Source organism: Leptidea sinapis, chromosome 24, assembly GCF_905404315.1.
Source record: "Leptidea sinapis chromosome 24, ilLepSina1.1, whole genome shotgun sequence".
Taxonomy (NCBI): domain Eukaryota; kingdom Metazoa; phylum Arthropoda; class Insecta; order Lepidoptera; family Pieridae; genus Leptidea; species Leptidea sinapis.
In genome coordinates, this window is record NC_066288.1 from 9,802,776 (window position 1) to 9,874,864 (window position 72,089).

A 72,089-nucleotide genomic window follows, 5' to 3' on the forward strand; every position below is an offset into this window, starting at 1 on the left:
GTACAATATTTTGCGATATTGAAATGGAGTGGGGTGATAAAGAGTACCGAATCGTTGTGATTGCATTACACAAAGCAGGTATGGAACCAAATGCAATTTTTAAAACTCTCCATACTCTTGGTATTATGGAAATGTATGTGTACCGGGCTATAAATAGGTACAATGAGACAGAAAACGGTCTGGCCGTCCACGTAGTGTTCGTACAAAAAAGTTGGTCAAAGCAGTAACGAGAAAAAATCGAAAAAATTCTGTCATCTATGATGATGAAACCACTTAGAACTTATGCTCAAAGCTCTTAGGAAGCTTTCCAATTAGTCGACATAGTGCAACGTGGACACTATGAACTCAGCTATGAAGGAGTGACTGAGACACACTTTTATAAAAAAGGTATCAAAACATCAGCACAAATGTATCAAGATCCATTCTTTAAGCCGCTTAACAACACCTTGATCAATAACCAAGAATGGTCCAGCAAGACTGGGCGTCGGGTCATAAACCTCGGCCTACGCAGTCATGGTTCGAAACGAACATTTCGAACTTTATCAGAGCTGAAGCCTGGCCGTCGTCAAGTCCCGATCTTCATCCGCTGGATTATGATATATGGTCAGTTTTAGAGAGCACGGCTTGCTCTAAGCGCCATGATAATTTGAAGTTCCTTAAACAATCTTTAGTCTGTAAAATTTAGTCTCTAAATCTTATAAAACAATTTTCCCTTGGAAAGAGCGCGTGCTCCTATTGATAACTGACCACAAAGTTTAAAGGACTGTATTGCAGCCAATGGAGACCACTTCGAATGAGATTTTTATATTTTAAATTGTTTTATATTTATGTACTCAACTAACGCACTGTAAAAGTAATAAATATTATTTGCAATAGAAATTTTTCTTTCTCTGTTTCAGTATTTATGGTGTTGTTCAAGGATTTCGCCAAGTTTTATCACAAATACTTCAGCTGTGCTTAGTACTTTGCTAAAGTCCGTGTTTGATTTGGCTGTATGAATAGCGAAATAATCGATTAGGGTACGGATATACGTGCGTTTAGTAGGTAATGAACCGTGATATATGTGTCGATTACTAATGTGGTAGTTCTAAAATGGATGTAAGAAAGACATGATCAAGGCAATTTATTTCACGGTTTCCAAGCATTACTGTGTTTCGGCCTGAAGGGCGCCGTAGCTAGCTAGAAATTACAGGGCAAATGAGACTTGACAACCGCTCGTGCCGCTAAGAATTTTTGGGTTTTTCAATTATCCTGAACGGCACTGCATTGTAATGGGCAGGCCGTATCAATTACCAACGGCGGAACGTCCTGCTCGCCTCGTCCCTTATTTTCATTTAAAAAAAACTTAGACGTAGTAGCCGCATTTTGGAAGGAGCCTGAGATACAGGGATAGTGTCAATGGCGGCACGGAGTTGGCAACACCAGGCAGGACGCATGCGCGGGGTACGGCGCGGGGCGCAGTCGCGAGCCGCAGGGTGCTCCGGCCTGCAGCGTCCCGCGGTGTCAGCCGAGTGCCGCCCCGGCCCCAGTGGCAGCTGGCAGGGCGACGCGCGTCCGTGTGATCGATGACCGATGTGGCGCCGCGCCCGACACGCGGCGGGCTCGTGACGCGAGTGGCCGAGCAGTGCGCTGGGCCATGTAACCTATTGACCTACTCTGCTCGGGTGAACTAACCTTTATTGGATCCTCTCCGAGGTTCGTGTGCGTAGGTACAGCGAGGAGGGAGCGCCCTGCACCGTGCAATACACAAACACTGCTAGCTACAGGTATAGGTATCGACCCTTCAACTATAACATTAATGTTACTTAATTAAGTCAGGTTACGAAATGAAAATAGGAAAAAGATTATCAAACATGTATTGGACTAATCATGAAATGTAGCACAAATAATAAGTTTGTACATATTTATAAAAATAATAAAGGAAAATCTCAGGTAAACTTTGTTTCTCAAACGATTTCCATTATGTATAAGTTTCATTTGATTTCTGTACAAATCGATAAATACATAGCGATTATATGCAAGGCTCAGTAAACGTTAAAATATTATTATAAAATTCTTAATAAATAAAAGTGTAATTATTAAACTAAAGTTAAACGTGGTCACGAGAGGCTCATTAACTAAGCTTAGTGAGTAAAACTTTATACATTAAGTGACAGTCTACAGTTAATGTGTTTACATTATCCGAGTACAGGCACCATATACAAACCAGGCAGCGGTAATATTGTTCAAAACGTGACAGTTTCCGTGGGAACTGCTCTCACCGGCACCACTGGGGGCCGCTGCGGAGCAGTTGACGATTGGGGCAAGGACCCTCGCTTCTTAACTCCATCATCATCAGCCGTAAGACGTTCACTGCTTGACAAAGGCCTCCCCCAAAGATTTCCACGACGATCGGTCCTGCGCTGCCCTCATCCAACGTACCTCCATTATAGGCAGAAGTAATTAAAATGAAGTTTGTGTAGTGTGAAGAAGATCGTACAAGTCTCATCCCGAGAAGCTGGCTGGAGACGCTCTATTTGCCGTTACTGGGAGCTACTCTCTGTGCTAGCTAGTGTTTGATATTACCCTTGTTTTTCCGAGGGAGATTGACAGATTGACACGAACCTGCGCGTGACAGGCGGTTATATTTTCGCGCTCTCGTGATGTGACAGTCGGCATCTTGAAAGGGATTTTATGAATCCGTATTTATGTTTGTACATGCTGTTTTTGCTCGTACCCATAGCGTGCTTGTAAAAATTTTATGTGTTGATTTCAGAGTATGGGAGAGTGACCATCCACGCACTGGGTTTGGATGTCAGAAGGAAAAGATATCGAAAGTGGAAAATTGAGGTCGAATGTCGGCGAACAGCGGTGAAGAGCGTCGAGCACGTCGCGGCCCCGCCCCCATCGCGTCCTTCGATCATGACGCTTCGGATGAAGTAAGCTGACACCACCAGCTCACGACACTGGGAACATGATACAACACTGATCAGTATTGCAATCGAAGCACTCAAAATCTCTTTGATTTCCAAATTTAATATGGTGTTCGAGATAAATCCATAGAACAGCATTATATTAGATACCAATAATGCTTACGGCCGTTCCCAATATACTGTCTACAGATAGAGATAAATTACTACCTTCTACTGTCAGTAATTAGCTGTCAATAATCTGAAGCTGTCCCAATATAGACGATAAGTCATTCTTATCGCCTTATATTGTAATTTCCTTACAAACTTCTATCGCTGGTAAGCTATAGGTACGTCGTCCCATTGACAGACAGCGTATACGGATAAGATGCGTTACTGTCGATAAGTTTATTGGGACAGAAAAGGCAACGATAGTTACGATGTTTTATCTCAAGTAGGCCACAAACGGAGATATGAACGGAATATTGGGAATGCCCGTTAGCAGATACAAAACTAAATACTTATTGCCGTGTGTTGCATTCGTTAAGGCAGTACCAGTCTTACCTTTGATCATGCCGGTCCCAGTTACCAGTACATACTTGTCTTAAATTAACCATTAACAGGGCCGGTCCGAGTAACTATTATAACTATTGTAACAAATATATAGTAGAGGTCCGCTTATTTACCACCATATTTATATATAATAATATATAATATATAAGCATTAATTATTGTAACAGTTAACAAGTGTATAGTCTTGTTTAAAATGTTAAATATATCCTTTTCATCATAAATATATCTTGTATAATATCTTATTTAAAATATAATTACCATAAAGACCCACTACATATTATGTATCTCTAAGTGCAACCCTTTTCATGGTCTTTCAAGAAATAGTTCGGTTCGCGAGTGTTAATTATATATTTTTATAAATTCAAAGCAGTTACAAGTTAGTAAACAGTCGTGATTATAACTGATTTTATTCAACAGCAGTTGTTAGGAGCTTATAAGGTGAGATCAATCCATCACCAACACAACAAGAATGTATAAATTATTTTATAAGGGCCAAAAAAATTGGCAAATAGGAGATACTAAGTCCACCTTACTTAAAGAAGAATAACAGATATGGTCAGATTAGTTTACATTTATATAAGCACCTGATCACCTGAAAGGAAATCTGCAAATTATGTCCAGATTTCAAGCGAACCGACACTATCTCACCAATTTACATTATATATACAAGTTGTTGAGAATGAAAACCAGAGTAACTCAAGATTATCTTATTTTGAATTAACATTTACATAACTTTCACTTTTAGTACCACGCCGAATCACCAAAGATATGATTGATTTGTAGCAATTAAACTAAACAATTTAACAGACATATTTTTCGACCTTTCAAAGGCTTTCAACAGAGTCGGTATCTCGTTCTTTACTAATAATAAAACTTGAAGATCGTGGTATAAGGGGACCCACTCTTGACTGGTTAACTTGATATCTTGCAAACAGACTTCAACACGCTGTCACAACGAAACTTGATGAATATTACGCGATGAAGTCCTACGCATCTGACCATAAATTAACTAAGTACGGAGTTCCTCGAGAAAGTGTTCTTGGCCGTTTCTATTTTTAATATATATTAATGACATTATAAACATTACAAAACACAAATGTGTTCCCTTTGCGGTTGATATTTCCCATAGTTGTGGACTTGTAGCTCCTGACTAAAACGACTTTGTAAGTGACCATGAAGCTGATATAAACATTTAGTTTCTTTCCTCTTTCGCAAATAATAAAAAGTTACTTGTTTACCAACAACATTATAAGCTTTTGACGGTTAATTTGAATTTATTTTACGTTACGTACTGCTCTATTTTGTGCGCCTAGATAAAGGGAAAGGGTTCCCTCAGGGATAAGGATGGGAGGGATCTGTTGAATGCTCATGATACCAACGCAGCATATGTCTACGTTGGTTATGTGGGACTCAAATAAAAACCTAAGTGCCTATCCACTAAAAACCACCTGAGGTTGACATTGGACAAGTGCCCTCTAAGCCTTCATCGAAGGCGACCTTCTCTTGGGGAGAGAGAGGCGCAAGCGGCACTTCCTTGGAAGATCCGCTGGGATTGTAATAATTATTTGTTTTAGGGTAATTGTACAAATTATATTCGGATATTCATATCGCTAACAAAATGTGTGAGAGCCATTTACAACGCTTAGTCGATGAGTCTTGCAGACCTCTGTTCGGGAAACTTGGTCTATCATCACTTGCATGTCTTTATATCTATGAACTAAGTGTATTTGTGAAACTCAATAGTAATTTATTCAAGAAAGTTTGTGACACTCACCCTCAAAGAAACCGCATGGATCTAAATAGATTAATATTCAACGAAATCCCACAGACCTTGTAATATGACAAAAGCTGCCTTGCTATGAGTGCCAGATTGTACAGTAAATTATTAAATAACAGACTATGAATTAACTTAGACACTGATTAAGCGAGCGATTATTTTATACCACTTTTGAATTTGAATTTCTAAATTGCGTGTAATGTGATGACATGAAATGTGAAACTATTTATTAATAATTAATCAAACAATATTTATTAATTATTTTCTAATTATGCTAGTCTGTAATGATTTATTTTTATCTTAGTTAATATTTAATTGCTCCTGACATGCAAACATATTTCAGCGCATTAGTTGGAGATAGTAGGTAGCTATCATGAATGGTAATTTCATTATAATAATAACCACTTTAAATTTGATTTTTGCAGTGTTTTTAGGGATCTTAAAAATTTACACTTGGATCGCAATGACCTTTAATAATATGCTTTACTTTATTTATGTTTTTCTTATAATCTCTCGTAGGTAGAGGTTACTTACGATACCTACACGGGGAGTGAGACCGGCTTTTAGCCTAAATATATGCATGCCTAGTTAAACCTGGCAAAACATGTGAAACTGACATATTGCCTAACATACCATGTTTATACGCAAATAAATAGATTGATAAATTGATGTAATTAAAATCTGATAAGTATTTGTTTACATCAGGAATCTGATAAGTATTTGTTTACCTGTGTCACCTGTGTTCGTTGTCAAAGCCGGTCGTAAATATTGATAATGATAAATAGATTACCTACATTGCATTCTAAAACCCAATACTTACCTCTATTTCAGTTGTGATATTTATACAATAATAATTTTTTGTGATGAACATGTTACCATGCAGCAATTAAAGCAAGCAATCTTAAAATTACTACCTACAATAGGTAAAATGTTTTTTCATTTATTAAATCTTTAGGTTAAGATTAAAAAAACCAGTTAAAAACTTAAAATGTCCAAACTGATCTACTTACGATGAAGATTGTTAAAATTATTCAGTTTAACAAGTGTGATAGTCTAGTTTAATACATTAAGTAAATAAATATAATATCATAAAAATCTTTATAATGTATTTATCCTTAAGTACACCCCTTTTTATGCATATCACTACATTATTACGAATATTATACTTGTTTGTTTCAGTCAAGTCCAGAAACAAAACAAACTTTTCGATTGCCTGAAATTCGCGAGGATCCGGCTGGAGCAGTCGCAGCGGACGGAGCGGACTCGCTGGCGCCGCCCGCGGCCCGCCCGCGCTCGCTGTCCTCGCCAGCCGTGCACGACGCTCCCGTGGCTCCCGCTGCCACCGCCACCACTGCCGGCCCCGGGCCCGCGCTCGTCGCTCCGACCGCACCCCGCATCGACATCTCCCGCGCCTCCAGCTCGAGCCACCACGACTCGCGCGATAGCTCTCCCGAGCTGGCTCTATTCACAGGAAACGGGGGTGGGGATGAGAAACAAGCCCGTCTGGAACTTGGGTTCCGCGAAGATGGTGCACTCGATCTGCGCTCGTCGACGGAAGAGCTCGCTTTTATGGAAGGTGCCCCGGGAAACGAGGAGACCCGACCTCCTCCAACCGCTCCGCCGTCTAGGAGACATTCTCGTAAGGACAGCCAATGTTCCGAAACTGCCTTATTAGCTGTGTCTGGACGGACGAGTCGACTGTCCAGTGTGGGTTCTCAGTGTTCGGCGCATTCGGTTTTGTCTGGCTTCAGTCACACGAGTAGGGTTTCACGTCTGTCGGTTGTCTCCGGCGCTTCCAGATCACCTTCACCCCATAAAATGCTGCTGGAAACATCGTTCTGTGGGCCAAAGCCCATAGAAACAGACCCCGAGATATGTGCAGCTGCGGTCGAGGAACGGTTGCTTGAGTTTGCCAAGCTGTCCACTGACACGGCAGTCGCCGCTTTGCCTCCGACGGATTCCCGTGATCACCGCGAGGTGCGCACAGAAGCGACAGTAGAAAGTTCCACTTCTAGATCATCAATTGCATCTCGAGTTGCTGCTCCCGTTTGTCCCACCAGCATTTCCGAGCGGATACCATCCGCAGCGCTGACATCAAAACCAAATACTCTATTAAATCCAATAGATTTAACTGCTGATGAAGAAAAAAGGCAAAAAGAAACGAAAAATCGAGCTCGCGTTGAAGAACGGAAATCGAAATCACGAACTAATACGCGACAAGTAGATACGCATAAAGATGCTAATCATTCCAAAAATATTATTCGCATAAAACTTAAACCTGATGAAGATTATAACGATGATGAGGACGACGAAAGTGACAGGACTCTCATAAGCGCAGAACCAGCTCGCAAGCCTGTTTCACTTGAGTTAAATGATACTTCTATACAATCGTTTCAAACGAAGGGAGCAAGTATTTCGTTAAGTCCTCAGATGCCACAGAGACACTTACGAGATAGTCGAACACCTTCACCCAGCGGTGTAACCGTGTCACGTAAATCTTCTTTTTGTTCACTGTTTAAATCTAGAGAAACAATAGCGTCACCAGACTCACCCTTAGATGCATTGAAACGAAAAAAGAGCCTTAACGAAGGAAGGTCCCGTAGTAAAAGCCGCGATAGATCAGTGACTCCCACTTCTTCTGGAAAAATAAAAGGTTCAGTGCTATCTTTGTTCAAGACTCCGCGCAAAAGTGTGACATCTCCTTCACCTAGCCCACGTGATGGTTCACCAGTAATTCAGGTTCCACGACAATTTCCTCAAACACCCGCAGATAAATCCAAAGGTGAAAAATTGAAATATTATGAAGATACCAAAGACGGTATTATTCACATACCGTTGCGGACGCCACCTGATGAAAAAGATGCAAGTCGTAACCAAGTGGAGCAATCTTCGTCGCGTGATGTTCCACGCCCGTCTTCTGCACCGCAAGTGCGGAGCATGCCGGAGAGACCTGCGTCTGTTATATCAGCGCCCATAATCAAACCAATACAAAGAACAGTTTTGCCCGACGGAAGTATTATAATTCCGCTGCATTCACCAACAGAAAAAAAACCAGGTAGTCCGATACTAAAAAGAAGTGAATCTCCACCTGTAGCAACAACAGTTCACACGCAAGCTGTCATCGAAAAACAAAGAACAGAGGAATCGGTACCATCTGACTTAGTCTCACCAGAGTTATGTTCTCACCCTGCAATGTCGCCGGTTGCTGATGAAGGTAAGATGAAAAGAAAAGAAAAAATACTATTTAGCACACACGTAGGCAGTCGAGAGCAAGTTTTTAGCACACAATTTAGCATTACAAAAACACCTAGCCTAACAAGTGAAATATCTGACTCAATACCCGGTTTCCTCGAGAATGACGGTCATCGACCATCAGCGTCGGAGCTACCAATTGTACCCACCGTCGAGGAGACGGACAGCATCTTGGGGGTGTTCCACGATGATGGTGAGCGAATATGTAATCGGAATACCGAGAGGGTGGTGGAAGGTTGCCAATCGAGCTCTGAGCCCGGCACTCCGCCAGATACCGGGCGAGACTCCTCCGAGTCGGATGGCGGGTCGGAGGTAGTGGCACACGGCGGCAGTGATGTAGAGCGACGTGGTCTTGTTGTTCAAGAATCGTTCGAGGAGCTCCCATACGTGCCGACCACGCTGCCGCAGGAACGATCGCTGGCGCTGCCGATCGTGCCGGTGCGTGAGCGGGGTCCCGCGGGCGCTCAGCGACCGGCGTCAGTACAGCGGCCGCGCGTCCGGGCTGTGACGTCTGCGCGTCTAGGGCTGCTGAGCATGACATCAGCCGGCGCGGCCCCAGCACCGGCGGACTGCGCGGCAGAACCGCTCCATATCCACCTGCCGCGGCGCACGCGAGCTGCATCCTCCTCTTCCGCTCCGCCGCGCCCCGAACGTCCGCGTACTAGGAGCGGCAGTGAGGGTAAATTTTTCTAATAAATTTAGTCTAATCTCTCAAATTATCTATAAAAAATCATATGGAAAAAATTTATAATAAGAAGATACCGAAATCAGGGTCTAAAAGACAAAATAATAGTAGTTCTGTGACCACTAAAGAGAAAAACATATATTTGCAATGTAATATCATATAATTAAACTTATTATTTAACACCCTGAGGGCCATGGTTTCATTCCCAATCTGCGGTATCATTATGAAAGTCATTTATGTTATAGTAGCACACAAACGTTTTTAACGATTATTTTGAATATCGTAATACTTTTGTTTTACACATACACCGCCCCACTAAAGACTAACTCGAGTTAGCCGAGTAGGCTTTAATAGGCTTATGTCTGTTCCTGGTGTTAACATTATGGTTATGACAGTTTCTAGCAAATTCACTTATGTGCATATGAACATACATTACATTATCAAGAATATATTATGAAGCAACAGTCAAGATGTTAATTTCTTTAAATTGTCCCCGTCCAACTACTGTAGCTATGCCACTATAACTACTTTTTTAGATTTTAAAAGTTGATAAAAGTGCCGACAACAATCAAAACATATATTACATATACATTCATACCTCTGTATTAATCCTTATCCCATTCAATTTATTTTATTGAAGACCGTTTCAATACCTGTAAAGTACTTTTAAAATGATTAAAATCGGACATTCCCTTCAAAAGATACCTACAACGAATTTAAAAATGTAAATTTAATGCAATGATTAAATAATGACTAAGTGAAATATGGGGAGGGGGGCATTGCTAGTATTAAATGAATCACGATATTGTTATAGCAAAACACAGTTTGTAAATAATTTCAGTGCCAACTTTCCTTAGCCAAACTTTAGTGGCCCTCGAATACCGAGATCTATGTACCCGCTGATTATTATTATTATTACCTAATATAAATTAATGAACACTAAAAATACTACGGCCATAGTAAGACAGGTAGGTGGGTATATATAACAAAGTCGTCGTATATTGTCGAATCGAACGCCCGGCTCCGGCAGTTGACGGAATGATTTGTAAATCGATGGAAATGTAAATCTTGATATAAAAGAGTGGCCATGAGTTTCTTGCTACTTCTTCTCATTAGCTCCCTTTACGAAGTAGCGGTAGAACAATAAGAAAACATTTATTTGACATTCATAAGTGTAATTTCCGGGACGTACATGAATAAAGTTATTTTTATTTGATTTGATTTGATTTGACGGGCCTGGGTCGTGTGGAACTCTTTGACTTTTGTGAATGAAGGATTTGATGTGGGAATAACAGAGTAGAACGAAGAATTAAATCTCTCTATCCCTCAATGAAAACGGCAGTATCATTAAATCAAATCAAATCAAAATCACTTTATTCATGTAGGTCACGGAGATGACACTTATGAATGTCAAAACAAAATTCTTATTAAACTACTGCTACTTCGGAAATGTTCGAGCTAGGAGCTTGAGAAGAAGTAGAAAGAAACTCATTGCCACTCTTTTAAATCAAGATTTACATTTTCATAGTTTTACAAATCATTTCAAATACAATATAATATGTAAAGTGATGCAACAAACATACTCAAACGTCAAATAGTCATGCCTTACACGAGTAAGTCAAAAAAGTCAATGTTAATTTATAGGTACAAAACAAAAGTTATTGAGTACATTAGCTGCATCATCCACACACACCGTAAATAAATGAAGGTATACTGTGAGCATTTTATAAACGATTATATAAAAAAAAAATTGTGACCATTAACTTGACGACCTGTATAGCCGAGTGGTTAGCGATCCTACCTACTAAGCTAGAGGTCCCGGGTTCGAATCCCGGTAGGTGCTAACATGTGATGAATATTGATGTTTGTTTCCGAGTAATGGATGTATATGATGTATTTATGTATGTTTAAGTAAGTATATTGTATTAAATATATCGTTGTCTTGCAACCCATAACACAGGCTATATGCCTAGTTTGGGGTAGGATAATTTGTGTAAATGTGTGTCAATATTATTATTATTATTACTAATAAACATGTGTCGCCTGCAGCGGGCGCGGGCATCAAGGCGGGTTGGATCGACTTCGCGGAAGTGCCGGAGCGCCGGAAGCAGCCAAAGCGGATCCAGACCCTGCCGGGTGCGCGTGACTCCGGCCCGCCGCCCACGTACGTGCCGCCCGAACGCTGCCAGTGCGAGTGCCACGCGGCGCCGCCCACCCCGCCCCGTCCCCATGACACCGACACCGAAGACCAGCTACCGCTGCTGCAGCACGACACGCAGCAGATGATTGCCAGGTAAACGGTATCTCTACTACACAAATAAAATTTGATAACAAAATCTTACGAACAACCTGAGAGTACCTGGCAATAAAGCATACAAGATTTTATGACAATACGTCACGCGAACGGTTAACTCAGTTGGCAAACCACTGGCACGAAACGCCATAGGTCGTGGGTTCGAGCCCCTATTGTTCATAAAATGTTGTTTTCAAATTTTATTTGTGTATTAATCCTAGAACTTTAAAAACATAACAAATTATTTGTATCTCTACTTCCTATTTTAATAAAATGCCTGCATCTCGCAAAACGGAAATCTTCAGTAGTGTATGTAAGGTTAGGAAAAAAGTTTATTCGCAGTTTATAATATGAAAACTAAGGACTTTTTTATTCAAAGTTAATATACATTTAACTACATCTGTTGCTGTAGACATTATGGGGCTTAAATGGGGGTTAAAAATAAACGACATAGTTTTGGCAGTCCTATCTTGATATTAACAATGACAATGTCTAAAGAATTCTGAAGAGATCGAAACAGGCGGAAATGTGAAGACGCAAGTTCGGACCTATATGGCAGATGCAATAACACCTTCCAGCCAAACTCTCTTAATAATTATTGCTGAGTGGAAAAATTGCAAGATGGTTATCATCCTGCATCAGTCATCATTTGGCAAGGGTTCTCTTAGCAAAGAGTCACAAAACTTCTCTTCTATATAAAGACTACAGCCAAAGTGTATACTAGATACACTGTTTGTCTTAGATCGTGTTGTGAAATCTCTTAGCTTAGAGATTTGACAACAAATGCATACGCTTTTTAAAAATATACTCTGGACTTTGCAGCAAGTCTCTGCACTTTATAACGAACTGCCCAAGCTTAGCTGGATGTTAATGTTCGGGACTCTTTAAAAGCTAAAGACTGGCCCTCGTCTAGCCCAGATCTGAACGTGGCTAGAATCATGGACGTTCAAGTCATATCCGGTCGACTTGATTTTTTAGCGTTGCATAGAGATGTGCGTTCTCTCTGCATCTTCTACCGCATAGATTACGGAGAGTGCTCAATGGAGTTGTCAAGTTGATTGCAGCCGAATTCCACTACCGGACATTACGTCAAAATGCAAAATTTCACCCGCATCATGGTGACGTCTGGTATTCTACAACCGCGTGTTTTGTCAGCAACTTCTTTCCAAACACAGCCACTTTGTAGAATCAATAACTGCCTATTGTTTTCCCGCATCGATACGACCCCGGGCCTTCAAGTTTAGAGCATACTTCAGTTTTAAAGGCCGGTAACGGTAATCGAACGCTGTTGTTGCACATGTATATGGGCGGTTGTTCCCCACATCACGTGAGCCTCTTGAAAGTTTGCCCACTCTTACCTACATAAAAATTATTCTAATTATTTCCAGCACATCATCGTCTCTGGAAGGCGGAGAGGAACCGGGCAGGGTCCGGCTCGACGTGCACGTGGCGCCCTTCACCAGGGACCTCGACCTTCACCGCATGGTCGACCTGGTAAAACATTAGCGAGATCCTTTACTTACAACTGAATCTTTAACGTACGAAGGTATGCTTCAATTTAAATTCGTGAATGCTATTTGGTATTGACATTCGAAAAATAACAAGAATTAATGACAATCATCGTAAAAATTGTAATTTATGCCTAGAGCGGGAAGTCCGCAGACTGCTGCTGAAGGGACGAACTCCTGCTGCTGCTCAAATAAACCCTTTGATCGACAAAGCTAAAGCTTTCTTCTCTGAGCTTCCGAACTAGTTATACACTTATTTATGGAATGGGACTATCGTGTGTGTGGACTCGTGAATCTTATAACTTGCGGGCAGGTGGCGTCACCTGTCCATGACAGACAATAATATTATTATGATCTAAGACTGCGCGACCAGGACGGTCGGCCCTGATGCAGGCTTTTTTCCGTGTTTTTGGGAACTCTGTCAGCTTAACATATTGTTGTGCACTTGTTGATAACCATTGTAGGGGAAACCAAGATGGGTTGTGATAATTCCTTCTATGGTGACTTCTATGTCAGAAATTTAATCCTTGATTCGTCTCAGTAGATTAGAATCTGTAGATTCTGTTTCGTTGGATCCTATTTCTAGGTGGAGCTTTTGGACCCTGCTCAATTTATTGCTCAATAGGCTCTTTGCTCAAAATTGATAGAATGCTGCATATAATATATATTTAAATTCAAGTTCAATTAAACTTTATTCACTGTTAATCTTTGTAAGTCATTTAGTGCAAGCCAGGATTAAATACAAATGTTTATTAAAAAAAAGTATTCAAATGAGTATGACAATATTCAATAATTATAAATTTAGAAATATAAGTACCAATTATCCTTATCATTAAATTAATAATCATTAGATTATAATACATTTAACTTTTTAATAATATAATAATAATATTGAAACTCTTTTACACAAATTATCTTGCCTCATACTAGGCATAGCCTGTACTATGGGTACAAGACAACGATATATTTAATACAATATACTTACTAAACATACATAAATACATATAAATATCCATGACTCGGAAACAAACACCCATATTAATTATATAAATTATTGCACCTACCGGGATTCGAACCCGGGACCTCTAGTTTAGTAGGGTCACTAACCATTCGGCTATATGAGACGTCAACTTAAATTTGTGTTGCTAATATTTAAATATTCCAGTTTAATATAAAATATAATACAAGCCACTTTAAAAAATTTAGCAATTTCACTATTACAGTATATATTATTATATTTGTTTCGAGTATTGACATTGTGTATATCATACTTTTTTAATTGGCTAACATTATGTTTATGACTTGACTTCCGTAAGAGATGACCTATGAAATTAGCTGTATTATACAAGTCCTGCCGTTTCAATATGTGTTAGCTGCCTAATCGCAAAACCCTGCAGAACTTAGTCTATAAATAAGTTTTTTATATGAGCGCCTTATTGTAGCTTAAAGTTTTAAGAACGCCACACATCCAGATGGTTAGGATGAAATCCTAATATGTGGCGTGTCGTCCGAAGCTGGAATTCGGCTCCAGGTCAAAAAGCTCTTCAGAAAACCCCTCGTGATTATTGCAGTAGAAGACACACAAGAAGCGACGCACGCCCCTTCGCAACTTTCACAGAGGCGAATTCGAGCAGCTCTGCGGTCAAATGGATCCAGTTGATACTGGGGTGCGCCAGACCAGAGATGACAGCAATATTCAATATTCATACCCTGAGTGGAAAAATAGTATAAGGCGGAACAATTGATTTTTCAGAAGGGCCAAAAAACTGATTTTATGGAAATAATTTGGTACTTTATTTCCAATCGTAGAAAAATTATTCTTATTTCAAAAGAAAAAGAAGAATATATTTTATTATTTTAAATTAGGGATAATGTTTCTAGTTAATTATAAAAAAAAAATATTACGCTATTTTCAATAATGTACTAAAGATATACGATTCTGAATATCAATATTTATGCCAAACTTTCCCACTATTTTTATTTATATTTTAAATAGTATGTTCAATTTAAGCGATAATGAACTTATAATATTGAACAATTTTGCTAAAATGAAAGTTTACTGCATTTTTTCCTTCATTAAATTGTTACTTACCCCCTTATTAATTTGATTGCTTGTTGAGAAAACATAAGTAAACAAAAATAATTATCTATTCCATTCAATATTATAAAAGTTTAACATGCAAATTAACAGATATATTACCTAAGGTTTAATATTTATGATTAAAGGAAAGAAAGGAAATACATCTTTTGGATTAATTATTTTTTATTTTAACCAAAATATATATATAATCAGCGTTTCTTTGGTTAAACTTAAAGTTTGTAATATGAATTACTAAATAAAGGATTTAAGCAATAACTGCCAAGAAATAATTATTAAATTTCGGCGATGTTGAACACCCATCATGATATCGTGTACTGGTTTAGCGCCAATAAGTTATTGTTAAATAGTCATAAAACTAAATATATAAAATTTACCACGCCAAATACCAAAAAAGTAGATGCGAATATTTTATTAAATGGAGCGGTGGTAAAACCGGTGGAATCTGCTATATTTCTTAGCATTACTGTTGATTCCAAATTGCAATGGGATTGGGTCATTGGGTATTGAAGGATTGGCGAAAGGGCTTAGTTCTACAGCATATGCGGTTAGAAAAATTAGACAGTAAACTGACATAGATACGGCACATCAGTTCACTTTAGTTATTTTCATAGTATTTAGTCCTATGGTATATTGTTATGGGGCAGTGCAGCCGATATTAATACCATCTTTGTGCTGCAGAAGAGGGCTATTAGAGCTATTTATAACCTAGGTCCTATAAAGGTTGAATAAGAGAAAAAAAATTAAGAAATAAATATTTTGACTGATGCAACCAATGACGTTTATAGAACGTATTAATAATATATTATAAATTAATACTTATATTCTTGATTGTGTTCATAAGCACATTGAGGAATTTGCTAGAAATTGTGACAATCATAATGTTAACACGAGGAACAAACATAAACTTATAATGCCTACTACGCGGTTAGGTCGAGTTAGTAAGTCTTGTATTGGACGTATATGCTTTTTCAATAATATGATCCCAGAAAATGTACAAAACAAATGAGTTACGAAATATTAAAGAATTCTAAAAATCGTTTGTGTGGGTTTAATAAAACATAAATGATTTTCTTAATTATACCACAGACTAGGAATGGAGCGGACTAATTATAAATGCTTATTGTACGATATTACTTTGTAATCCATATTTTTATTTAAAAAAAAATCCCGCTGATTTTCTTGCGCCCGTTCTTCTCAGGTCTGAGGTCTACCATTGGTTAAACTGGTGGTAATCAGATACGTTTGTTTGTCCAGGAGCATCGCTGACCGCGCGGTATGACAGCTCACAGCGTCGAGCCGCACGCGCCTTCTCTGCGTGTTTCGACTTTTACACGACAAATTATAATAGGTATCTCATTTTACCCATTTTGAGGTATTATCAGTTTTGTGATGTAAATTTACTCGTTTCAAATTATTGTTAGATATGATATATTATATATTTATAGCGTTCTCCTGCTATAGCTATGTTTGACCTTGGCATTTTTTATCTATAATGTAAGGTTAGGTAGTTTAGACAGACAGTGCATGCCAATAACGAGTGCCAGGACGTACCGTGTGAGAGCCTGATACCTACGCACTAAAGTGAGCCAGTTCACTATATTGTGACATGTGTTACCCTTCAGACTATAAAAAAGAGTTTAATGTAAGTAGGTAATTAATCATGTAATAATAATTACACTGCGCCCGCGACTCTCCGTGTTTCAAAGCTCGACATTTTAAAGCTCGTATTATTTCGATTAGCTTTTAAATTTGTGACCCAAATGAATGTAACGGCAAGCTTGTCACAATACACCAGTAAAAACCGAATTCAAATCGGTTTAGCCGTTCTGAGATGAGCGAGATCAAAGAAAAAAATTATGAAGGGTGCAGGAGAAATGTGATTGATGTAATTCTTTTTAGTTATTAGCAACATCTGAAAGTCCATTGAAACAAGTTTCTGTTTTCTTGAGAATATAAACACAAAAAGCTTTTCGCAAAATAATTTAATGTTTAAAATTGAAGTACAAACGTTTAATAATTTCTAATAACGGCAACATTTTATGAAGGTCAGTCAAAAAAAGATGAAGGTGACTATGGTAGCTATGATGTTATTTTTTGACTGTCACTGTCAGTGTCAATCACATGACACATACTCAAAAAAATGATTTATGATTATTTAGTTGCTTGGATATTGATGATGATTATTTATGCATAATGTTTCATGTTGATTAATGTTTTAAGTCATCCATTTTTGACTAACATTCATTGGTGTGCTTCTTAAATTACAGGTCGTTTTTTAAATTAAAAAATGCGTATAAGAAGTTATTAATGCTCTAATAACTGAACTGTCTTTTATTCCTACATTCATCATTTATTTATAGAATATATACATACATACATAATAAAAGTTAAAACTTAACAAATTATTATAAACACATGGTCGAATTTGGTACGGCCGGACCATCGGACTGTCCGGTAATGATTGACTAGTAGTTTTGGCAGTAAAACCGAAGGAAAAAACCGGCCATATATTTATTAGTACAATTATACATACATCCACATACAACAACTCATAGATGATCCTTCCATGTTGAAAGGATGAGGATGAACCGTTCGAATAATGTAAATAAGATTGCGGTATAAAGTTGAGGCGTGAACAAAAACAAAAACTCAGTATTTCAGTTTTAATCTTCCAAGCCAAACAGAGCCCTATGAAAATAAATTTATACACGGTTCGGAAGCTTTCATTCTGTATGTTATTAATTATTCATGTGATATAGGCATAAAAGTTTAAATTTATTGTCTCAATCAGTACGTGACATTCTTCGTATGTCTTCGATCGGATATTGGCTGAATCGAGGAACTAGGAAGCCGTACACACTATTAATGAAGTGGCAACAAAAAAAAAGGGTTCACAGCACACAACCGATAAGAGAAAAACGGCGGATGCCTAAAGACAAGTGTCAATAAATACTTATAAACTTAGTTATACTTAACAAGGTTGTGCATAACTTCTCTCGGTTGTCTTGGGAATAAACCACTTCAAATCTCACAACCACGGACGAGTAAAAAAATAAGGACTCCGTGCCACCTTACATAACAATGAGGCACCAAAACAAGCCGGTAAACATGTAAATACATAGCCCCACGCATCACTTACACTAAAACAAGCCAATCGGATCGCCATTATGAGATTTGCCATCGTCTGTAACAGATCAGTTTGCGTCGCAATCAAATATTTTAAAAATGCCGTTGTGCATTGTGCAAGCGTAAAAACAAAAAATATTTGTGGATATATGATTATCTAAGGGACAAAAAATTGTGTGACTGGTATATCCCGTGACCGCACACACACTAGCATAAAATTGCTTAACTTGCTTATATCACGGCGGAGTCCTTCTTTTATTAATAGTCCGTGATCACAACCAGACACGGGTAGAGTGCGAGCGCTGCAGTGTTCAGTTTGCCATATTCTAGTCATCTGTTGTGAACAAAAGCTCTTAAGGGAACAAATGAGATTTTATTGAATCTCTTCCTTTAGGTAGTTTTCCTTAAAGTTATACCTATAACAAGGCTGGCTAAACATAAGACGAACGACTCGAAGAAAAGCTACACAACGAAATAGTACCCACCTGTGTGTAGCGAGTGAAATAAAAGGGAGATATACGTCGTTCTGAGTACATACGTAGGTATGTAAGTAAAAGCCTTACCTATTGGTATTTATTAATGTTTTAACTAAGTATTTATGAAATTAGCAATAATATTATAATGTATATACTCAAGCTAGTTGCATTATTTGTATTGGTAGTTTTTGACATTTGTGACACTAATGACAAGGGCGAAGATCACTGACGCGAGATGATCTTTGGCAACGCTTAGATTCTAAGTGGGCCCTTATTACAATAGTTACTTTGTCACGCAACCAAAAGTAGTGTCCAGACGGCTGCGGCCGGAACGTCTCAACAGGGCGCTGGTGATCTAGTGCGTGAAAACTGGAAAGACTAGTGACAGAACAGTCGAGATCACAGGTGACGTGTGGAGCAGAAGACACCTCATGGCCTACCATCAACTTTTAAGTAGCGATTCAATTCAGATACAGTTCAGTTTAGGTACCTAAAGTGAATCGCTAATATTCGTACCATGAAGTGCCTATAAATGAATGGCGTTCCCTTATGAAATAATGAACGAAAGAAATTTGTCTGTGGTCCGCGGTGTGAGAAAGAGATGACGCTGTAAAGCCGTTGCATAGGTCTGTCTCTCTTACTCGAACTATGTGCGTTGCGTTTCGAAACCTAAAATGATATGATTTTAGCGGATTTTTTGCGTGAAAATTACTACAAATGCATTTTAAAATTGAAAGAAAAGAAAGAAAGATAAAAAAGTAAGACTATAGCGTCAAATTATAAACCATTAAGCCCTTTTTTGTGCTCATTAAATAATAGTTATATATTGTCGTTCTTTGAATAACAAATTAAAGGTTTGATTAGGTGTTTTCGTAAAACGAACCTGTTTAAAACGAGGTTATGAACACACCTCCATTCGTTTGATTTGACAGGAGCACAGGGTATATTTTGTTTAATTCGTTCTTGCGAACAGAAATAGGCAGAGGCCTTACTGCCTTGTCTTTAATATTTTTATTTTCGGTATTTATTTTCAGTAGTTTGTTTTACAATAAAGTCTAATAAAGTGTTCTCATCACAACTTTCATCAATTAAATTTTCCTTTTCTGTATGTTTTCACTATTTTTTAAAAGTTATTAACAACAAGATTCACTTTCCGCTAAGAAAGTTGTAACATTTTTTGAATCGCTCACTTAAGCTATCTAATTTAGGTTGAAATATTACCTCATGGTACGAATGAATGAACGAACTAAAACAGTTTGCGATTCAATTTCCGACTTGATTCGACGTCAACCTAAATTGGATCGCTCAAATGACGTCGAGTATGAAATAGCAAAGCAGTTCATTTTAGGTCGTCAATTGAATCGCAATAAGAGTTCATGGCCGCTAGGTGTACGAGACCCTTGGAATGGAATTAATTAATATTTTCCATATTACTTAAGATGTTTATTGATGTTAATATTTGAAGAGATGAATTTGAATATAATTTTTGTTATAGGTAGTTATCAGACTATTATAATTAATACATGTATAGTTATTGTTATTTGCTCAGATGTGAGATGTCTCCAATATGTTTTAAATAATTGATGCGTTTTAACATGTTAAATATTTGTTGGAAAAATACTATTGTTTTGTATAATGATTAAATCAGATGGCAACTTAAAACACAATTAAATTATGTTGTAGCGAGGGTAGAAGAGGGTGCAGAGGGAAGATTTCCATCATGTAGGTACGATGAAGTGCGAACAAATTAGCTATCCGCACGCCAAACAAAGATGGTAAAATCTTCTTTTTGAGCAAATGTAGTAGATACTTTAAAAATGCGAGTCATTGAAACTGAACGTATTCAAGTGGGCGTGAACCCGGAATTGCGACCACCCTTTGGGTTCAATAGAAATGTTAATTATCAACACATCTCTTTTGTTAAAATTCTGTTCAATTAGTCGCGCTTTATTTCCCGCTTTGCTGTCAGTACGTGAACCATATCACGTAGGTATCGCTGCAAATGTATGCATGTTGAATAGTGTTGAACATTACTGCATAGCATACCACAAATAACACTATAATAAGCTTTGACTGCTATATCTATACATTGTCACACTTACTCCAGTTTTTTTAAATATTCTTGGACAGTAGACAGCAATGTAAAACATTTGTTCAGTTGAGGTTACGTAATATGTTGATTTTAGAACCTAATTCGGACAGTAACAGTTGCCTCACGACTATAGGGTAAAGTGGGCTTATATTGTCTTCACTTACTTGTCACACTTTTACCATTTGCTTCCAGACTGCGAATGATTTGTCCTTATGTGTATAAAGCGTCATTGTATAATAACTATCAGTCGCCGGCTTTATAGAAATGTTGCCACTGTAGTGCCACAGTGTACCAATTACTTAAATGTTGTGACCTTTGGTGGCTAGCTCACTTTTTCAGAACCGAAATTTAACAAGAAGCATTTCACATCATGATTATTGGCCGACCACACAGCCAGTTGATTGTCTGTATAAACTAACTGTAACTGCGGGGAATTGAATGAAATGCAGTATTGTTCACCAAAATGATGTTTTATATTTATAGGTATTGTGGATGAGTGCTCTGTTCACAAAGTCTGAATATAAACAAGGTTTTAAATAAATATTTTGCTTTCCCCACTGTTGTTGTCATTTTTAAATAAAACGCCAGTCTAAATAAAAAACAATTTAATTATTAGTTATTTCATACAAATATATTGATCACTTGAATGTAAAGTAAATGCAACACGACAGGACGAATTTATTGATAATTACAAATAAACAATCATGGGGTTAGTGAGTGCGGAGGAGCTGGCAACGCAACACAGAAGATAAACTGTCAGTACATTAACACACTGCATACAGCTGTTGAAATAAGTCGGCATATTTTATAAATAATTTCCATATAAGAGTATAAAGGATTGCGTGTGGACGCTCACTTGAAAATCTTTCCCTGGTTGAATTTGCGACCCTTGGAATCTACACCACTCCATGAGAAGTAGTCGTGCACTAACTTCTTGGTCTCCTCACTCTTTGGGTCGAGTTTCTTCCAATCGTAAGACTCGTAGTCAATCTGCCAGTCCGGGGACAGTGGGAAGGCGAGCTCCTGGCCGCGCCACACCCACACGCCGGAGATGGATGAGTCGTTGTCGGAACCGAACAGGCACACCGACGAGAACGCCTGCTTACGCATCTTGTCCAGACGCTGGAACATACCTGCACAACACCATCATAATATATATTATTTTATATGGTTTACTTTGACTGTGCTATTTAGACACTTTAGCCTTTTGATACGGCCTTTCTTATTGAATTTATATTTTAATGGAACAGCAAAAGAGTCTGCCGTTCACTTCATTGAGTGATCATAGAACACATGTACTTTTGAGAAGGTGGCCTCTGAGAAGAGTATTCCAATAACAACATTCAAAAAGCACTTGTTACCAAAACCAAACATTTTATTATGAAGTTTCTAAAAAGCCACAAAGATTTTTCAAGTTTAAGTTAACACTGTTTTATAACCTTTAATTTTAAGTCTGGTTATTGACTATCAACTGAAGGTGTTTAGTGGTAGGAACATACCTGTAATGAGATTACAGCTCATGAACACTTTGGACAGTTCCTGTGGGTACTTGTACTCAGAGAACCAGATGGAGTAATGTTCAGGATCAAACTTCTCCCAAAAGTATGCAATGGACTTCTCCTCATCCTCATTGGAATAGCAACGTTTAAAGTCATCCATGTTGAATGTTCTGAAATAATTACACAATCTCATTGTATATGCACTGGCGGTTCAGTTTGTTTCATCTGATTAACAGATACAAGACACTGCTCCCCACCTTTGGCCGGGATATACTCTTAATAATTGCTTCCCTCTAGGGTGGGATAAAACTTATTGTGGGTGACCTCAAACTAATTTTAACCAGGTTTAGGCCACCCACGAAAAGTTCAAATAATATTCAATTAAAATAAATCGTAACAACGTAGTGAAACAGGTAGTGTGAATTAGAAAAAATACCTACTAAGCTGAAAGTAGCGGGGCGCGACAACTATGTTCCATAGTTAGGGTGAATTTCACAAAATATTCCAGTTTATGTTAAGGTTAATTACTATAACAATAATCTAAACGACCGTTAGATCACATCGACGAACTGTGTTGCACCATAATAAAATTCGATGTCATTAAAGTTATTTAGGTTGCTAGTGAAATGACATTTATCTCCTTAAATATGTGCAGTATTTTCTTAAATGATATTACTTTATGAAAATGACTATTCTATTCAATTTTTCGTATTGTGTGCTTCTGTGGAGGGTACAACACAATTTAGCCAATGTCACATTAAAGTAACACTACGAAGCTTTGAGTATGCATATTCTAACTTTAAGTTTAGCTAGAAGCACTGGCGTGGTTTAGACGTAAGTGAAATATAGGAGAGATTATTGTTTTATTTTAAATCATACATTTTGAGAACCAAGGTTTTTGAGGGATTTCAGGTTGGAGTTCTCCATAAAATTTTCCTTTTTAAGTTATAGAAACTTGCCAAAAGTTTGACCAGATCTCATACATCTTGGGTTTCAGGTTACAAGTCTTGAGAGTAAATTTCAGAATGTTTAGACCTACCACAGGCTTCTGCACTTTCATTATCCAGATTGCTACACCAACCAGACTCATGTCAGTTTTAGTGTAGATCTTATACCAATTTTGGAAATCAGAGTGCATTATATGAGAAAAAATTAAATTGGCTCCAATACGTAAGTTTCAAATTACTGAGGGTTGGAACGTAAGTGAACTGAAAGGCAGAACGGGTGAACAAAAACATATCAAGATTTATGAACTTTACGGTCACTCTAATGGTTGGCTCAGTGGAAGAGCGCTCCCACATAGCACGAGGTGGCCGGGTCCGAGTCCCGCATCGTTCAAAAAAATTTGTTTACAAATTTAATTTGTGTAATTAATCCCAAAAGTGAGTGTTATCACTTTAAACATACCAAATTGTTTATAAATAAACATTTTAGAAATATACTTTTTAATGAAAAGTTAATTGAGAGGAAAAATCTTCAATTCCTACTGAGATTGTTGGCTGGTACTATAGACACCGAACTCTTGTAGCCTGCAACTGTTTAAAGCAAGTCAGGAGGACAAGTGAGCTCACTGCTCACTAAATGAATGAATAACTACACCCCTGTATCTGTCATCATCTAGCAACATTTTTTATCATATAAATTGGAAATATTGTGCAAATGAGCTTCACTCCACCGTTTAAGTGTATGTTGCTGTCTAGTAAATTGTTGCATAGCTATATTTTATCTAATAGACTGTTTGTTGCTCTAACTTACCCTTTGGGCATTGAGTCAAAGGGATCCTTGGATTCCTTTGGCTTTTCTTCAATATCATCTTCTAACTCATGTTCTTTAGGTGTTTCTTTTTTAGGTTGTTCCTTTTTCTCTTTCTTTTCTTTTTTGGGTGCATCATGCTGTGAATTAAAAATAATTATGATTAAAATAAAGTAAAAAAAAAAACCAAAAAGGGAATGTAATAATAGTACTTTTAAGTGTTATAATTGAAGTAAAAAGGATAAATGGATCAAGTCACCATCATAATCTTTACTTTGATTATATGATATGGATCAAGTCACCATCATAATCTTTACTGATTATATGATATGGATCAAGTCACCATCATAATCTTTACTTTGATTATATGATATGGATCAAGTCACCATCATAATCTTTACTTTGATTATATGATATGGATCAAGTCACCATCATAATCTTTACTTTGATTATATGATATGGATCAAGTCACCATCATAATCTTTACTTTGATTATATGAAATGAGATCAATGTACCTTCTTATCCTTGGTTAGCTCTTGGTACTTCTTAGGATCATAGACTGGAGCTGCAGAACAAAGAGAGAGGTGTCCTACGACAGCCAACACTTGTGGTTGGTTGGCCAATGTGAGGAACCAACGTTGGACATTCACTAGGGATGCTCTTAGGCTTGGCTCGAGCACATGCTGTAAATAAAATATTGAAAACTGTAAGATTATTTAAGTTTCTATAAATACAATAAGATCATAATTTTATATTTATTTAAGACAAACCACGCAAGATTGTAAATTTTTTTAAACTAATTATTGAGATTAATATAATGTTAATGTATATAATTATGGATACAAGGCTTGCTGATTTACTAAAAGTAATACATTGGCCGAAAATAGGATAGTAAAACTGCTACAAACACAAAAAAACAAATAAAATATAGAACTGCCACAAAACTTGTCAATATACCAACTGTAGATTAACTAAGAGAATTGATACACTAGATTTCTCTAACCTCAACATCAACATAATTTTAGCATGCATCAAATGTCATTCCAAATCACAAGTCGTTCGGATCCGGCAAACTCCAGGCCTTTTGCTGTTACCTCCCTGCTCTCCAAAATCATGGAGAACATAAATAACCGCCAGCTCTTGGTATACCTAGAGGGTTACCAGTTGATCAACGATCGTACGGCTTCGCCATGGTCGGTCGGCGGACGATCTTCTGGTATACCTAACACATGGATGGGCGGCGGCTATCGAAAGCACGCGCGAAGGCCTAGCAGTTAGCTTGAGCATAGGACCTTTGATCGTGTATGCCACAAGGTGCTTCTCTCAAAACATCCATCATATGGGCTTCCCGAGAAATTCTGCAAGTGGACCACTAGTTCCCTCACTGAGAGCAGCAGCATACAGGTCGTAACAACAGCTAACAACACTGTTTTTTATGCATATCAATGATATGTTGGACGCGTCAACCATTTTCTCAAAATTGATTCCTTTACAATTATTTTTGACGTCATTCAAAGACTACCATCTGGCGCTCTGAGCGAGAAGAAGCGGCGCAAGAAACTCTCCTAAAGCTGATTTCACCTTCACACGACATGCCACAATTTTATCATCTCCACCATCTAGATGTGTTGTGTTCCTCCGCAGTGCAGTTTTCAAGGAATTTTCTTCTACATACAACCAAGCTGTGGCATGAGTTTACTTGTGTAGTGTTTTCAGGACGGTACGACATGAGTATCTTCAAAAAAAGCGAGTACACTTTTCTAAAGGGCCGGCAACGCTCCTGTGATTCCTCCTATGGGCGCTGAGCGCTCGTTTGTCAATACCAAATCCAAAACGTATTTTATACAATTTTTGTCTGTTTATCCGTGTGATGTCTGGGGAAAACGCAGAAGCTACTAAATAGCTTTAATTTAATATTGAAAATTTTTTCATGAATATTAACAAGCAGTCGGCATATAAGACAGATGTCACCTCATGTATATGTAAGTCATACCAGAAGGTACTAAAGCATCAGTAATTTAGTAAAATAGACAAAACAGAAGTAATTTTTACAGAAGACATAAAAAATTTACAAAAGTAAAATTAATAGTGGGAGTATTTGTTATTCAAACATAATATGATCAATACATACCTGGAAAGAGTGTAGAAGAGTGCAGAAGACAATGATGTCAGCCAGAGTGACCCTCTCAGTTACAAGGAATGTGCGTGTGAGCAGATGAGCATCCAACAACTTCAGCGCTGAAAGCAGATCGTTCTTCGCACGCTCCACATTCTGGAAATAGGTTAAAAGTGTTATGAACATCTGCCAGCAACTCTTATAGGGTTCTTCAATAACAACCATCCTGATTTATAACATTCAATTATAAACCCATTACTTTTCAAGCATTTGCACTACAATGGCGACAATAAATGAACACATGGTTAGAGCTACTTAACCGTAATCATAAAAATTTAATTCTAAAATTTAAAGTAAATAATTGGTTTATTCAAACAACGAAATTATACATTTAGAAAACAAAATTTAAATCAAATTACGTGCCCGCGCTATTCACCTACACGGCTACGGCACGGCGTCGAAGAAGCTTACAAGAACTCGTGTCTACAAGATCCGTTACAGAATGTTCCGGAATGATGTTATGGAAAATTGATTTATTTAGATTAATTATGTTATCTATATATCGTTATATTATATTATCACCCATCACATTTAATTCTCATTTCTAGTAGTCTGTCGATATGTCATTGAGAGTATAATAAAGTATAAACCGTCGCTCGGGGCACTCCCCCCACTCCACATATTGCAATTGGTGTAGTCCCGGTGCAGTCGTCGAAAAAACTACACGCGCCTGTCGACGAAAAGGTTACGCGCGACGCTCAACGCGACATACCCTCGTTTTCGCTCGTAGTAGTTCTTCGGCCATCATTCAATATTATAGAATTAAGCTTGGATTTTTTTATATAAAATGAGTCGTAGGTTACCACAAAGTGTAATACTCGAGGAATCACGAAGAGAAGACGAAGAAGAGAGTGAATCAGAGCTCAGCGACCAAGGCTCTGAAACTTCCGACAACATCGTTGCAGAGGAATCAAACTGCTCGGACTCAGAAAAGGATGATTTGCCACTTACAGGAATAAGTAGCTGTTATATAGGCGCGATAAAGTAACGAAGTGGCTAAAATCTAACAATAACAGAGTGAGGCGTCAAGTTCAAAATATTCTCAACATTTACGCAAGCCTGGAGTTTATTCATTTCAGAGAAAATTATTGAAAAAGTTGTTAGATATACCAACGAATTATTTAAAAAAAAAACGCCACCGTATAACAGAATACGTGACTGCAAACCGACAGATGCGGTGGAAATTCTTTTCGGATTGTTGTACATAGCGGGATCCTTGAAGACATCACACGCCAATTTAGAAGATTTATTGATTTACAAGTGATGGGACAGGTATACCTATGTTTCCTACTACTATGTCAGTGAAGAGAGTAAAATTTACTACTAAAGGTACTACGCGACAAGCTCGTACTCTAAAGCTGCGCCAATGAACGAGAAGTTTTAGATATGTTTACACAAAACTGTCTTTTGCCATAAAGCCGGACAAATACGGAATCAAACTTTATCCATTAGTTGATGTTGCTACGTTTAACGTTCTAAATATTGAACTTTATGCTGGCAAGCAGCCTGAAGGCCCATATCAGTTCAGTATCATATCATAGAATTTCTGGCACTGGAAGAAACCTTGCCATCAATAATAGTGTGCCGCTTATGAACGATTTGGCCAAGGATTATAAGATTTCTGTTGTGGGTACCATGCATTAAAACAAGAAAGAAATACCTCCTTGCTTTATAGATAAAAACAGACCTGAATATTCAAGTAAATTTGGATTTTCAGATACACTTGTATCTTACATGCCAAAAAAGAAAAGATCTGTAGTTCTTATATCATCACTTCATTGTGCTGCAGAATTTGATGAAAGCGCAAACCCAGCATCGTTACTTTATAGGTACAATAAAACAAAAGTGGGTGTCAATGAAGTTGATAAAAAAGCAAAAATGTATTCGGTTTCAAGGATGAATAATAGATTACCACTTGACACTCTTCTTTCGTCTTCTGGATATTGCAGGAATAAATAGTATGGTGATATTGAGGGCAAATAATGTGACCCTTCGGAAAAGTTTAATGTATCTACGTGCATTAGGCACTGAATTGACAAAAAGAGTATGTCCAAAGAAGATCAACGATGTTAGGCCTTCCACGAAAACTAAAAAGAAACATAAGGGGGCATTCGAATACGGAGGATAGTGCTGCTGATACATAAGTAGGTAGTTCTGGCACTTGTAGAGGAACCTGTAAAATATGTCCTGATAAAAAAGGGGGAAACAAAAACGCAATGAAAGTTATGTATGAAAAATATTTGCAGAAGTCATACAACATTTATTTGCTATCAATGTTATATGGATGAAGATACTGATTCTTATGAAAACTAAATAAAAGCTAATTAATTTTTATTATTAGATTACATATACATATAAACTAGTCTTAGATATATAAAAGGGTTTTGTGTTCCCAATATTTGAGTTATTTAACTAATTTAATAATTCTTTTTCATAATTTTAATTACTTTTTTGACAAATCAGACTTTAAAGACAATGATGATATATCTATGTTCAAATAAATAAACAAATATTGAATAATTTGTGCTTTATTTCTCTTTTTCATCCCAAACATCTTTTCGGTCCTGTTACAAGTAACCGTGCAATCACTTGATGGTTAAATAGCTCTACCCGTGTGTTCATTTAATATTTGTATTTAATTGAAGCGTTATATAACTGTTTTATGCACAATATAATATTATGTTGAAGTCTCACCACTGAATAAATTTCCAAAGCTCTGCCTCTCATATTCACATCAATTATTATTATTAATTACAAGTACATGAAGTAAGATACAAAATAATTTAAATATCACACACAAGTTACAGAATGTGGAGCATGGAGCAAGCACCTGTTTGTTGAACTGCATGATGCCAAGATAGGGAAACACCCAAGCACAGGAGGCTGGCAGCAGTTCACTGTCAGCCCATGATGCACACTGGTATATCACAGCTTGAGACTTCAGATCTGAACCACGAAGGGCATCATTACCAACTGAAAGAGAAACAGCTAATTATTTAAAATTCATTATTCTGTTAACATTAATAATCATGACTATCTATTAACTCCATAACAATAAAAGGCATTTATTTTCTCAAAATTGATTCCTTTAGAATTCTTTTTGATGTCATTTCTTATACTACTACCGCTTCGGAAACAAATGGCGCTCTGAGAGAGAAGAAGCGGCACAAGAAACTCTCCCAGCATTCTTTTTTTGCGCTCTTTTCAATAAAAATATACAATATTGTACAGTCGCTATAAAATAATCACAATCTAGTCCCAGGCTGTCTGATCATTTAGATATTCAGCAGTGGAGTAATAGGATTTACGACAGAGCCATTTTTTTATAAAACATTTAAATTTATTTATTTAGATAATGCCTGAACAGTGGCTGGGACTTTATTGTAGAAGTGTATACATTTACCCTTAAAGCTATTATGTATCTTATGAAGCCTACTAGAATTAGTTACAAGCAATCGCTTATTTCTAGTGTTATAATAATGAAAATCACTATTAAGAGCAAAAAGGTGACGATTTTTGTGAATATATATTAAATTTTCATAAATGTACTGACAATAAACAGTCATAATATTTATTTCTTTAAATTTTTCTTTGAGTGACTGTCTATAACCAAGCTGATATATAGCAGGAACAGCTCTCTTTTGCAGTGCAAACACTATATCAATGTCAGCAGCATGACCCCATAGTAATATACCGTATGTCATGATGCTGTGAAAATAACTAAAGTACACTAATCTAGCGGTCGCAACATTCGTGTACTCTCTAATCTTTCTAAGTGCATATGGCGCAGAGCTTAGTCTATCTGCTAGATGGGTAATATGTGGACCCCACTGAAGCTTTTTATCTAACGTGATACCCAAGAAGACCGGAGTGTCCACAAGTTCCAATCTCTGGTCATTTATAAGTACGTTGGTTTGTACCTCCGCTGTGTTTGGTGTAATGAACCGTAAACACTTTGTTTTTTTACTGTTTAAGTGCAGATTATTCGTCTCATATATAAATCAAACATCAATTTTAAAGTTATAGTCAGTCATTGATGACTGATATGATCAATAGGTGATTTTTTTTTATATGGACAAATAAGACAAACAAGTATATGGGTAACTTGATGTTAAGTGATCACCACCACCCTCATTCTACTGCAACAACAGAGCAATCACAGGAGTGTTGCTGACCTTGCAGATAGGTTGAATGCAATTTTTTGAAGGTACCCATGTTGTATCATGTTGGAAACACTGCATAAGCAAGTTCATTCTTGTGTTTTGTAGAATAATTTAAAAATTTCACAGCTTGGTTGTATGTGAACACAATTCCTTGAAACCTCACTGTACAGGAACGCCACACATCAAGATCTATCTGCACTCTATGCAACTATAATAAGCAATTCAACAGTACTGAACTTTTTAATAACAGTAAAGGCTGCTTTAAAAGGAGTGTTAGTAAAAATCTAAAGGAAGGTTAAATTTAGAGTAATTCACAAACACACACACACACTCTCACCAAACCCCACACACACATATATTGTGTCTTATTATAAATATTGTAAGTCCGTTATTAGATGTAAGTCCTACAAAATAGTATTATTATAACCTAATTTATGTTCTGTGGATTTTGTGATTTTTTAAATAAATAAATATATAATCAGTCTTAACAAGGTTTAGAAATTTTCTACTTTATCATAATCTATTTTAAAGTGTTACAAATATGTTGTGTTAGCAGGCTGTTTTGCAAAAGAAAAAACTGTGATGAGGCAATGTTACTTCTACCATCCCAAATCTATGACAAAGCCCAGCAGACATTCACAGGCAGCAGTCTTCCTATGATTCCATATAAAGATATATTATCAAACAATAATGAAAATAGTCAAAACACCATAATGTTTTTGAATACTTATGTATACTTTTACAAAAAAAACCCCAACACACACAAAAGTAAACATAATATCCATCCTTTTCTCCTTTAGCTATATATATTTATGTTTTATTAGCAAATAGGTTATTCAAACTTTCGAATGGTACTAGATTTTTCAGATACACCAAAACCGAGAGGGCCGTACGGCACACTACTCACCCACCAAGTTCTGACTCTTATTTCGTTTATTTCGCATGGTCTTATAGCTTGTTTCAAAAGCTTTAGCTAGCTTTGATACATTCACTCAAATCATCCTAATTATAAGCAATCTATATTAATTATAAGTAAAAATAATATGCAATGACAGAAATCTGTGTGCTTGCCAAAATCACTCCCATCTGAGGCATACAGCGCACAGAGTTTCCCGGAAAGGAAAGGTTAAAAACTTTGTTTTACCTTAATAATATAAAATCTCTATTTGACAATGTTTCCTAATATATTAATGTAGCTAATTAGTGATGTAATGTGCTGTCAATTTAATGAAATTCAAAATATAAATTATAAAATCAATTTCAAGAAGCTCCCAATCTACCTTCTGCTATAAGTCAACAAAATCTGTTACCAAAAGTGTAGGATTCAACACTTCTGAATAAGAAGCTAGCTAGGCAAGTTGGATATATTCTGGGTGCACACTAACTTTAACCTTCTTCCATTATGAACTTCACACTTTTTTCTATCACATACACACAACAAAGTAACAATAATTAGTGTTATTCTTCCGATAGCTCAATCAATTCTTAGATAGAAATTTAATTAATTTCATTCATGTATGATAAGATCACACATAATTCATTAAAATATTAATTTCATAATAAAGTAATTAGTAAATCCAAAATTATCACAGGATATTGAACAAGTTAAGGGATCAAAAACAGAAGTTAATCAGTAACCAATAAAAAGAACAATAATTGTTAGTAATCTATTATGGTTATATGTTTTGAGGTTAAACGAAATTTAAATAGAAATATTTACCATAGTAAGCGATAGCATTGCTCTCCGTGAGATGCACTTTACCGTCCGCACTTTCATACGCGGGCACCTGGAACGATCGGCAAACATTTTAACACGTCACCGTCAAAAACATCTGTGATCACTGATAACAGTTATAACACTCACTTCACTTTACAAACATTTTACTCACTTTGCCTGTAGGGAACTTCTTCAGAAAATCGTTAGATTTGTTGGTTTCACCAAATACGAAATTAGGGGAAACTTTCAAATCAACTCCCGAATACTTCGCGGCGATCAGCGCCTTGTAAGCACGGAAGTTTTCTGGATAAGTGTAAAGTACCTGCCGGAAATAATTAAAATTATACCTAAGACATCCTTACAGAACATAGTTTCACTCATCTTTATACAGGGAAATGGAAGGATTCTAATGATAACGAAAGCTTTAACAACTTACCCCGGTCGCCATGGCTGACTTCAACGAAAGAGAAATTTTAGACAGCTGAACTCTGTGTCTAGGTTATGTCTAGGTCAACTTGTCTTATTGAAATGTCAATGTCAAAGATTCACAACTTGATGCTCAGAGCCAATATCAAGCCGAGAGAAGTAAACAATAAGTTGAGCTGTACAGTACTGACTTCTCTAACCTACGCAAAGCGCAAAGTTTTGAATTTAACTATTTAATTTTTTTGTAGGTGGATGAACAACTTAAATATGTCTGGGTGACGTTCTCCATAGAGAAAAAGAATACTGTTTTTGAAGTCGGTTGATTTATTACACTAACTAATAATTCTTCTAAATTTATGTAGGTCTATAAAATTTTAAAATGCAGCATGAACGTAAGCGCATTGCAATTTTATTACAGACAGTTCTGCCAATGATCACATCACTACTGTAAGTCATTTAGGAGTTCCATTGATCATCATGTTTTAGTACGATAATTATTTGACCAGAACGACGTTACGGTAGGTGACTCAAATATCAGTGTAGCATAAAAAAAGATTCGGCCAAGTATCGTTAATTTAGAATAGAATAGAATAGAATAGAATAGAATAAAAAATTATTGATAACAAAAACCACCACCACACAATTATCAAAATGATACAAACCAAAATAAGTAATAATTTCTTAGAACTAACAAATAAAACAAATTAAATAATACAATTTATAGCTTAAAACGAAAAAGGTACTGTGCGGCAGTGAATGTCACCAAATGGAGCTAACTCAGTAAAAAGCTGCAATGGCGTGGTGCCAATGTAGCACTGGTTTTCAGTAGCCCCAACATTATTGAGTCTGAGAGTAGCAGCGACTAGTAATTTTTAAATTTATAATTATGAATATAAGTCCATGAATATAAATAAATAAATGCAGTATAGATCTAATTTTTGAATTTAACTATATAGGTATATAGGTATTACTAAGTTGAAGTGGAGGTGGCAAATCATTCCAGCACTTGGTGGCTTGATATCTAAAACTTCCCCGAAACGCAGCAGTTCGGTGGCTAGGAATAGCTAATATACGAAAAGCTGACCTCGTATCCATATTCAAAGCTTTATGCTGTCCAAGCCATTCTAACTTCTGATATAAGTATGCTGGTGTTTTCCAAGCAATTATGCCAAAGAGTAACACAGCAAGGTGTAAATGCCTTCTTCCGTCCATCTTGAGTACTTTTGCCTCTTTGAGATATGGTGTAACGTGACTAAGGGGAGGAATATTCCAACAAAATCTAGCGCACGCATTCTGCACTCGCTGTATGGCATTTTTAGTTTTACTCAGTAGTCGTGGGCCATAAACGGTGCTCATATAATTAAATTTAGAAAGGACGAGAGCATCACACAGACGTATGCGTGTTTCTAAATTTAAGTATTGTCTTAATTTATATAACACTTTAAGACGATAAAAACAATTTGAAATTGTCAAGTTTATATATTTTTCGAATCGCAGACTTTCATCCATTATCAGTCCTAAATTTCTTGCTTCATGCACACGTTCAATTTTATAATTATTAATTTTTATATCAAGATTGTATCGCTCAATTGTATTTAAACCATTCTGTGTACCGAAAATCATATATTTTGTTTGAGCTGGGTTGAGAATTAATGAGTTTTACTCTGACCATTTGTAAATTTCGTTTAAATCTGAATTAATTAAATTGATTGCATCAACTATGTCGTGAGGATTGAAAGATAAATATAGTTGAATATCATCTGCATACATTTGATACTTACAGTGCTTTATATTTTGCAATATGTCCGCACTATACAAAATAAATAAAAGAGGGCCTAATATAGAACCCTGTGGAACTCCTCTTTTCATGTTACTACACTCTGAATAGCGAACTTTACCATCTTCTTCTGTGGTTACAACTTTCTGAGCTCTATGACTGAGGTAACTATGAAACCATTATATAGCATTTTCACTGAGTCCATAGTAGGCTAATTTTGATAGTAATAGAGTTAAATTTAAAGTGTCAAAAGCACGAGAATAATCAAGCAATACTAAAATGGTTACTTTACCCGCATCCTGAGCTGCTAGAATGTTGTCAACTACGTCTAAGACTGCAGTCATGGTACCTCTTTTCTTTCTGAACCCGGATTGATGTTCTGGTAAAATTTTATAGGTTTCTAAATAATTTATTAATTGCTTATAAACAATTTTTTCAATTATTTTAGAAGGACAAGGAAGAACACTAACGGGTCGAAGGTCTTTAAAGTCATCGGGGTTGTCTTTTTTTGGCACAGGACGGATAATAGGATGACGCCATAAGTTTGGAAATGAGTTAGTATGGAAGGAGACATTTATTTTTTTAATATTGGAGTTTATATATGTGTTAAAGTATACTTGTTTTTCACGACGCAGTGCTTGAGGAACATAACGTTTCAAGTCCTTATAAAACTGTACATGTGCTACATTATTAGTTTTACGAGCTCTTTTAAATGCTTCATCCCGCCTTTTCATGATCAATTTTATATTATACGTAATCCAAGGATATTGAGTATCTCGAGTAAATCGTGTTGTATTAGGTGCATAAAAATCAAACAAAGATATAATAATACTAGTAAAATTGACAACTATATCACTTACGTTATTCATTAATAATAATTTGTCCCATGTAATGCTGTCCAGTGATTGTTGAAAACTAATTCTATCAATATTTTTGAAGGGTCTGTAGGTAATTAATTTTGGTTTCATTTGATGCTTGGGAAAATCCAAGATACATGCCTCTATATGATCCACAACAACTTGTGTGACAGAAAGTGTTCTGTTAGCACACACACAATCTAGTTGTGTTTCTGAGTGAACAGTGAAATGCGTAGGTGTCGAGACGTGCTGTATTAGATTAAACGAATTTAAAAAAAGTTCAATTTTTTTAAAGTTCGGATGATTGTTACACAACCCATTAATATTGAAATCACCCAATATAACGACATTGTCACACCAGACAAACGATCCCAAAGATTCCGTTAACGCATCAAAAAATGTCTCAGGGTCCATCCACGGAGGGCGATATGCTGTACCGACTACAAGCTTATTACCACTTACCTCGACCTTGAGCCACATTTGTTCAACCGTAGGAGCAATAGGGTGCGACAGAATCCGCATCGAAATTTCTTTCTTCACGTAAAAGCCAACACCACCCCCGCGCGAGCGCACGCTGGGAGGGCGCGGCACGTGGTACAGTCTGTAGCCAGCCGGGGCTGGAGCGAGGCCCTCATGCCCAGCGCGCAGCCACGTCTCATTGATACACATCAGATCCACGTTGTGCCGATCCATTGCTACGAGAAACTCGTCGTGATTTGTGCCAAGGGATCCCGGATTAAGTAGCTCAATTTTTAATTTGTCCTTCCTATTTGGCATAATTTTTAAATATAATATTATATATAATAATTAAATAATATATAAATATATTTAAAGTAGTATATTTAATATGTGTAATAAAGTGATAAAATACTAATAAATAACGATCAAAAACTATAGCATTAAAGCAACCATACAATAACGAAACTTTTAAATTTATAAGATAATTATATAATATTATAAAAGTATAAATCTCGTTTGATATATAACTTTTGAACTGCATAATATAGCTGATTTTAGACCGCATTTTATTTTTGGTGTAATTTATCTTAATAAAATTGAGAACATAATATAATAAATTTCTAATACGCAAAACGTGACTTATCACCCCATTTGAAAATTTAAAATTTAAATAATATTTAGATTTGCCGCACAGTACTCTTTTGTATAAATTCGATACTACTATATCATTCATAAAATTAAACACTCCTAAGAAACCTATGGAAAAAATATATAATATAAAATTAAAATGAAACATATAGAGATTAAAATAAATATTAAAAAAACTAACATATCTGAAATCTAACTGACAGTAACAAATAAATATTAAACACAAAAAACCTTTTTTAAATCAGACTCTGATCGAATTATAAATTTTTTAGACGAACTGTCTCGTCTAGCATATATCTGACCATCACGAGTTCAGATAAAACGCCAATTTAGTTTTCCGCCTAGTTCACGCGACTTATAGAACAGGTTACGATTATCGAATGTTAAATGTTCGTTAACGTAGAACCTTTAGGGTTTGTGACCTATGCCGGTCCCCGACGTATCAGCGTGGCGCCGTACCCGGGCCGCGTGCAGCAGCTCGTCACGCAGGTGTCGGCGAGTGAGCCTACAGACTATGGCTCGCGGGCGCGTGCCCTCACCTCCCGCCGGCCCGCTCGACGTCGCTTCACCCCGCGCGGCCCGCAGGGCCCCACGCCGGTGCACGTTGACGATGTCACGCTCGTCGATGGCTAGACCTATCTTCTGCACTACGGTGACGACGACATGGAGGAGATTCTCGCCTCCACTTTCCTCTACTCCGGTAATTTCTACGTCGTTCAGTAGTCGCTCTTGTACGCTATTATTGAGTCGCTTCCGTAACGCATCAAGTGAACTGTTCAGCTGAGTATTTTGTTGTTGGACGTCTTCGAATTTAATTAAATTTGAGGCGTCCTCAAGATTTGACACCCGTTGTTCTATTGAATCGAGCCTTGTAATTAATTCAGATACCAATGAAGACAGTTTTGTCATCTCAACTCTAAAGCCCGACAACTCTGAGCGCAACAGTTGAATTTCTCGAATTAGAGACGGGATCTCGCTTGGTTCAGAATCGATGGTGACATCTTCGCCATCCTGAGACCGGTTACAGTCTACCCTTTTATTGTTTGATCTTCCTTTACATGACTTACATACCCATTTATTACTGAATCTCGAATCAGGACTGATATTGTTGCACTGTCGGTGATATAGAATAGAACACTTACTGCACTTAGAACTGTCAGCCACTGCGAAGAATTTCCCACAATCAGGACACTTGTTAGGAATTATTTGTTTTAGAAACTAATTAATATAATAATTATAATATCAGAACGTGTAACACTTTCAAAACAAATGTTGTGAGTACTTTAAAATAATTCAAAGTGCAATATATTTAAATATTAAAATTTAACACAACACAGTTAGAAAACACCAATAATAACACTTTTATTTAATTAATTAAGAAGTATTAACGTTGTACTATACTGTATATATTATATACATGGGTAAATACAAAACATTTAATATAAGTTTTGTTTTAAATGTCGCTACTACGTGCTCTGTGCAGTTACGCGGTTGATCTTCCGAATTTGAAGAGTTCCGTTACTTTGTCATGAGTCTCATAAGCAGAACCTAACCAGACTATCACCAAACTACCTTTGAAGTATATCCTTTCACATAAAAAAAGAATTACCGAAATCGGTTGGCGCAATATTGAGTTATCGTAAATTGTCCGCACATACTTATAGCAAATTTAAGACTATTATGATTTTCTCATTGTTGCCATTGTCAGATCTGGACAAAATTGCAATGGGAACACATGGAAAGCACCAACTTTCAAATGAAATTTAAAAGAATTATCAAAATCGGTTCACCCAGCCGAAAGTTCTGAGGTAACAAACATAAAAAAAACAAACATATCCACGAATTGAGATCGTCCTCTTTTTTTGAAGTTAGTTTAAACGAGCAATCTGACCCATTTTGACAAGCGGGACTTGTCTGGGGACTTGTCAAAAATTGTACCATATTTAATAAAACAATATTAATGTTATTAAATTACTTAGGCTTTTTACATATAGATCTTAAATAAATAAAATTACCTTACCGATGATAAGTCACAACACCTTTTTTTTAAGTCGTTCATGTTTTAAGCACTTTTTATAGCACACTTAGGCTTGTTGATTGACACACAGCTGACACACGACCAAGGAGAAAAGTGTGCTTACATTGTCTTTAAGCACACTTTTACCGTGTATAGAACGTCATTGTGCCTATCACATTTATGTGTTTGTATCTTTTTTCTGTTGCTTTTTTGTTTCATAGACATTCAAATCAGAACGATGCTACAGAAGTTTTCACTTCAAAACAGTTTCAGCTTAGCTCAAAGTTAAATGTTATTTGAAACAAAATGCTGCTGGGCAAGAAAAGTTATTTGCAGAGATATCGTGTCATTCTCAAGACTTACCAAACATATATACAAAAGGTATAATCCAAAATAAACAAAGTATGAGTAGCTCTTGTTACCCTTTTAAAGATAAACGCCACCTATCATTTCTGTCTATTTGATTTTAAGTATTTTTTTTCTTATCAGTTTAGTTATAATATCACCGAAAGTCTCATGAACATTGCTTCAGTTGTTCCGGAGATTACCCGGAATAAGCAGATAGATGGCCAAAATTAATATTGTGTTAATGTTATTTTGATATTTATTTATATTCCATTTAAGAATAAATATCCGGACGACCGAGCCTTGCTCGGATTTTTAAGAATGTACAAAACTTGAACAAAAAAAAACTAATAGGACATATGGATTCGAACCGGGGTCTTCTGCTTTCCGGATCACCCAATGTCCCATCTGAGCTATAATAGTCTTGTATATAGTGGCGAAATTTACCTTTGTATTATAATGTTATTGTAGCTAGATCGATTTATCACCCCCGAAATCCCCTGCATGCTTAATTTTATGAAAATCGTTGGAGCCGTGTCCGAGATTCAGATTATATATATATACAAGAATTGCTCGTTTAAAGATATAAGATATATATAGGATAAAGAAGTATGGAAAATAGATGCTCCTGATCAACCTTATTATTATTCTTAATAATATTAGAATGGTGTAATATCATGAATGTAACATATCCTACCATATTAATATTATAAATGTGAACGTTTCAGTGTGTGTGTTTTTCGTTTGTTACGCCTTCCGCAAAAAACTACTAAATTAATATAAATTAAACTTTGCAATAATATAGCTTTACTCATATGAATAACTCAAAGGCTATAAATTATAAAGATACAGTGTGAATTATCCAAAATATTTAGATAAGACGTAGGAAAAAAATCTGCGAGCTATTAAAATAAAGCCCACAGGAGTTACAAAAATACATATGATATAATTATAATCAATGATATTAATTTAAACATCATTGATTATAATAGTGATGAATAACATTACGAGCAGAGTAGGAGTTAAAGTGTGGTCGAATGAGAAGAAATGTTTAGAGTAATTAAATATAATAATTAAAGATTGAAATGGAGTTTCGTTCAAAAAATAATATTTCTGTATATTTAATTATAATTTATACCTACATACATAGTAATTATTATAACTGAATATTTTAATTAAAAATATATTATAGTTTATTATGATTTAGTTTATTATCAATCAATCAATTTTCGTTTAAAATTTGTAAGAAATATATTAGCATGCATTTATTTAACTTTGTTCGAAAGGAACGTTTATATTGATGTTTATTGCTGCCACCTCTTTAAACCGAGTTTAAAAAAGGAGGAGGTTCTTGATTCGACGGTATTTTTTTTGTGTTTGTGACCTCAGAACTTTCGAGTGGGTCTACCAATTTTGATGATTCTTTTTATTTAAAGCTGGTGCTTCCCATACTTAGTTAAAGTCAAGAGGCGAGAGCGGGGCCGTGGTGGGATGACCGATTCCAAAAATAACAATTAATGTTACTACATTATCTTAATATTACGTGCAACGAAGAGCACCTCAAATTGTCAGGGACCCAGTGCTCTGTGAACGGCTAGATCACTTGGCATTCCTACTGCCGAAATCCACCTTCGCACGACACGCCATGAATTAAGATGTCATCGCCCACCAAGGTGGGCGGCGGTGATCACCTAGCACCAAGACGTGACCTGTACGCTCGTTTGTTCTCCTTTTCCATAAAAAAAATATTGTCGTAATAATTTGATTGACTTCAAGGTAGTCTTATATTTTCATTTCATTTTACTTAGGAGAACTCTAAAAATAAGTAAATTATAAAGTTGTAGAAGTTTAGGCAATTATTTTTTTACTTTTTAATTATATATTATTGACAGTGACAGGTGGACAGGGTGAAGACGTCTATAAAAGGCGACGTCTCCCTAGCATCGACACCAAATCGTATAATCATATATAGGGAAAAGAGAGCCCTCTCTATACATTATGAGCTGTACCTATATTTGAAAACTAGCGCCATCTGGAGATTGGCCCTGAAAAAAACTATATATAAGCTCGAAATTATAAAATTCATTTTTAAAGTTGTGACGCAATTAAATAACTAACTCTACTTTTTAATGTAGGTATCGGAATTTTTTACCATGTTGAATTTGCGCGTAGAGTTAGTTATTTAATTTTGTCACAACATAGAACATAAAGGATAGATTGAGTAGTGTAAATATGCAAAATGGAACACGAGAGCTACATACATGCGCAAACGCTAGAAGTAGTCGCCATTTTATGACCAGTGGGCAGTGACACAAATAAAAAAAGTTGAAAGGTTTCAAAGCGAGTGACAGCTGACAAAGCTTTCATTTTCGGGCCAAATAACAGATGGCACAACAGTCTTCTGAAAACGTCACTTTAAGGCGTCTGTCCCACCCCTGATCGACACATTTCCGCCGCAACCGTTGACTAGTTAGGTCGTTACTCTGCCCAATTTCTGTTCGAATATTAGTCACTGTGATATTTGAAGTGTATTCTTAGAAGCTTAACAAATAGATGTATTTCATTCAAAAATTAATTAATTAAATGTTGGCTTGTATGTGAATTCTTAGTTGGTGGTATTAAAATTCGTCAATTGTTATAAAAAAAATACCTTTTGATCTTATTTGTTTGAAATTTTTATATTTTTTGTATTGAAATCGTATTTTTGAAGTCGGTTGTTTTTTGTAAAAAAAAAATTGCATTGAGGAATATCGGTTATTGTAAGTAGGAGTATCGGTTATTATAATAAGATAGAAAAATATACAATACACAAAATAAAGTACAATTTATGTTTTTTCATTATTATGTTTTAGCATATTTTTTCTTGATTTTTTCAGTTTGTAACAAGTTAGTATCTCTACTAAATAATTGCACGGCATCTTTACAGTCTTTATTGAGCTCAGCGAAGCGGAGCTCCCACCGGGTGACTCCAATTGATTTCTGTGTTAAATTGTTTCTCGGCCATTTCTGGACCAATTTTAAAAATTTTGGAACTCATAGAAAGCTTTCGAAATTTTCTAGTTTATTGTTGGGACAGAATTTTGAATTTCGACTTGATTCAATTATTATAATTAAAAACAAAAATGATTTACAAATTATTCTAAATTAGCACGCGCTATTTATTTATTTAAAAATTGAGCCGATTGATCAAATCGTAATAAGTCTTAATTATAACACTGCTATCCTTTGATCATTTTCGAATGTTCATGATCTACACAGACTTATCTCATTTCGCTCAAATATGGCGTAGCGGTACGACGGTATCCTAGTTTAAATCAAAGTATATATCAGGTGACCCATACGCCCATTTGTCCATTAAAAAAATCCTGAGCAGCAAACGGGTGAGTTGGTAGGTTCTTAAAAATTAGATTGCTTTGTATTATATAACACGAAAGACATTAAAAAACGTAAGTGTTTATTTCTCCTTTGTTTCTATTTATTACCTGTTAACTACTAACACTAAAAACTTTTAAATACTTGGTGCGTAATGATTAGAAGGATTTACCGATATTACTAAAAACACTATGCGCTAAGTATTTGATGTTAAATAGCTGTTAAAAGAAGCTATTTATCGATAGATAGTACTTTAACCTATGCTCGTTCGCATTCTTTCTCTAGGGCCACATGAGCTAAGACCTTCCACCGCATTTGAAGTCACCGCGAGAAGCGAGGAGGAAACTCAAGGCAGCGTCGCTTTTAATCTGTCCGACGAACGACCAGTGACTTTGATCTTGAAGCACATGTTAATTATTCATGTGCTTGAAGCGCGCTCGAAGGCAACGTCGCTATTTGATGTCTAAAGATTCAAGTTCATTGACCTAGTGACCCAATTCTACAGCGCGTTCATATTCGCTCAAAATTGAAAGTCTACATTTTGGCCTGAAATGATTTGAAACAATCTAGATTTAGTTTCTTACCGTATATATATAAAAGTCAAGATATTTAAGATCTATTCATAAAATGGTGTTTCTAAGACGTGATATTTCTGTTGATCGTCAATTCCGTGGGTATGTTTATGCATGAACATTTCAAAGTATTACTAAGGCATGTATTTTGTTTTTGATTTAGAAAGAGCATATAAAGCTTATAAAAAAAAATAAAACTTATAAACAAAGTTAGAAATTATCATTGAAAATACTCATTTATTTTTATATCTAATAAATTTTTCGTTTGCCGAAAGAAAGGCCTGTGTAAAATAAAATCACAATATGAATAATTTATGCGCGGTCTTATAGCTTGATACAATATCTTTCTTATACATTCTTTCAAATTAACCTAATTATAAGCAATCTATTTCTACTCGTTTATCTAAAGTGCAATAAGGCTTTGAATTCAATGGTGTCAATATCAATAAGACGAATCTACATTTAGAGGATATTGAAGGAAATATTTGAGTATAGATAGTAGAAAATATTCTTTCTTCAAGATTATTTCAAACACCAGCAATACCATTGTGGTTTTTGCACTAAGTGGTGTGTCCTATATAATCAAAGAAAAGCTTGTTCAACTACCGCGGTTTTACGAGTTTTCTCTTTCAGTACTAGTACTTAAGTTATATTTTTGATTGAACGCAGGGTTTTATTGTGTTCAAGTGACGCGGTCATGTACTAATAGTATCGAGTGGCTCAAATTTTTATATAGTTGATGATATTTAAATGGGAATAAATTGTGATAATTATCGATAGGTCTAGGCTAAGCTGTTCTTAGATTGTAGTTGCCGTATTGTAACATTGACTATTTAATTTAATGACTCATTAATTGACAGGCATCTGCAAATCTGTCACCGCCATAAAACTTATTTTCCACTACACCTCTGTTGCTGTATTTTCGAGTATATTAACGTTTATCGGACTAAATGGTAATTTTTTTATTCGTTGCATTCGTATAATCAAAAGTCATTTCGAATATATATATATGTGATAGTCTGTGTAGTGGTGTTATTAAGGTTATAAGAAGTAAAAAAAAATAGGCTATAAAAAATATATGTTGGTAGATTCTCAGACCTGCCCGATGGGCACTCAAAATTTCATACAAATCGATTCAGCATTTTATATATTAGATATATTCTTACAAGCCGACTGTCTAATTTGAAAACCTTAGATCCAATCGAATAATCTTTTAAGATTTTATTTTATTAGACGGACTGACTTGACTTGACTTGGATAATAAATAATACGCGTTGACAGAACGCTGCGCGAGCGCCAAAATCGCGCCGAACTACACCATTCCGCCCGGGTCAGTGTGCCACGGTTAGTCTTTAGTCTAGGCTTGATAATTGCTCCAAGTACTACACGTAAAATAATACGCACGGGGAGAACGCTGCGCGAGGGCCGAACGCATGCCGAACTTAGGCGAACATTTTGTCTCATTTCACACTCATCACATTTCACAAATTTAACTCAAAAGTCTTGGTTACCCTGTCATATTTCAAAAAAAAAAAACATTTCTCAAAATATGTCATTGTCAAAGTACAAATGGTATGATAGACTAGAGCTATTCCAAAGACCTATTCACAATTTTGCAATCAATATTGAATTTTTTTGAAATTTGATTCAATAAATTCTGAATCTTTCAGCAAAGTATTTTTGGCCTTTCAAACCTTTTCCACATCACTTTTACTCGTGACATTCATTACGTTATCGAAAACTACCTTATATCATTAAAATGGTAAGTGTTTTTTTTTTATTTTGATCTAATGAGTTATCGAGAGTTAAGTCAAGCATCTCTTCATCATTATTAAATGCATATTATTTAAAAATTAAATCATAAAATATGATTACTTTTATTATAAACATTATATTTCAATATTAATACTCATGTGGTACCATTAGTAGTTGAAATTGTAGCTATGTGAAGCTTTGTAACTTTAATAATAGTAAAAGTCATAAGGCTAAAATTTCAGCAACTAAAATTATAACACCTTAGTATGTAAAATTTAATTCATTACTAAGCATGATTTAATGTTCATTCATTATATATATAGTGTTGATAATGTTAATAGCAGTGTAGATGTAACTGTATAATAATTATTGCTGTGTTTGCAATTTTATACTGTGAAAACCAGTTAGCTGTTTTTTGTCAGTTGTGACTCACTCACTACTGTATTAATCCTCTTCATTTTTAAAATGTTTCATCTGGAAAGTCTACAATGGATAGCCTATCTATTACATTGTTTATTTTTTACTTTGTCAGTGAACAGGAAAAGCAATATTGCAAATAGCTTTTAGTGTTATTCTTAAGAATGAAAGAGTCAGATGACGAATCATAATGTTTAATCAGTGATTTCATGTTTTGTCATAAAACATCAAATTAGAATATTTCACAAAAGCTGTAATTCACATAACTTCAAATTCATTTTTTTTTTAAAATTGGATTTGATATCACTTATTGTAAGTCAAAACTATGTCCCATTTGAAAAAGTATGCCTCTGACCTGTGAAAAATGGGATCAAGAAATTCAGCGGGCTTCTTTATTCTCTCAAAAATATGGTTACAATAAAATAAAATGTGATATTATTTAGTTGTAGTAGTAGAGTAATCTGCTTGGACCATTTCTCTGTCTGACTGACCCGTTGCTGTACAGCAAATGACCTGACCATCTCCATTTTTGCTGGTCAACCTTGACTTTTGTTCTTTGCCGGATGACTGAGTTATGGTTATTTTACTATCCAAATATTTGTCTTCAAACAATTCAACATGAAGCTCGCCACTCGCCAAACTCTAGCATGAGTCTTGTGTCAGAGATTAGTGATCAATTTATATCAAACCCACATCAAGTTATCTAGCTATCAACTTAAACAAATAAGCTTTATTGACTATGACAGAAGGTGATCTAAAATCATGTCTGCAGCAAGATTCGGACACTATATTGTGCCAAACCAATTTATCATAGCAAGGATGAAGAAAGTTTATGTGAAAATAATCTAGTCAGTAGCAAGTGTAACACAAATCAAGAAACTTGCAACATCAAGTGGTACTATTTGAACCAAATAAATACCTATTTTTATTTATGTTGCCGACAAATGCTAAGTGAAGCTACTGTGTGAAGATCGGATTTCACTGCTGCAGTTATTATATGCCAGACTATTGACAACAATTCAATGTTGTATTATAAAGTTCAAGGTTTTACGGACTACGGACACTTACAAGCAAGAGGCGAGTTATCTGCAAATCCTCAGGTATCTAAACCTTCTCTGATCATTCATCTCATAAACGTATTGATACCTATAGCACCCACTAGCAACTCTAATAACTCTAAGAACCTCATTCACCGTGTCCAAGTAAAGTTGTGATTAGTAACTTCTCAATTAATGTTAATTGGAAGCTACATGTTATGAGTATCTTTTGCCAATTTCACAAGCGAAAATTATGTCTTGAGTAACTACTGATTGGTTAAGTGAGTAATAAATCTATAACACGTCATATTCGTTCAATTTCACGTCAAATATCACTTGTCAAACGTCATTGCAGATTGTCATTTATGATTCTGTTAAATGTTGAGCGTTCATTTCACTGTTTAGCTCCAGATGTTTGTTTCTGGAAATAGTTTAATACAGTTTTTGTCATTTGGTGGTTACTTGTGTGAATATCATTATTATGGATGAAATTAAAAGAGAGAGAAGTGCATACATTACATGAGAGGGATATTTTGGTATTATTAAATAGAAATATGGTGTTATCTTGGAATTTAAATATACGCATACTTGGTATTTGTTCCATGTAATAATAATCTTAACTCGTCCAATTGATGATCAATCAAATCGAATAAATCCATATCTAATAATTTATTGTTATGCTACCTCTGAAAAGATGCACAAAACAACAAATGATAATAATAGTAGGCACATAATATCATGCAACTGTCAAGTATCCGTGCTAATTGGCAGAAGATGTGGGAAGTTAGTTACGGGACAGTTAATCTTAAGATTAGTGTTACTTTAAGGTCGTGAAATTCGCATGTTATATTACTATTGATTTTACTCAGTGATTAGCTTACTTGATAGTTTACTTGAATGTGGTGAAAGAGGGCCTAAAGATTATATCAGCTTACATGGAAAACAGCTGATTCAGATTAAAGGATAGAAGAGATGCAAAAGATTGTGGCATTGTACAATGGAGTCAACATTCATCATTATACAGTAACATACATCATTGTCGGCGTCATCATAATAGCAGCAGCTCCACATAGTATTGTACTTGCCAGCGGTTTACGAGTACTTATGATTTTATTAATTAGTTCGCACGAAAGCAACAAGGCGATTGTGCGTGCTCACGCCATCATTAACCATAAAATCATTGATCAATATAAAAAAATAATTATAATATAATAATTTTAATCAGTCGAGTGTTAATTTAATATCAATAAAATCAAGTAGCATTTATCAATTATCACGAAAGGAGTGTAGTGTCAAACAAGGACCGTATATTGTAGTTACCTTTAAATAAATCGAAATCACATCGCATTCGCATTCTATTTTACATAATTTGTAATTTCCCCTTTTTGTGTTTGCCTACGTGACCGGTCACCGAAGCATTGTTTCGCTAATACCTAACGCTACCGCATAATACTTACGCATTCGATCAAAACTAATGGAATGGCTCGAAGGACCAAAACTAAATGGTGGATCTGGTTCTATGATCACCAGATGCGGATGCAAAGATTTGTGGACTGTATGTTGTGGAATGATTTTTAATGCATGAATAAGGAGGATTGATGAAAGGAGCAATCGCACTAACCTAGAATATCACAGGGATTGCAGATGGTATGCTCGTACGCAGATGTAGCTGCAATCGTCTGTTGTCCGGGAACTGTGCGTTTCCTTCCCACGACACTATAGGTATCTATATATAAGTGGAATCATTACTACTATAATCTCATACTATCACTAGTAAATGCGGTAATGCGGCGAGTTAATCCACGCAGTTCCCCAACCAACGATGGATCCCCATCCACGAGGATGCGTTGGTTTGCCGTGCCGTGCGATTGGTGACGAGAGCACTTGCGTATACAGCGGCGACCGAAAGAAGACTAATTAGTAGCGGTTCTTCCGGCTATGAATACCTTCAGTCAAATGCGAATGATGTCGATATATGTAATAGTGCGCTTGCGGGAAAGTGAGGGAAGATGAATGAAGATAATGAATATGAATATAAGTTAACTGTCGCGAATATTAACTTTAATTTGTACTTAGATAAAGAACACTTTAAATTATTATTAGTCAATGCTGTGCATTTCTCTTATAGTACTGATAAATATAACATTATTATGTTAAGTTTATACTTGTAAATGTATAAATGTGTATTCTGTTGAAGTAATAAAATACACTATTATGAAAACCGTTCAAAATTACAACAAACTAAGAGAACTTTTACAATATTATGTTACCACCTACCGGGATTCGAACCCAGGACCTCTAGCTTAGTAGGTAGGATCGCTAACCACTCGGCTAACAGATCGTTAATTTGGTGAAGGCGAATTTTGCTAAGATAAAAATAAAAGTAGCTGCAGGCTGGTAGGCTTTTGGAATTGACCCCCTATGATGGGGTATTTATGTCGATGAAAAAGTTTATAGTTACTACTGCAAAAGTTTTATTACTGCATGTCGGGACACATTGTATATAAAAAAGAAGAAAGTGCCGAGAATAGAACCCTGCGGAGGTTTGGGCATCTGTCAAGTAAAGACAGATGCCCAAACCTGTCGTATGGTCCTGGAAACACCGCACAAGGAAGCTCGTTCGACAGCTTGGTTGTACGTGGAATAAAGTTTCTTGAAAATCGCACCGTAGAGGACCGCCTCACATCCAGATGATGGGGATGATATGCTAATTTCTGGCGTGTCGTGCGAAGGTTGAATTCGGCGGCAGGGGTCAGGTCAAACAGCTCTTCGGAACACTCCCGTGATAAATGCGGTAGAAGAGACACAATGACGCAATGTCTCTACACAACGCCAAGTGATCTAGCCGTTAACAGAGCACTGGGTCCCCGGCTTGAAGTATTACCGTGCTCTATTACCGACGTCTAGCTTCTTCGAAGCCAATTTGGCTTTGCTTCCAGATGCCCGCGGAATTGGCAATCGCTCGTGATTTCGTGGCCCAGTATTCCGTTACTAGGCAAGACTAAGAGAAGTGTTGTTGAAGTATGTAATGTATTGTGAGGGAAGGGTTAGGATGTACAGGTATCCACGGGCTATTCTCTGACATTCGACGTCTCCTCGGTGACCCCAGGTGTTTCGCCCGGTATGTGGCCATACTTCTGCACTCCAAGATGTTGTGTGGGGCCGTTTCTTCTGCTTGCACAGAAGACAGAAATTGAAAATATTCGACAAATATACCTGAACTTTGTCTTACTTACTTTGTACTCAGAATATGGATTCGGTTTGTAATTGGTTTTCACAGTATAACCGCTACATACTTAGTCTGGCGATAAATACTGAGTTATACATTTTCATTGAAAAATAAACAACATATTACATTTGAATTTGGAATCTGTCATTTTTATGTGATTGGTCATTGAGTTTTCTCATTTTGCCGCCAATACATTGTACAATATTTTGCGATATTAAAATGGAGTGGGGGGATAAAGAGAACCGAATCGCTAGTGATTGCATTACACGAAGTAGTCATACCTACTAGCTAGCCAATTGCAATTTTTAAAACTCCATACGCTTGGTATTAGTAAAATGTTTGTGTACCGGGCTATTAATAGGTACAATGAGACCTCCCCTGTTTTTGATAGAAAAAGATCTGGACGTCCACGTAGGTAGTGGTCGAAAAAAGTAGTCAAAACTAATCAGTCAAAAATAATAGACGTACTGGTCATTTCTTAACTGATAATTTAAGAAGGAATAGGGTGGTAAAATCGAAACATCTACTGAAGCGGTACGCAAAGGGAGGCCATAGAAAAAATTTGTTTACGGATGAGATTTTTTTTTACAATTGAGCAACATTTTAACAAACACAATGACCGTATTTATGCTCAAATCTTTGAGGAAGCTTCCCAATTTGTCGACAGAGTACAACGTGGGCACTATCCGACTTCAGTGATGGTTTGGGGTATTAGCTATGAAGGAATGACTGAGCCAAACTTTTGTGAAAAAGGTATAAAAAAATCGGTACAAGTGTATCAAGGTACCATTCTTGAGAAGGTAGTGAAGCCCCTTAACAACACCATGTTCAATAACCAAGAATGGTCCTTCCAGCAAGACTCGGCGCCGGATTATAAAGCTACGCAGTCTTGGTTGGAAACGAACGTTTCGGACTTCTTCAGAGCTGAAGACTGGCCGTCGTCTAGTCCCGATCTTAATCCGCTGGATTATGATGAGTGTACGGCTTGCTCTAAACACCATGATAACTTGGAGTCCCTAAAACAATCCGTATGATTGGCAGTGAAGAATTTTCCCATGGAAAGACTGCGTGTTTCTATTGATATCTGGCCTCAACGTTTAATGGACTATACAGTGATAAAGCCAATGGAGACCACTTCGAATAAGCTATTTATATTTTAAATTGTTCTATATTTATGTATTAAACTATCACACTGTAAGTGTAAATGTTATTGGCAATAGAAAATTTTCTGTTTCAGTATTTATGGCAAGACTAAGTAATAATGTATTTGATGAGCTGTACTAAGTATAGAACCATTACTATGATACGTGTGTTTGTCTTTCAGGGAAATGATAATTCAATTCCGATGGAACTGTGTTCAAACTGTGAGTATGAGTGGCTTTATAATATTATTACCTTCTGTATTAACTATCTCATTATACTAACCACTTGTTTAATTTATCTTTCTGCTCTCTTATTGATTTAAAGATTTTGTTTCATTTGAGAGACTCTTGGGAGAGGCGGGCACGATATTACATGTCAGTAGTGCTACCTACCGAGCGGGTCTATTGTGTTTGCGGAACTACATTGTAACAGACATACATAATGTCAAAATGATATTGCAAATGCTACATAACGAGTAGCCCCATGGCACCTCTCTCAGCCCATTGCAAGTTTACAGTGTTTTATGTCCGACTGTCGAGTACCAACCTGTTAGTGGACTGTTGCAATACAGTTCTGCCACATGTCTATTATAACCTGGTTTAGTTAGTAAGTTAGCAAGATCTGTGTGAGGTAATGGTGGGTTTGTTTCAGCTCGTGTTAACTGCATTGATTTTAAAGTGGAGAACTGTGAGTGTCACCGCGTCACTTACACACGTCACGCTCTCGCCTCATACTCGTACCACAATGCGCATACATTCAATATATCGCTAGACTCACGTGTGCTGCTATTTACAATGACAATTATGATTGTCTTATTCAATACAATGGTGATGTCTAGGTTTTTAGAAAATTTGTCTAAAAAAAATTTCAACAAATAATTTGGATTTATGTGAATTTTATTTGGTGTTTCAAGCATGAGCTGATGCAATAGTGGTTGTTTATAGTTTGTAAAAATGACGACATGATATCTATTGTGTGTAAGTACATATTATGAAGAGACAGTTTCAATAATTTTATAAAAGTTATGGAGCTATGCGAACACACCAAGATCACCGCGGAGCCCGCGCCGTTCCACTCAGTGGCTCATTTACACAATGGGCCCTGAAACACAAGTTTTAATATTTTAAACAATTTGTTATGTTTTTACAGTCATAATCCTCATTTCTAGGTTAAATACATAAATAAAATTTGAAAACAAAATTTTATGAACGATGCGGGACTCGAACTCACAACCTCTCGCGTTCCGTGCTGCCTGAACTTGTTGAAATTGTCTCGTTCATTAAATGTTAATTCGGTTAAACAGATTGTTGCCGCGTGACGACGGTATGAGAGATGAGACGATGTAGTTTCTGTAATCGGTTTATGTTGTATGTTGTACAATAATACACAATAGCAGTAATATGCATTGGCTTTGATTCATCCGCGTCGGGAGGTGTAGCGATGTCCCTCTCCCCACCTCATGTCACCTCATAGAAACATGGCGATCTAGCGGGTTGATCTGTCGTAGCGTACTGCGTAGGACTAGTTGGCTTTGTGCACGATCCGTCTGCGCGGTAGAGGCTTGTGTGTGATACTAGTAGATTGTGTGTGTACCCGGTACCTGGTCCCCGGTACCTGTAACTCGACTGGCCCGGCCGGTACCTCTATCTCCCCACAGAGAGGCGGCCGTCTATTTTCGGACAAGACTTTTAAGCACAGTTGGGCTCTCATAGTAACAATATCACGAATTTTATTTTTGAATTAATAACATAAATATATTGAAATGAAACATGGGCGTGGCGAGGCGTGGTCTCTGTATTATATTTTGAAAATAAATCTTATATATTTGAAATTATTTCATCTTATGCCTTGTTGTCAATTTTACTTATACATACTAGTACATTCTATTTAAATAGCTTAATTTTTAAGTTTAATATTTGATGTTACTCTGAGGAAAGTACTCAGATTTACTTGATTATAAAATCTGCTTTACTTGAATGTAAATCTCCAAAACCTACAATTGGTAAATTCATCAGTTATTCGCACTTCCCAGACAGATTTGTTAAATATAATATGTTGGTGTGTAGTGATATTCATCTCCCGTCCTCGGCTGTAACTTATCGAGTATAGATCTCCTCACGAGTTCTGATATCTGCCCTCGATATACAACTCTGAGCACTGCCAGCCACACCGGACTGGTTCAGCAATATTTAAATGTTATCAGTTAGATGTTAAACGCGTCCTCCACCGATGAATCGGCACCCCCTAATCACTCGGCTGAACGACCGGGTTATTTGCTTATACGGAACCCTGCTAAAACCATTTCGACAAGTATTTCACCTCTACTCGAGGCATCCCCAGCAGTAGTGAAATCGCCGCACTCTGGAGCCACTCGCTAATTAACGCCTAATTGAATACATTTGTCTGATTCATCAGTATTGTATTCCATGTGTCATGTGTTTCGTGTGTGACAGTCGACGCGGACGAGATCCGGCGGCTGGGGAAGCGGTTCCGCAAGCTGGACCTGGACAACTCGGGCGCGCTCTCCATCGACGAGTTCATGTCGCTGCCCGAGCTACAGCAGAACCCGCTGGTGCAACGCGTCATCGACATCTTCGACGCGGACGGCAACGGTGAGGTGAGTCAGACAACTTATATGTGATAGCATGTAATGGTGAAATCATGATATACCGTCATTCAATAGTACAGTGCCACTATGCCTGAAATATCGCCTGTATATTGTTTGTGCGAGTTTGCTCTTTATGACACTTAGTGTGTCGTTCGACCAATAGAGTTTAAAGTTGTGGCCGTGTTGCCAGGCGGGTCGTTCCCTTCGCTAAAATAAGACGAGGGAAGTGATGGCCAGTCCGTGGGTCATTATTGTGAAGGGGCGCCACTCGGGCTCGGCAATGTCCTCTGTATTTATTTACAGTTTGTGTTTATTGAATATGGATCAATGTACTGAATTGTAGCTCTAGAGATTTTATGATTTATTTCTTTTTAAATTAGCTAGCTGCATACAAGCTAGTCGAAATGTTTGATTTTATAAATATTTGGTAAATGTTATTATAATTATTGATATAAAATGACTTTCTATTGTTTTTCTTTCTCCGAAAAGCATAATATAACCAAGTATTATTATTAACCTGGACATGGTCCCCGTGTCGAGAACCTCGTCCTTTCCCTGGTTGGTATTGAGTGAACCACTTGTAATTCAGAGAAGAAGACGAAGCTGCACCAGATAGGTATTATATATGACAGGTGACCGTTACAGGTGGACTTTAAGGAGTTCATCCAGGGCGTGTCTCAGTTCAGCGTGAAGGGCGACAAGCTATCCAAGCTGCGGTTCGCGTTCCGAATCTACGACATGGACAACGACGGTTTCATATCCAACGGAGAGCTGTTCCAGGTAATAGCAATAATGATTTACAACAACCGACGAGTATTACGGTCTCTCTGTGGCGTTACTTGCCGCCTATATGTTATTGATTTATCATCATCATCATCGTTTCAGCCGGAAGACGTCCACTGCTGGACAAAGGCTTCCACCAAAGATCGCCATGACGATCGATTCTGCGCTGTCCTCATCCAACCTATACCGGCGATCTATACCAGATCGTCGGTCCATCTTGTGGGGGGCCTACCAACACTTCGTCTTCCGGTATGTGGTCGCCATTCGAGGTCTTACTGCCCCAGCGGCCATCTGTCGGTTGAGTTATGTGCCCTGCCCATTGCCACTTCTGTTTCGCAACCATCTGGGCTATGACGGTGACTTTGGTTCTCCTACGGATCTCCTCATTTTATTTTGGACGAGAGATTTTACGGAGCTTCCCGAACGCTGCCCATCCAAGTTGGATTGACCTCTTTCCCGAAATTTTACGGGAGTAGGTGGGCATTAGAAATGATATTCGTCTTGTCCATGTTGATTTTGGTTCCACTCCTGGGAGGCTGTATTGAGGCCATAGCGCATATGTCTTAATTCTTCCATGGTCTCCGCCATGATTACTACACGATATCATTATCGGAATCATGGCGGATTTCGCGCCGTCCAGATCTCAATCGAACCAAAGTTTTTTTTCATAGTCCACGAACGCCATGCATGGTGGAGTATAACATACTCCTCCGTCTTCTCTATAACCTGCCGCAGTATATGTATGAGGTCTATGGCGCTAAAGCCTTTTCAGAATTCGGTTTGTTCGGGAGGCTGGATGTCGTCGAATAATAATACTTTGGAGTCTTGGTTGCGTTATATGGCCGCCTTCACACAATCTGTGTTATGGCGGCGTATATCGCGAGTCAACGACTTGGAGATCTGTCTATTTTGCTGCCTCTACTGGTATGCACCGTCCTGGAACTGAAGGGCCATTTGGCGTCTTACTTCAATCAATTTCTGGGAGAGAGTTTGACATTTTCCCGGTAATTTTTTAACGGGTGGCCTTAGAGAACTTAGACCCTGCCGTTTAAACAGCTGCCACGAACCTATTAATATACTCGACCATGTCAACGCAGTCACCGAAGCATTCGAAGCGGTTTTACAATTCGAGTTGAAAGTTTCCGCGTTTTAGTTCTGGATGGGTGCAGGACGGAGCGTAGACTTTACGAGCCGCTCCAGTTTTGGATTGATATTCAATGTGCTTCTTACAATGCGGTGATAACTCCCAAGTTTTCACTGAGTTGATCACAGACACATCATTGAATATAATATGTCGTTTGGTCAACATAATAAAGTCAATCTCATTTTTGGTGGCACCATCGAGCTGATCCAAGACCATTTGCGTTGTTCTAGCTTCAAGAAGAAGGAGTTCAACATATAGAGATCCTCCTTCTCCAAAGTCAGCCAGCATCTGGCCTCGGGCGTTCCGATTTCCATTACCAAATTGCCCCCACTCTCAACTCATCGCTGTTACGTTTGCCCAGTTTTGCGTTGCGGGTCTTAGGATTGTGAATGGTTGTTTAGGTGTCCTTATACATGGCCTCCACTACGTCGTCTGAGTGTGTTGAAGTTGGAGCGTAAACCTGACCTTCATCGAATACCGATCAGTAATTCTGCGTATAGGTACACTACCCTTTTCGACACGCTCCTCACCTCTGTTTCGTTGCTGACGAGAGACTTGAGCACGAGGAACCCGACACCACCCTGGGACAGTTGGTCGCCCTCCCGGAATTAGAGCAGGTGTCCTCACTTTGTCTTCGGACCTCAGATAACCCCACTATATCCCATCGTAGTCTGCTCAAACCTTCCTCCAATTCCTCAAACTTCTCGACGGACCACAGAGAGTGTAAGAAAAAGGCATAAAAGGCATTTATTTTCTCAAAATTGATACTTTTAGAATTCTTTTTGATGTTATTTCTTATACTACTAGATTCTTCTACCGCTTCGGAAACAAATGGCGCTGAGAGAGAAGAAGCGGCGCAAGAAACTCTCCCAGCATTCTTTTTTTGCGCTCTTTTCAATAAAAAATGTATAATATGTTGCCAGGGCCAATGGTCTTCGTTGTCGAACCTGGGGATTCTTAGCACCCCCTGCCCTGTCGCTTATGTGGCTGCTACTGCGGCCACGACGAGCGGGTCCGCCGGGGACCGGGGGCCGGAGCCTTACAGTTTCTGTCATGTTTTTTCTGGGATTTTTTTACCATAATCGCCACGCTTGGCCAGCGAGATAGCGATTACAGTAGATGTTCTGCCAGGTATCTACAACTAAACTGTGATATGAGCTTACTTGCGTGGTGTTTTCATGAGAATACAACATGGGCAATACCTTCAAATAACGCTTTATTTACTATAACGAGACACGGGGACGGGGTTCCTAAAAGATCGAGACGCACATGTGATTTCAATAATTTAAAACGACGCAAATTCAATAATTTAAAAAAAAATCCAGGGTGTTCATCAACAGGTACAACACCCTGGTTCCAGCTTACCTTTGAATTTTGGGACACTTGTATAAACACTCTATGACTGTTAAACTAGTCTAGTCGATATGTATTATTTTCAAAATCGGAACGCATCTATGTTGTCCGGTGCTGCCTGAGAAGCGTCCACGACTGACGTTTGGGTACATTATGGCATTACTTGGTAATAAAATGTCTATTTAATTTTACTATTTTTATAAACTGTCTGATTGACTACGGCGCAGGTGTTGAAGATGATGGTCGGCAACAACCTGAAGGACACGCAGCTGCAGCAGATAGTGGACAAGACGATCCTGTTCGCCGACAAGGACGAGGACGGCAAGATCTCGTTCGAGGAGTTCTGCAACGTGGTGGGCAACACCGACATCCACAAGAAGATGGTGGTGGACGTGTAGACGACCCGCTCGCCCAGCCTCGCTCGCTCAGTTACCTCTTCTATATCAATTGATACCATGTTCCGAGTCTGGCCGCGAGCGAGCCGCCCACTCACTTATAGTTCCACCCGTCACTAACACTCACAAGTTACATTACAGAGCTCGTTTTCAAAATAACACTACACTCAATATCCTACCAAAATCGGGAAGTGCCCTTTGGCACTAGATCTTTCATATTCACCATAATCGAAAGTGCCGTACGGCACACTACGCCCTGACCAAGAACCCTCATTTTGTTTATATGATAGTTTATTTTGCATGGTCTTAAAGCTTGTTTCAATAGCTTTCTTATACATTATCTCATATCATCCTAATTATAAGCAGTCTATTAATACACCGGCCGCTGCGCGCGCGCCAAATTCGCGCCGATCTATGACATACCGCGGCGCGGGGGCACTTGCCGCTCACGGAAGGATATTTGTGTATGTGGCAACGTGTAGGTTCCGTAGTAGAGGCAACGGCGTTACTTAACATAATATAATATAAGAAGAAGTTATAGATCCTGTGTTACTGTACACAAGTTATTTGCAAAGAGATAAATATTATATTAAATATTAGTCAACCATTTTTATGATTTGTTGTGGTAATATTAATTTGTATTGTTATTTAGTGTTTTATATTTATTTTTTAAGGTGTCGGCCTGCATTCAGTAGATTATGGTAGATATAGTGATGAGGGTAGAATATCAAGTCATCATTTTGTAGTTTATTGGAGTGAAACAGTACAATTTAACGTACAAAATATGTAAGGGGCCTTCTACTAACTTAAAATATGTTACTTTGTATGGTGCCGGTCGCCGGGCGCGGCTGATGTTTGTTGCTCTGTCACACTCTCTATTCCTCTCCTCGAAATTTCACCATAGTAACAGTAATAACATTTTCATTATTAATAATTACAGAGAGAGTAGTTATTGATGAAGGTAATGCTTGAGTAACAGACTAGAGTTGTACTTCAGTGAGGGATCTTACGATTGTAATGTGGTGACAGATCATCATCACATGCCAGCATTGTCTGTCAAGCTGTCAGGAACCGGCTCTAAGACAGCTCGATTCCACCTCTTTAAATCACCAATATTATCAAGGTGCAATTATCTTTCAAATATGTATATTCAATTTTATGTCACTTATGAAAGTCAAAATTTAAGAAATTAATGGGCGCTAGAAACAGTGATTTATGGTGTATTATCATGGAATGTGGCTGCGGATGCACCAAGTGCCTAGTCCTAGTGTCAGTAGAGGGTAGTGTGTTGCTGCATGTCACATTTAACAATTTATAATTTCCATAACTTATTAATATTAATATTTACAAATTATAGTCATTTTACAGTTTCTATTCTTAACATTTTACAGGTTTTAACTATAATATTTGTGTCCTCAGGTCCTCAACTCCCTCCCGCAGATCAAGTGAGTCCTTCCCTCCCCACCACTGTCCCAGGGCAGTCTGTGCCCACTCCTGCCCCTCTCATACATTTGTATATTTCTGTAATTAAAATATTGCAGACACTACAAAACAGTTTACTCTCGAGATGAATTTCTGGTTTTATTAGTTTTAAGTACAGAATGAGTATTTTATAGTTTTCAATCACTTCCATTTTATTATAAAGTTTTATTTGTCTTTGAAAATTACAAAAACATAGTAATAGTTATAATCTTAACAAATAAAAAGTTTTATCACAGTTAATATTATAAGTTGTATCTTGTCAGTGTTTTAGATATTTGCTAAATAATGTCACACACAGTAATATAATTGACTGGTTGCTCAGTAGCAGTAACCAAGGCAGTTCTGGTCTGACACCCTGCAGAGCTAGTTAAAATGATGCACTAAATTAATTGTCTAGTCACTTAAGTAATTAATGACTGTGCGGTCTTAATGATTTTTTAATTTTGTCTGTATTTCCTTACAACATACATGATGCATAATTATCTGCCAAGGTGCCGGTACAACATGTGCTAAAGTGCCACATGCCACACTTGTCTGCTTAAATAAACTTTTATAGTTGTCAGCGAACATCCTAGTGTGCATGCAATAGTTAAAAGTGCCATTAACTGTATTTACAAAAAGCATTTTATAAGAGTAAAAAAAAACTTTTACAAAGTACACTTATGTATTGATTGATCATATTCAATAGTTACTTACTGTACTTGTGTCTGTATCCAAATCCGTTATAGTGGAGCCACCTAGTGGGGCTCTCACACAATAAGCAGACGATGTGCCTTCTATGAGTGTCCTGTGCTGTGAATGTTACTAAACAAAGCAATACAGTACATTTGTTCAATGTGTAGTGGTGTTGTGTCTATGTTGTATGTCTTGTAATATATATTCATGATATAATGTTGTGCTCGGTTGTTTAATAAGCTGACAATAGTTGTACGGACATCAGCATAACATCCTTCAAAAATTTCTTATGAATGTGCCATCAACCCGATGAGTAGTGTTTGGCTTGAGGTTTGCTATTATATATAATACTATATAAGCTAATGTTTACCTTACTTCAGTAAAAGTTAAACTAATCTTGTCTTCTCATAAAACCAAATATTGTGTAGTGGTAAATTAGTCATAAACAGTACATTCAGTGGTTGTCACCTCACAAGTGATGGATATTATGTTAGATGTAGTCTGATGTTGTGAGTTAAGAACTTCAATACACCACCTGCTCACTTGTATTGTCATCATGTATGTTTGTCTCTTCACAATACAACTGGAACTGATTATAAAATTTTCGAATTTCACAGTTTGTTTATTATTTTGTATATCACCCTAAATCTTTGGTAGAAACATACATATTTGAGAAATAAATAAGCTTACCAATATAATGAAAAGAGTAGATCAATTAAAATGGAAGTGGACAGGTAATATTATAATTAGAAGTAAAGATGAAAAGTAAAGCAAAATGGTTACAAACTAATTGGGAGGAATATAACATAGACATTTTCATTTGGGAGAATTGAATAAAAATTAAAGTAAAATCAATTTACAAATGATTGTTACAAACCCTTGTATCAGTTAGGTGTGTACGGGATGTACTCTGGTAAGCACAGAACAGCAACTATATATAGGAACATTCTGATGACTGTGTTTCTGTTGGTGACAGTTTAACAGAGGGAACATATGCACCATAATACTGTGATCTAAGATAGGAACATGTGTATATAATTTCATCCAATGTTTTATATTAAGCAAAAATTTGAAAAAATAACACTAGAAAAATCATAAGAACTATATTTATTTATTGTATCAACTAACACTAATTAGAAAAGTATGACAGTCACTAGACAAATCGTGTTGCTATTCCTAATAGTTTTGTATAATCTGCACCCTTGGCATGTGTTCTCTGTTTTAGAATAGTCCTTAGTATTGTAGGGATTGGAACATGTATTCTGGTGCCCAGTGGTGTCCCACTATCATCTATCAATACCACATTATTACTATCAAATTTGGGTACTCTTACAGACTGCTTCTGTTTTAGCCCAACTAGAATACCTTTCTTCTTTTCTCCTTTTATAGCAACCATTACCCTATCGCCAATATATCCAACACCTGAAATCAGTAGGGTTATCAATACCTCTATAGCGAAAACTATTACTTAATTGGATACAGGCAACTAAAAATAAAAGATTAAAGTGCAGTAAAAGTTTCAACTCACGTTGTTTATTGTATACACAGATAACTTTCGGCGGTTTCCCTTCAGCCATCGCTCGTTTTCCAATTTCAGAATTATCAACAACCCTCAATCTTGTAAGGAGTCTTACTTCGTTCATACATGCCGTAGTGTGAAATCCTCGCAATGTATTCGTTGCCAATAATCGTCTTAACATTATTCGGTTTTTATTTTTGGTAATTTTTTAATATATAATAATTTTATTAATATTTGGCCATCCAATCCCAATTGATTGCAGTTTATTATTTTGTCAATTCAATAATTACATTTGTAAAATGATAATTTAATTTACTAAAATTTAAAAATATCAATGCGACATGCGTCAGTTTGTGCGTCAGATTAGAAATCAGATGCGTCTTCGATGTCAAAACTTATGTCAATTTGACGTTAACGGATAATGACATTCTTATTATGGCTTAGATACATAGGCATAGATCTACAAATAGACCTAGTCTTGCCGTCTACCTTTCCGGATCGGCGCGCTAAACTGAAACAAAGAAAAAAAATTTTGAAATAATTTTTATTACAAAAATGTGCCTTAACAAACTAAATTCAAAATTGTCAAGTCCCTATTGGAAAACACCGTATAAGGGCGAGTTCTTATTATTTAGTTCTTTAATCTTTAATAAAATTTTTTAACATTTTTAAGAAAGAACTTATTAAATTTTCAAATAATTAGAAATTAAGATAAAATTGTCGTGTTCAGCAATAAATGAAAGATCTTCGTCAGCTTACTTAAAAATAATCACGATATGCTTTTCTTATAATTTCATGTTTTTAGGGTTCCAGATCTCCATACGAAAAAACGTAACCCTTAAAGGATCACTTTCGTGTCCGTCTGTTTGTTAAAACCCTTTATCTCAACTTAACGCAGGGAGGTATCGAGATGAAATTCTACAGTGTTGGGTCTACAGTCTCTTGAAGCTTTGAAAAAAATTAAATTTCTAAGTTGACATAAAAAATACGGCCGTTTCATAGATACCTACAAATTAAAATGGAAAGCTCGGTGGACAAGTCTGACTCACACTTGTCCGGGTTTCTTTATCATATTATATATATATTAATTCTGAATTTCTACGTACCTAAATATTTTGTTTAATGATACCGTCAATATGCCACTTACAAATGCTGAAAATGATGGATGGATTTTTTGCATAAAACAATAGATGATTTTTATTTCTTTTACACCATTTTGTAACCGAGATATATGTAAATGAAAACGCCCTAATAAAACCTTTAAAAATAGAGTGTTTACTGCATAATATATAAAATGTAATACAAAATATTTTAGTGAATATGTTCTACTAAAATAAGCACCACGAAATCAGTATAGAAGTATCAATATTTGCCTGTGAATGTTTTTTGTTGCGTTGCGTTGCTGTATATAACAACACAGTCTAACACAGAATACGACACCAATATATTTCTTAATTAATATCCGTTAAAACAGAGAACAATTACATTAATTTTTGAGAATAAAAAGCACTAAAATTAAAATGCGGTCTAATTTGACAGGAGACTAATGAACACTAAATTGTTTCAAAACAGATTGACGGTCCATCTATTACGTCTGTTTCCTGTGGTGTGATCTAGGTTTTTGTTTAAGGATAGTTATATGTCGGATCATGCCTACCGTGAACGGTAGCACTTTTTCACTTAATATCGAACTGTCACTGTCAGTTTATTCAGTAGACATAACCTTTTCATTAAACATCATCAGTGGCCGCTACATTAAGAGCGTTTAACTCCAATTTTCGGTCGTGATTCTCGCCCTAGTAGACAGGCAGTTATAAGTTTAGTGAAAAAGTTTGAGTCTACATATTCGTTGTGTGATGTGGGTCCAACGAATCGACCGCTGCAAACGTGCCCGCGGTAGCCATATGAGCGAAGTCGAGTTCCATTCATAAATGTTTTGATTGTATTTCAACCCGATAGTAAAGTTTTTGAAATATATAGGTTTTCATTTTATTTTGAAAAAAAGTTGTCAAGTCCTTATTGGAAAACCCTTTATTTCCATTTTGTAACTTCGACGTTCCATATATACGTAACAAAACAAAATGGAAGTAACTTTTACAGATCATCAAGACACGACTGTATTTACCTTATCTGCCATCATTTACCGAATTGCTGTGATTGCATTACAGGTATGGAGTCAAATGCAATTTTTAAAACTCTCCATACGCCTGATATTACTAAAATGGTTGTGTACCGGTGTTTATGACACAAAAAGATCTGGCCGTCCACGTAGTGTTCGTCTGAAAATGGTGGTCAAAGCAGTAAGGGAAAGAATTCGAAGAAATCCTGTCCGAAAGCAAAATATTTTATCTCGGGAGATGAAGATACCACCTAGAACCATGTCGCGTATTTTAAAAGATGACTTAGGACTTGCAGTCTATAAGAGACGCACTAGTCGTTTCTTAACTACTTAAGAATAGGTTGCTTGAATCTAAACAACTACGGAAGCGATACGCAAAGGGAGGTCACAGAAAACTTTTATTTACGGATGAGATTTTTTTACGATTGAGCAACATTTTAACAAACAATATGACCGTATTTATGCTCAAAGCTCTAAGGAAGCTTCCAAATTAGTCGACATATTGCAAAAGTGCAGAGAGCTATGAACGAGTGACTGAGCCATACTTATGTGAAAAAGTATATAATTTAGCGCCAAGCTAATAAGAACTTGAAAATGTCAGGGAAATACTACACTGACCGAAACACTTCAGTCACGGCTTTCCTCGACCTTAGTCGAGCGTTCGATCTAGTAAATTAATAGTTCACTATGGGAGAAACTCGAGCAGGTTCCGCAAATAACGATACCGAAGTATTATTATGGAAACCAAATTAACTGTGTGAGATGGGGAGACGCGACATCTGGTGAGTTTAGTCTAGAACGCGGTGCTCGCCAAATGGGACTGACCTATCCAGACCTTTTAAAAATCTATGTGAACGGGCTGATTGAGGATCTGAGAAGTACCAGGGTTGGTTGCAACGTCCAGGTGCATATCTCAATAATTTGAGTTACGCGGATGATATGGTGCTTCTCAGTCCTACAGGTCGATAAGTATGCACTATCTAAAACCGGTATGTTTGTACAATTAAATGGATGGTCACTGCGACAGAAAATGTAATCACATTGTATGTAATTATATTATATGTATACCCCACCCAACCTCGCTACAATACATGCTAAGCATAATAACGTTTTTGAAATAATAATAATAATATTTTTTTTTATTTCGACCAACAAAGGATCATAATGTGTTAGTAACAAAGTAACTTCAAACCTAGTGTTAGTAAAAGATATCTTAAAATCTAAACATTCCTAACTTAGGACAGGTCACAGGACGGACTTGTCAGCACATGTATCACAATCGAACCTGTGAGAAAATGCCCTCAGAGTACCATTGGGGCTAGCCCGGACCCTACGCAACAGGGACGTACACCGCTTACGCAAAGTCGAGTAAAAACAGTCTACATGTGCCTCAGCAAACATCCCCGACGCGCTGCAGTATCTTGGCAGCCCCAATAACATTCTGAACGCATTATTATACTGTACACGTAGGGTATTGTACTGCTTCGGCGCATAGTCAACCCACAATAATAACAATAACAGCCAAATAACCAATAACTTATGTAAGAGCAATGCTTAAAAGATAACAATCTCGGCCAAATTAATTATTGAATAACGTTTCAAATAATGTTTTTATTTAGAAAAAAACCTGACTGATGTTATCTCCCAATATTAACACATTATTCTAAAATAATACAGACAACAAATAAACAATCGGTACCCGTGAACTACAATGGAGATGATCGTTATACCTCTCGTACCTACCAATTCCTTCATACAACAACTAGTTAAGTAGACGGATGGTTTACAAGAACAATCATATATAGGACTGCTATAAAAAAAGGTAAAACAGAGATTGCGTTACAGAGTAAGGAACATTGGCACGAAGACAGCGCCGTGTTGTGACAGCGGCACAATAGCGCGGGCGGCGCAGGAAGCGGACGTCACGCACACCGCGCCTGTCTAGCGGTGCAGACTGCAGACATGCAACAGACGGAGCTACTGCGTGTTCGGTCAGGCGAAACATGCCTGTTACGGTCAAAACACAGATAGATTAATAGAAAAATTTAAAATATGATAGTTGTATTAATTAATTTAATACAGAAAATAAAACACCAATCAGTATAATGAAATGGAGGAGATCAATAAATAAGAACAACAGAGAAAGTCAAGAACCTGATAGGCTTGTCCTGTAAGAAATATGTCTCTTTTTTATTGTTAAAATAATTTTCTTTTATCATTTTAAAATTAAATATATAGTATCTCACTTATTTATCATAGATACAAAAAATACCAACGCTGCTCAAAAGATGAGGTTATATCGTCAGCGAGAAAAAAAAAATAATAGCTAAAAATCTAACAATACTCCTAGCTCTCCAATTGGTGAGTGTCAACTACCGAGTAGGTCAATATGCATCATTTTGTAATTCGCACGGTTATCCGAGTGAGTCAATATGAAGCACTTGAAATATGATACCACTAATTCGAACTCAGGTTTTAAAGCGTTGTTGCGAAGTGCTATTTTGCTTTGAACTTATAATAGAATGATGACGAATAATGTAGGTATAGTTTTGAATAGGTAGATTCGAACACTCTATACAAAAGCTTACATAAAATTGCGCGGGAACGTAACAGAACTGTTGCCGTACGCCATATTGAGTAGTTAAAAATAATGCAATGAGTCATTAACCAATGTAGGTATATGTTTAATGATATACATGATTATTTTTGTCTTTCAACTGCTTACGAATAATTATCTACTAATTATATCCCTACTAATATTATAAATGTGAATGGAAGTTTGTTTGTTACGCTTTCACGCCTAAGCCACCGAACCGATTTTGATAAAATTTAGTATAGAGATAGACTAGAGCTTAAAAAAGGGCATAGGCTACCTTTTATTGAAAAAAATAAATAAAAGTAGGGGTTGAAATATGTAGTATGGAAATTCGTCGTTATCGAAGATAAAACCATGAAACTTTGTATTTAGGCACTCGATAAGAAATAATTTATAAACATTGTTCGAGAAACTTTGTTTTGAAACTATGACCTACATGGGGATGAAATAGGAGATTAAGATTAAGGTCACAGGGAAGTACTATTAAAGAGATTGTCCACAATGACAAGGGATATGCGCGGTATGATAGAAGAGCGCTGCCAGCAGTGGGAAGAGCAGTTTGTATGTGTATTATTTGAAAAGTATCCTAAAAGATAAAAAAAATTGCCCATTGTAACTATTCAATGCGGAAGAAGTCGTGGGTAAAAGCTAGTATAATAATATAATTATATGTAAGGAGAAATTTAAGATAAACATTGCGGTAAAGATTATTAAAGTATTTAATTATAAGAAATGTTCTAAATTGTACAATATGGTACAGTGAAGTAGAGAAATTAATTTAATTTTATTATTATTAAGAAAAGAGGCCACTTATTTTTGTGCCCGTTTTTCTTAAGTCCGAGTCTGAAGTTATTTTCATCCATGTAAAAAAAAACAATTAAATTCGAATATAGAAGGTAATTTGAAAACAACCAACTTTTGTAATATTTTTTACGTACCAAATATACGAGTATTTGTGTTTGATGACCACCTAATTTTATTTCTTGGCATTGAGTAAAGTCTTCGTCTTAACAAATGTAGTCTATAATATATCAGGTTCCTACCTACATTTATATCAAGCATGCGCTGAGCCCAGCCATAAACTCAATTAACATGGTCGCGTTCCTAAAAAGACTTTAATCTTCGTTGGTTTTCCATCTATCCATTCAGCCCATCATTTAAGGGAAGGCTTTTATATAGATAGTCATTTGTGCAGTTCAACAACGTTATTATGATACCTACGAGTAAGCGACAAAATTATTCAAGGTAGCTTCATTGACTCTGTCTAAAATATCGCTTAGCTCTGTCGCAGGGAGGTGTCACGCGAGAAGGCATTAATGTCGTAATGACGTAAATCGAGCCACAGTTTTGTTTCTCGGTAACCCTCCTCCCCCCCCCCGCGCCACTCCGGCCCGACCAGCACTCCGTTCCTTATCATGTTACCGCCTTTAATCATTGCAGATGTAATCGAGAGCGTTCTCTAACGAACGAAATCAATAGATCTGTAATCAATACGGCTCTAAATTGAGAACCAAATAGAAAATGTGATCGGTAAAATGTTAGGCAACATTGAGAATAAGCAACCCTATGCGTTGAGCTGACTGTAACTCAGCATCTGTGGTACTCCTCGTTCACACATTACAATATTAGCAGATTAGGTATGGGAGGTTAAATTAAAAGTATATAATACCGTAACCACATTATTAGAGAAACATTGATGTATTTTAATTTCTATGAGAATTAATGTCTGGCCTTGTCATATAAGAGGAATGTTACACTGTATGACTTGGATGTTTAAGACCTATTGAATCATCAAATAGGTATAAATCACATCGCTTCTGTTGAAATTCTTTTCTTAAATCAAAGTAATATTGACTACATAATTTAATATTAATAGATAATTCAGATAAAATATAAATAGGTCAAATCGTCTACTTGCTTTCATTCATAATTAAATTAATCGTTAACGATTAATGTTCTTATATTATTTATTTAAATAAATATTTTTAAACTGTCTTATAATTATATATTATAAATCAATAATGAACTATATAACTATGTTTTTATCGATATTCAATACAACCACTATGTGACTTGTAGCATTTCAATCAAAATTCACTTGCGACAAAAGAGGTGTGTTCAAAATAGGATATAATATAACTTATTTAAAATTAAAAACAACCTATTGAATTCTGTATTATATTTTAGCACTATCCCTGTCCCATTTTAATAATAATAATACATCTTTACTTCAGGCGTAAAATCCCTTATCACAATATTTAGTAGTAAAAATAAATAAAATAAAAATAAATACATTAGATTATATCAATCATAAAAACATCGACATTTATTTGCGATTTTTAGAATGATGCACGCGAGTCCAACGATCGAAAGTGAAGCAGTTCATGCGAGTTCATGTTCATATAAGTATCTAACTATCTTTGTGTAAAGGAATATTCCTTTAATTAAAAAATTTTAAATTAAAATGGAATTCAAATATTTGAACGCGATATTCGATCCCTTCAAAACGTCGGATTAAATTGAACTGGTTAAGCATTCAGATTAATATTTTTTAAGTCTGCCCCATTTCCAACTCGTGAACGGGCGCTGCTTGTGGTGCCAAGTCGACCTGATATAGTTAATAAATCGTTGTATTTGTTGGATGCAGTTACTAATGTGACAGTAATCACGACCATCAGTTCACGAAGCATCCTTACATAAACAATGAGCTCAAGCCCTAAAGGTCATAAAGATGCATCCAATATGCGATAATTTAAATTTATACAGTTTATTTCCTTTCATTAAATACCTTACAAACAAATTTGTTATGTATATTACAGCCATTTTAAAAAACTCTATTTGATAAAAACAGTGGCCGTTGAGTTTCTTGTATGTTGTTCACACGAGCTCATCGTTTTACGAACATATGGTAAATTCAGTAATTTAAAAGAAATATTTGAAAATCTCCAAGTGTATGTGTTTATTTATTACTAGTTGTGAAAAAAATATTATTATAAAATATTATTTATAAAGTTTAGAAATTATCTGACGTTTGTGACATTCTTTAATATTCATTGAGAAGGTGCTAATATAATCTTCAATTTCTATGTCTCAATTATTTTATTTAACTCACTTTTTTACCAGGGGACCAGTGACACACGTGGCTGGCCCTTTGCCATTGCTGCTATCTCACCAACAACCTACACAACACTCTATGGATAAAATATGTCTCAAGCTGTAGACAGTCGAAAGAAGCGATTCTGGCACTATCGCCCAAACAGACACGTCGGCTTATCAGCCTAAACAGACACGATATCCAAATCATGGTGAGCACCTTTTCAATATTGGCGTAACAGACAGTACTAAGTGCAGAGGCTGTCTAGCCGAGGACGAAACGGTCACTCATGTAATCCTGGATTGTGCAGGAGTGGCCAACCAACGGGCAAAAATCTTAGTGAATATGAGGTGTCTCCGAAGAAATCTGCGAACACCCCAATGTTCTGAAGTTCTGGAAGGATCTGGGCTGGTTGGAATGACTGGCCAACACTGCACGCAAAATGGACCCAAATAAGTTTAAGTGGCCTTATCGCGGAAACAGGAGCTCTTTTACCATATCATACCAATAATGTAAATACTTAAATCTTAAATAAGGGTCGATAATAAATATATATATCTTCTTGCCAATGCAAGGGGGGCTTGCCTATGTCACGGTTTCCACATGGGCACCTTCCATGCGCACAACTTTCTTTACTAATTTTAAACATTTATTTTAATTGTTACAGTTTTGAGACTTATAACAATTATTTATAACGTAGAACAAAGATGGTTAAGGAAAACATGATGTACTATAATATCATAAGATACTTTTGATAATCCAACTGGTGATTCAACCATCAGCTGTGGGAGAGTACCGACAATAAGAGAAGCTATAAACTCTTGCTCCATCATCTCCGTCAACTATAATTATGACCAAGTTATTATTTGTTACGTATTTCTGCAGATAATTACCTGTTGGTCGCACCTACTCAATCAACTCAACAGACCACATCACAAACGGCCGACGGATGTTTAGATATTTTTTTCAATTTATGTAACTAAATATGAAGACAAGGTTGTGTACAGACAGAAATTGTGTGTCCGATGAAGACAATGTTGAAGACTGGTCTTCCTATTATTTATAAAATAAGTAAAAATTTGCAGTTACGGCCAATAAGTAAGAAGCCACTATAGATATGTAGATAGACACAAAGAAAAATTATTTAAAAGATTAATGAACATTAATAATGATAATGAATGACGTGTTCACACACGCGCAATGTCTTAAAAAGATCTTCCTATAATTCCCAGTACTCCTTGTCCCTGTCTGTTTCTCTCAAGAACGAATGAGCTTTAGCGGTTTTCTTTTACGTCATGGTGATCTAGGAGCGGGTAGTTGGTTGCGCTGGTTTGTTTGTTTGTCCTAATAAAGCTCATCCTACTAATATTATAAATGTGAAAGTTTGTATGTCTGGATGTATGTTTGAACTTCTTTAATGCAAGATCTACTGAATAGATTTTGATGAAACTTTACAACAATATAGCTTACACACCAGAATAACAAATAGGCTATAATTTATAAAACTATAGTGTGAATTATACAAAATATAAAAGAAGTGTGATTGTTACTAATGAATACAACTAGCGCCATCTCTTATCAACTAGCAAGGAAAAGATCAATACAATTTCTATGGCAAAACAACGTTTGCCGGGTCAGCTAGTATATACATATAATAGAATGGATTCGTTGTACTTGTATTGTGTTGCGACTTTCAAAGTTAAATAAACTTTATTCAAATAGGCTTAAAGTAAGCACTTTGAATCGTCATTATAAATACTTATCTATTTTAAATTACTGAATTTACCATCAGCTCGTGAGAAGAACATACAAGAAACTTAACGGCTACTCTTTTATATCATTGGTAGTGATATACATAAACAAATTAGTTTGTAAGGTGCTGCATATAATATAAATCATTTTCAAAGTTAAAAAGGGTTTAGTAAATATTTCATAAAAAATTTACTTTTTGAATTTAAATTATATATTGGATGCATCAACCTTTAGGTCCCATCTTGAATTAATTGTTTAGTAAGGATGCTTCGTGAACACGATGGTCGTAATATGATGTCATAATTAATAATCGCATCCCACAAATGCAGAGTTCAGGTTAACTCTCTTCCATTCATCAGCGGATAGGACCTACTTACTTTACGAGGAGGTACCTAAGAAAAGATAAAATAGACCAACGATATGAATAGAGGGATGGCCCAGGATAATATTTTGTAATTGTGTATGTGGTCTGTACACAACTAACACTGGTTTTTCCGCCACCTGCCCAGCCACCTGCCCGCACCTGCATAACACTCCTCGTGGTCAAAGCTGTGACCGCTTAAATCCACAGTCTACAGTATTATTCCCACTGTGCTCGGCCCCCTCCCTCACCCGCAGAACACTCCTCGTGGTCAAAGCTGTAACCCGATAACTCCACAGTCCACAGTATTATTCCCACTGTGCCCGGCCACCTCCATCACCCGCAAAACACTCCTCGTGGTCAAAGCTGTGACCGCTTAACTCCACAGTCCACATTCCCACTGTGCCCGGCCACCTCCCTCACCCGCAGAACACTCCTCGTGGTCAAAGCTGTGACCGCTTAACTCCACAGTCCACAGTATTATTCCCACTGTGCCCGGCCACCTCCCTCACCTGCAGAACACTCCTCGTGGTCAAAGCTGTGGCCGCTTAACTCCACAGTCCACAGTATTATTCCCACTGTGCCCGGCCACCTACCCGCACCCGCAGAAAACTCCTCGTGGTCAAAGCTATGGCCGCCTTACACCACAGTCCACACTATTATTCCCACCGTGCCCAAAGCCTACACTCTAGGCCAAATTCGTACGCAAACACTTAGTCGCCATTTTGAAAGAGGTGGCGAATCAAATAATGGAGAAATAATTTAATCAGGAGAGTTATCGTTTTATTTGACTCTTACGTTTTTGTGCTAGGGTGGATTTTTGTGTGCGGTTTGGAGAGAGGGGAGAAAAAAATGTGTGAGCGTGTGTGCGGCACTTGAGCACCCCCCCTCCCTCTGGGGCTCCGCCGCCCCTCGTCGCTCCTTGCGGCTGCAAATTGGATTGAATTGCATAATTCGTTGGAGCTGTGCCGTGCCATGAGCCGCCTCGTAAACCACGCCGCATCCCGCACCCCGCACTTCGCACAATAACAGACATTGTAACTTATGTCGCAACTCTTTCGTATTAAGTATAATTTTTCTGCTTGTAATTTATATAATTTAAAGTACTGTACTGTTTCTATTGTTAAACATAGGTAATATAGGTAGATTAATGATTATTATTTTCTTATCAATTAATTTCATCAAATTGGTATTCAATTTAGAATACTATATTAATTAAAAATTATTTAAATCAGCTGTTTTTGCTTCGTTCATTGCACGCCGTGTCACTCCGTAAACTCGCCTGATGAAAGTTTATGATTAGGGTTTTATTTTAATTCAAATTAGCCAAACACTAGTCACACCTTTAGTAAACCTTTTCACATGCATACGATTGCCGTTCAAATGGCACGACTCCGTCCCGTGCAAGCTCTTTCACAAGTACACAGTTTACGCACGGTATACGGGCCAGTGGCGGTGGGGAGTGGTCGCAGTCTTATCCAGGTGTTAGACTGAAGACGTCACCATTTTGCGCTCGTGTTCATGTGAACGAGGCTTTACATTTAAGATGTTAAGTCTGATTTGCTCAGTAATTTCACGAGTTACGGCGCCCTTCAGACCGAAACACTGTAATGTTTGCACATTGTGCAAGGCGCCGGCCGTTGTGGTACCCATAATCTAGCCGGCTTCCTGTGCAAAGGAGCCTCCCACTGCTAATCCACGTACCATGTGAAAGCTATCATTCTAGCTCTTACATTTCTACTTAACACGTACACACGATATTGACATCAACGTGCCGACGGCGCTCGATACGTTAGCACTTAGCTGCGTTATTTCAGTTATTGTTAGTACTTATTTTCATTTGATGAAATTACGTATATTTTTCACAGGTTTTCACAAGCAATGATTTTCGATGGTCTCGTGTCAAACTTTATAATATAACCTATTATACCCTAGTTTTGTCATATTTATGGATTAGACAACATTACTAGCTTGTTGTGCTCTACCCCAGATATATCCCCGTGACCACGTTGATATAAACGTATATGTCAACGTGGTGATGTAGTGGTTGCATTGATTATCGATAAAAATAAAGT

General features: G+C 36.7%; 3 protein-coding genes across 4 annotated transcripts; 2 read left to right on the forward strand and 1 right to left on the reverse strand.

Moving 5' to 3' along the window:
- Positions 1 to 1,530: 1,530 nt before the first annotated feature.
- Positions 1,531 to 21,326, forward strand: LOC126971762 (nucleolar and coiled-body phosphoprotein 1). The gene is made up of 6 exons (XM_050818157.1): positions 1,531 to 1,695; positions 2,756 to 2,918; positions 6,418 to 8,452; positions 11,225 to 11,468; positions 12,857 to 12,962; positions 16,332 to 21,326. Exons 2-6 carry the CDS (start codon positions 2,835 to 2,837, stop codon positions 16,341 to 16,343), a joined length of 2,481 nt encoding a protein of 826 aa, XP_050674114.1. The 5' UTR covers positions 1,531 to 1,695; positions 2,756 to 2,834; the 3' UTR covers positions 16,344 to 21,326.
- Positions 21,327 to 21,361: 35 nt separating this feature from the next.
- Positions 21,362 to 32,666, reverse strand: LOC126971789 (elongation factor 1-gamma). Its single transcript, XM_050818207.1, has 9 exons — positions 32,516 to 32,666; positions 32,252 to 32,401; positions 32,083 to 32,149; positions 29,030 to 29,172; positions 26,155 to 26,295; positions 24,539 to 24,706; positions 24,026 to 24,162; positions 22,271 to 22,440; positions 21,362 to 21,904 (listed from the first exon to the last, which is right to left on the reverse strand). The coding sequence occupies exons 1-9, from the start codon at positions 32,525 to 32,527 to the stop codon at positions 21,624 to 21,626; spliced, it is 1,269 nt and encodes a 422-aa protein (XP_050674164.1). The 5' UTR covers positions 32,528 to 32,666; the 3' UTR covers positions 21,362 to 21,623.
- An 11,463-nt stretch (positions 32,667 to 44,129) lies between these two features.
- LOC126971816 (calcineurin subunit B type 2) lies at positions 44,130 to 59,187 on the forward strand. 2 transcript variants are annotated; one of them, XM_050818248.1, is made up of 6 exons: positions 44,130 to 44,314; positions 50,315 to 50,354; positions 50,785 to 50,820; positions 52,587 to 52,750; positions 53,387 to 53,521; positions 56,249 to 59,187. In XM_050818248.1, exons 1-6 carry the CDS (start codon positions 44,312 to 44,314, stop codon positions 56,417 to 56,419), a joined length of 549 nt encoding a protein of 182 aa, XP_050674205.1. In that variant the 5' UTR covers positions 44,130 to 44,311; the 3' UTR covers positions 56,420 to 59,187. The 2 variants fall into 2 exon arrangements, with proteins under 2 accessions (XP_050674205.1, XP_050674206.1); XM_050818249.1 differs by lacking the exon at positions 50,785 to 50,820.
- The last annotated feature ends 12,902 nt before the right edge of the window (positions 59,188 to 72,089 follow it).

Excerpts from the sequence above, each read along its gene's own strand:
- LOC126971762 (XM_050818157.1), top strand. The coding sequence starts at position 2,835 with ATGTCGGCGAACAGCGGTGAAGAGCGTCGAGCACGTCGCGGCCCCGCC. Across the intron at positions 2,919-6,417 it reads ATCATGACGCTTCGGATGAA|TCAAGTCCAGAAACAAAACA; the intron begins GTAAGCTGACAC and ends TGTTTGTTTCAG. Across the intron at positions 11,469-12,856 it reads ACGCAGCAGATGATTGCCAG|CACATCATCGTCTCTGGAAG; the intron begins GTAAACGGTATC and ends AATTATTTCCAG.
- LOC126971789 (XM_050818207.1), bottom strand. Across the intron at positions 32,150-32,251 it reads AGAAGTTCCCTACAGGCAAA|GTGCCCGCGTATGAAAGTGC; the intron begins GTGAGTAAAATG and ends CGATCGTTCCAG. Across the intron at positions 22,441-24,025 it reads TTTGACTCAATGCCCAAAGG|AACATTCAACATGGATGACT; the intron begins GTAAGTTAGAGC and ends TAATTATTTCAG.
- LOC126971816 (XM_050818248.1), top strand. Across the intron at positions 50,821-52,586 it reads TGATTTTAAAGTGGAGAACT|TCGACGCGGACGAGATCCGG; the intron begins GTGAGTGTCACC and ends CGTGTGTGACAG. Across the intron at positions 53,522-56,248 it reads CCAACGGAGAGCTGTTCCAG|GTGTTGAAGATGATGGTCGG; the intron begins GTAATAGCAATA and ends ACTACGGCGCAG.